The sequence below is a fragment of the Netta rufina genome (genome assembly GCF_964035555.1).
Source record: "Netta rufina genome assembly, chromosome: 5".
Classification (NCBI taxonomy): domain Eukaryota; kingdom Metazoa; phylum Chordata; class Aves; order Anseriformes; family Anatidae; genus Netta; species Netta rufina.
In genome coordinates, this window is record NC_140128.1 from 59534987 (window position 1) to 59595994 (window position 61008).

At 40.3% G+C, this 61008-nt stretch overlaps 1 protein-coding gene across 4 annotated transcripts; it reads right to left on the reverse strand.

Moving 5' to 3' along the window:
* Positions 1–13130: 13130 nt before the first annotated feature.
* On the reverse strand, positions 13131–47011 carry PPM1A (protein phosphatase, Mg2+/Mn2+ dependent 1A). Of its 4 annotated transcripts, none has more exons than XM_084287560.1 (6): positions 46913–47011; positions 32341–33192; positions 30471–30588; positions 25332–25440; positions 23209–23266; positions 13131–20936 (listed from the first exon to the last, which is right to left on the reverse strand). In XM_084287560.1, exons 2-6 carry the CDS (start codon positions 33172–33174, stop codon positions 20907–20909), a joined length of 1149 nt encoding a protein of 382 aa, XP_084143686.1. In that variant the 5' UTR covers positions 33175–33192; positions 46913–47011; the 3' UTR covers positions 13131–20906. The 4 variants fall into 4 exon arrangements, with proteins under 4 accessions (XP_084143686.1, XP_084143688.1, XP_084143685.1 ...); XM_084287562.1 differs by lacking the exon at positions 46913–47011 and adding an exon at positions 46309–46334; XM_084287559.1 differs by lacking the exon at positions 46913–47011 and adding an exon at positions 45956–46169.
* Between the last annotated feature and the right edge of the window lie 13997 nt (positions 47012–61008).

The window sequence follows — 61008 nt, forward strand, 5'->3', positions numbered from 1 at the left end:
TTGCTTGCAGGCTACAGGATGTCACTTCTGACTGCACAGTGTAGAAATAGCTTTTTAAGAGAACGTATGAAGGACTGTTAGACTCTCTTCTCTCCAGATTTCCAGAGATGTGCTTATGCTGGTCTAAAAGAAATGTAACACTGAGGAAGGGAGAACGGCTTGCTGCATATGCCACAATACTGACCAAGTCAAGCGAAAACGCCAGTGTTGGTGGCACATGAAAAATTAGCTCCCTGAAGCAAAGTAGGCAATGACTTTTTTATGCTGACTGGAAAAGCTGCTTGTGTTACACACTTAGTCTTCTCCTACCTATAGCTCTTCCGAAGTAAGATTAGCTAGCCTAGTAATTTTAAATATCAGATCTTTTTATTAGACAATATAATGTCTACAGATGCTGACTAATGTAACCTGTGTGAGTTAAAGGATTTGGCAGTGAATCATGTGTTTAGACATGTAACTTCATCCCCATTTATCATCATTCTGATAAAGGGAGGGAAAGCAGTGATGAAATAATTGTGTACCTAAAAAAAGGTTGTAAGGTCATGTTCTGATCCATATCTAGCAGTGTTAAATTGCAAAATAGCACAACGAAGTCTGCTTACTTTCAACAGAAAACTGGAGAAAAGTGTTTGCCCTGATGTTTAACCTCAGGGACCAGAGAGGAGTTGTGCAGAAGAAATAAAGAACTCAGTTTTTGTGTCTGTATCAACACCAAGAGCAGATTTGAGACTGATCTTAAGACAGCTCAACTGCTTTCAGCATACACAGCGCATCTTGCAAGGACCTCTGCCACAGTCTCTGCTTCTCCTTCTCCCTTCCTGAAGGCTTCATCCAGCACAGGGCCATGTTGTGCAGGAGCCCTGTTGAATACTTCATGGCACCATGGTGCACAGAGATCCCAATCCAGACCTAAGGGTTGTGCAAAGGCAGTTCTGTGAAGATGAAATAATCAGTTTGAAAATGGCAGAAGAGCAGCATTGGGTGAGGGGAGCAGGAGGGAAGGGTGAGGGCAGCCACAAGAGTGCGGTTGGGTGTACAACCTCTGTGCTCTATGAAGAGACAGCTAGCTGAATATTGCTAAAAATCACAGCTAGAAAAATGTACTTTAAATGCCTTTATATGAACTTGCCAATTTATCATGCTGTTTGTTTTATTGGTTGTAACATCTCACTACTAACCAAATCATTTCTTCAGCTAACGTGTGTATTTTCTGCCAGTTCAGATAAGACCAAAGGTAATAAAATAATATCCTTTCCACATTTTTTTAATTTTGTTTGTCAAAAGACAAGGTCTCTTAAAGGTCATATCTTGATAGAATTCCCTTTTTATCCCCCTGTTGTGCTAAAATAGATCAGTATTATTGACCTTGACAACAATGCCTGAAAGGTTTAGTGACAATCTATTCTGTATCAATGAGCACATAAAACTGCTTTTATGGGCTGGGGCGCTCTCGGTGCATTTGATAGCAGGCAGATCGGCTTTTCTTGACAAGGCATTGAGTAAAAAGATTTAATGTCTCCATCTCAATGTGAATTGGATCGTACTCTCCTGACATGAGATCCCCAGCCCCAGGGAGAGCCACGCTCGGTGCTGTGTTGCTGCATTAGTCGCTCGTAATGGCTACACGAAGAAACAGAGCATGACAAGAGCTAAATAATAACATGAGCGAGGAATTGTCCAGGTTTCACCAGCCTCTCTGCTTTCCCAGGCTTGCTAACCATGAAAAGCAGTAAGATGCTTTTAATGGAGTTTTATTTTTATTTTGAAAGCACTCTTTTCGAAGCATGCTTTGTAAAGGTAGCTCGTGCACAATGAATAGGGCAGCCATGGGCTCTGTTAAGGATCAGACGAGAACTCTGTGTTGGCTCTTTCAAGTGGCTTCATATTTGGGGTGGCGAAGCAGCTGATCAGCACGTCTAACTGCTCTCCTGTAGCTGACTCCAGTTTCAAAGGGGCCAGTCCTCAGCCTGTGTATTCTCTTACACCTGCTCTCGTACTGCTGCTGGGGCAACAGGTCTCTCTTATTTGATTTCTTTTTTTTTCTTTTTCTTCTGAATTCTCTTCTTCATTGATCCCCACTCCAAAATAACCAATAAAAATCCAGTTTTAACTCTGTATTTGGTGAAGCTCTGGCCCAAATGAAGGCAAAGTAAATGTGCCAGTAGTGTCAGTGGGGGCAAGATTTCACTTGTTTTGTTAGAAACAGGTTTTGCCAGAATCCTGACTCTTTCCCCTTGAGATACAGTGATTACTGGGGGAGAGGGTAAGGGGATGGGAGAGGGAAGAACTGTAATAGATAAATAGATGTGTAAGAAATCCTGCAGTGGGAAAATGTGCAATGACTGTTGTTGTTCTGGTGTTTTGTATTAAAATCTGAAAAACAAAGCACATGAAGAAAAGAAGACAAGATGGAAATTAAGAGTTTTGTTTCAAAATTTACATTTCTCTGGTGTAAGGGGTTATAAAAAGAATCCTTGCTAATGGTCTGAGTTACCTCCCATCATTAGTCTTATCTCCGTAATGCCTGTTCTATCATGTTGTACATTTCAGGGTCAAAAAAATTCATCTGGAAGAGCAGCAACACACAGCAGGTTTCCCTGAGCCCAAGCACTTGTTAACCAGCCTCTTCACTACTCCACCACTGTGAATGAACATCAGCCTCATGTATTTGGCCTCAGGGTGTTTTTCCCTGCATTACTGTGCCTGGAAGTGGCGCAGAAGCATCATGGCAACTCTTTGTGATCTCTACTGGAGATGCAGGCTTGCAAAGCAGGCTGAAATGAATTTTGTCTAAGGATGAACGGCTCCCACATCAGTCCAAAGGTAAATGGTTTAATTGAGGACAATATTTGGAAAGGAGAAGTGTCGCTCACCACAGCACAGTGCCCAGGACTGGAGAAACACTGAGCACAGACACACCGTGCTTCCCTCCTGAACTGGACACAGTGAAGTTGCACATGGGAATATGATCTGCAGTGTGGCAGCTGTGCAGTTCTGCTGGGACCTGGAATAAATATCTGCCTGTATGCATGTTGACCAAGCAGCAGGGCTTATGCAGACACCCCTAAAAATCCCATTCTCCTTTCTTTCTCAAGAGTACTGTATTGCTCTCCCAAGAAAGAATGTTTCTGTGTTTCACATTTCACCCATATCAGATTTTTTATTTTTATTTTTTTTTAATTCCTGCAGTGGCAGAAGGCATAGGGAATTGCCAAAAAAAAGAGCTTTGATCAGCTCAGCTGCATTCCACATCTCCATGCAAGGCCCACCACCATCACTTACAACATTCACTGAGCACAACACAGTTGCTGCAGGTCTACAAAATCCATCTCAGATGGCTGGTAAAGCAAATTCACCCGCAGTCAGATTCCTGTTTCAACCATTTAAAGGGTAGTTTGCAGATCAAAGGGATGCTGGAAAAAATGAAGACCTAAGTTATTTGAAATACAGTCTCGCTTGGAATAAGCCACAGTGGGGTTCCTTTCCTAAGACAGCCCCTACCTCCAGGTGTTGCTCTGGGAATGAGAACAAAAAGGGGAGGTAGTGGAGGATGAACAAAACCCCCCAAAAGTACAGGAAAGAATGAGGAAGAAAGGAGAAGAGTAATCGTTCCATCACCGGCAGACTCCTGAGCAGTGCATTTGTTCTTCCTGTATGAAAAATTCTTCCTTTGCCATCCAAAACAATCACCTGGCATTTAGCTTGCCTTCAGCCCTTTTCCCCCATTGCAAGCATGTAATTATTTACACCAGGTGCATTGCTTCAACCCATCTCTTATGACGTCCCCATTCACAAGTAAAGGATTGTAATTTGCCAGCCTTCACTGAAGTTTCTTTGTCGACGTCTCCTACCCTGGGTGTAACGTTACATTGACAAGCAGCACAGCACAATGGAAAGGGAAATAGAATTTACTCAGCGAACAAAGGGCATCAGTGCTCCCTGCCTCTAACCCCAGGTGACTGTACAGAGCTGGCTGCAGGGTCTCTGGCGACACAAGGCGAGGGTCATACAAAAACTGTGAGCGTGGCAGCAGAGCCGGGAGACGGCTACACCTGCAGCAGCCCACGGCTGTGCACAACCACAGGGCTTTGTGCAGTTACTTTTTTTTTTTCTTCTTCTTTTTGCCAAATGCTGCTGCTGCTATTTAAAGTTTAAATTAATAAAAGATTTTAGCTGGCAGGGTCCTCGCAACCCAACAGTAAAGTGCCCGATTGCTGCGCCATTCAGACTGCATAGCCTGGGCTTTTGTGCACAGAGTTGCCATAGGCTTTGCTGATGGCTGTGTGCAGGATCTGGTGTGGTAGCAGAAATGCTGAGAAAAGTCAGGCCTCGTGGCACCCGTGACACTGAATTTTGTTTCACTGAAGCTCCTGGAATTTGCCTGTTGCTTGCAGGTGAGGCTGGACCCATCCTGGTGTGTGCGGCCAGCACCTCACCGGCCAGAGCTGCTCCTTGACAGATTCCTCTATGCACTGCTGTAAAACAGACAGGGACCACAGTAACAAGAGAAAACGGAGGAGTGGAATTATAATTTTGTTTTGATGTAGTACGTCCAGGCATGGATGAACTGGGCATTGATGGGTATCAGTGCTGCCTGCTTAGCCCTGGCTGTGCAGCACAGATGCCACTGCACAAGAGGCTGCTTGCAGCACAGTCTCTTTTCACCAGCCTAAATCAAAGGTGTCTCCTGTCTTTCCCTCCCCCAAAAATCACAGGGTCACAGGCCACATGCAGATGCAAATAAAACTACTGAGACAATGATGTAACCACTGTCTCTCCCATCATTTCTCATTGCTTCTCTTCCCTGAGAAGTATGAGCAATAAGCCAATAACCCAATGAGTCCTGGATGCTCAAGGGGAGACATTCCTACTTCTTTAACCTCTGGGATACTCCCTCCATCCCCCAGTCCACCCAACAGTTCAATGGCCAAAAAAAGCCTCGGTGACTTTTCTAATTTTTCAGTTTCTTTTCCTTTTCAATCTGTTGCCAAACACACAAGTAAAATTCAGGGGTAGTCAGCAGGACAGAAGTCTCTTCCTCTGAACATCCCCAGAGTAGTAGCTCACAACAGACCTCAAAAGCTGCATGCTGCTGATGGCACCAGCAGGCAATTTTGATAAATTCGGCACAACTTTCTGCTGAAGCCCCTGCTGCTGTCTGACCCACCCTGCCTTCTTCCAGCGTGCCCGCTGCTTGCTGTGAAATCCGCTATGGAGGCACCTCTCTGCGCTTCCTGCAGATGCTTCTGACTCATGCTGATCTACCAAAGATTAGGCAATCCTGCCTTTGAAGTGCCCCGAAACATGTGCTTTAAAGGAAAATAAATTAATTGAAGCAACATTGGTCTGAGCCCTATCAAGGCAGAAATCAGACAGAGGCAGAGGGAATGGCCTTGAGCCTTTTTTTTTTTTCAGCGCTTCCTCTGACCCGCGGGGTGGAGGAGGAAGTGGGCAGATGTTTCAAACGGCGACATGACATCAGCGGGGTTTTATATCCTCCATCTGTATGAACCGTAAGGCATAAATAAGGCCAGGCATAATTATTCTTAAAGAAATTAAGGCATGAGCAAGGCACGTGCATGGCCCCAAAAGGTAGCTTGTGACATGGGGGAAGTTTGGCTTCCCTTTGAGGCCAATGAAGATCTATCCATCCTGCCCATCACCATCCCTTCTCTCTAGACCTGCAGTTGCCTGTGGAGCTCCTGGGACACCTGGACAGGCCCTGGACAATCTGTGCGCTCACTGAGACCGGTGGCAATGAGGGAAATCCAGGAGCACTGCCATTTCTCTGTGCCACGTACAGTAACTCAAAAGCTTTTCAGAAAACAGCTTTCTTGAAGGACACTTCTCTTCTAGTGCATTTGAAATGACCACCTCAGCCTTGCTGTTTGAAGCAGCAGGTATCTCTCATGTGAACAAGATTTAAATTGGAAAGGAATAGTATTTAAAAAAAAAAATAAATCCTGCCTATCTCCAAATTGTACTTTATCTTAAATGCTGTAAGAAACTGGCCCACCGGTGGGATGAGGACTCTGTTCAGTACTTGAGCCATCACTAGGCTGTTGCTTGCCCATTTCTGCATGTTTTCATCAAGCCACCATACAACCAGCCTTAGAGGTGTCCCTTACCACCAGCTGCTCAAAGGAAGAGTGCAGAAATGGGCATGAAGCAGTGCTGCAGCACTTTTGGACCTTCCAGGTTCACTATAAACTGTGCCTTGGGTCCAGCCACGAGAACAGCACGTCTGCTTGTCCCACCCCACCACCTCGTCTGAGCACCTCTCACTGTCTGACTCTTCCAGAAGTGCTGTTTTACAGACAAAGAGCAGAATTAGAGGCATCCTGCAGTTGGAAAGGCTTTGACGTCCATAGGTGAAGGCTGTTGCTTACTAAGAAGCATTGCAAGGCACTGGTGTAGATTTACCATATTGCAACATCCTGATTTTCGGAGCACACTGCAAATGCAAGCTTCTTACTAGAGACTGGAGAATTAGCCTGGAGATCAGCCGGAGACCACTAGCATCTGATTTTCTATTAACTTCTCTGTTTCCTCTGCTATTTTTTTCATCACTACTCATCACAATCAGATGAAATGAATTGACAGTTGTGGCCTCTTCCAATTTATCGCATGGGATTGTTTTCTTTTTCATTAACTTGTTTTGATCTTTGCTGCTTTTTGTTCTGGCAAGTATACCCTGTCTGCAAAAAGAAAAAACAGGTGAGTGAGTGTAACATTTTGGCCCTCATTTTTTTTTTTTTTTTTTTTTTCCCCCCAGATTTCTACTAGGAGCTCAGAGGAAGGGCGCTGCTGGTGCTGAGATGGCCGGACCTTGTTTTCACGCTGCCCACATTTTCAGTTGCTCAGTCCTGCAGCAGCCAGCCTTAGTGGCAGCAACCCAGATCCAGCACTCACCACTAACCAGGAGAAAGAGGCCATCCTATTCTAGGACGTCTCCCTGAGAACAGACAGACAATTATTTGGAGCATAGGAGGGGAGAAGGCGAGAAAACTTCACCACTGACAGCCTGTTTTACAAGCATTTGTAAGTCCCACTTACAGGAAAATTACAGCAGGAAAATCCAGTGTTCACAGCTGGCTGGAAAAATCCCTGAAATCCTTTGATTCTCTGTTCTGCAACAGTTGGGACTTGGTCTGAAATTCAAATTAACTCTCATACCCTGCCTAGAATTCCATTTTGTGCCCCAAAGCAAAATTTCCTGCATAATTGTGTGTATTTAGGTCAGTTCTCCATTGTTCGCTTGTGCAAAGGAAAATAGATGATTTGCTAGTGGAGAAAATTCCTAATACAGTTTTCAAAGGCATTTTTGCAATTAGAGATTGTGCTCCTAAATGAGACCGGGTACTGCCTTGAGACTTTATGTGTCTCTTTTTGACAGCAGGGTGACTCCTTTTAAGCACAGACTGTATCTGACATTCGTATAGGAATGAGCTGGTTTGCCAAACTGTGCATTTTAAAAACTCGTCCCATTTCATACTTCTACCAGATATTAACCAATATTATGCAATATGTGCAAATATTACCATAACCAATTCATGTCTAAGCCAAAGAAATAACACTGCTCATCTTTTCCTGTTCTAAGGTTCTTTTCCCTGCAATTTTTTCCTACACTTAACTTGTGTGAAATCCCTTTTATTTCTAAATTTCCACTGTGAGAAGTACTGCATTAGTTTCTTCTGTTTATGTCTGCCTGTAAAGCACAAGCCACACACATGGACAGACATACATAAACATGTATAAAATATATAAACATTTTAACTTGTGGAGGTACAGAATTAAATCAAAATATTCTGAGCTGAGTGTCATGAAGGAGAAAGCTCTCTTAAATGTTCAGTTAATTGGCTTAGGCCAGGGATCTATGTAAAGCAATATCTTTATCTCTGTATCTTGCTAACGAGCAAGGAGCATGACTCAAAATGTGTATTTTTCTCTACATCCTAGTGGCTTGGTCTTGTGACTTCATCAATATTTTTGTGAATGAGCTGTCAGAACAGATCCAAACAGTCTGAACAAACACATCACACAAAGGCCCTGTTGGGGCAGAAATTCAGGGCAGTGACACCAAAGGCTGGGCAGTGAAAAGACAAAAGCAGATTCCATGTGTAGATTTCTAGGCATGAATTAGATATATATATATATAATCTCTACTATCCCCTCTCCCCTCCAGAAGCTTGTGAGGGACAACAAAGCATCACAAATCTACTTCGGGATGCTGGGAGAGGGGGGGGAGAAAAGAATCAGGTCAAAGCACACAATATACAAATCCTTGGGATGCCTTAGGGCACAGAATGCAACGACCTCAGACGGTTTTGAAAATCGATTAGAGAAGGCCTTCAGCTGCATGGAGTCAATGACCCTATCTATGCATATCAGGAGGAAAACAGCTAAATCTCCTTTGAGCTAATACTCATAAGGGTTTCTGGCCCAAGACCCGTGTGGTGGCTGGCAAGAGGGGACCTAAGGAAACAGTCTCACCCAGCTGATCTTCTTCAGACCAGATGAGGAAAACATTGGCTTTCTTTCCATAAAGATCTGATTTCCACGAGATGAAAATAGACGGTCCCCGGTCTTCCTCCTGCCCTTCAAAAAAACATCACCAGCTGTGCTAGGGGTCACAATGTAATAGACAAAGAACGTGTGTAATTCAGGAACTACAACTGCCTAATGAAATATATGTCAAAAGAGACAGCTGGCCTGAAGGCTCGGGCTGCCCAGTGTCTTTGTCTTAAGGTTTTCTCTAGCTAGAAGCACAGGAGAATTAGGAGCGATGAAAGGGAGTGAGCTTTGTCTGGTATATCCAGTTGCCAATGTCTCCTTTTTTTGTATATATGCTTGCACCCATCAGGATTTGCTAATCCTGTTCAGTTAAAGCTGTTCTGCACAGACAGTACAAGCCAGAGCCAGGGCACGAGAACGAAGGGCTTTGCTCCCAGTGAGCAGACCATTCAGACACTGGAGGAAACCATTGAGTGTGATTTGGAGAGCAAATAAATGCAATATTTATTGCATGGAGCAATATTAAGACTTGCAGTGCTCCAGCAGACACAGAAAAGTGATTCTTGTGGTATGACTGGCAAGAGACTTCCAACAGCTGCTTCAGGTATCCTTAACAGAGCAGGAGAACAAGAGAAGTTGAAGGTGCACAGACATGCGTTGGGTTTGCTCCTTCCATGAGTGCTTGGACACAAGCAAGATATTTATGCTAACCATATAAAAACATTTTAAAAGAGATAAAGATGAAGAAATTGGACATAAGCTTGGAAACAACTACTGCTTAACAACTGGTAAAACTGGGGCAGGGGGATTACATTCTCAAAAACCTACATTTTTGTAACACGGAGAACGTGATACACCAGCACTGGTTCACTACATGAACAAACATGTTCCAGGCAGCAGTGCAAAACCTTTTGAAGTCAAGCAATACTGAAGAGTTAATCAAAAAAATAAAAAAGGGTCAAAAGTAGCTCCATTAATTTTCTTCTCCTTAGCTAATGTAGACTGAGCAAATGTGTTTTCCTTTCTTTCTTCTTTCAAAAAACCCCATAGCAACGGCAAGGGAAATGAACTGCGGGTTCAGCTCCATGAAAACATATGGCCAGGCTTACTTTTAAGCACGCGAGCATCTTGCTGGCTTCAGCTGGCACTGAGCAGTCAGCGCCCGCTGCAGGACACTGCCAACACTGGGCAGACTGGGTGGAAATGGACAAAGGGTCTAAGCACTGTCAGATGAGCTGAGACAAGTTATTCGCACTACAGCATGAATTAGCTGTCTGTAGAAATGGAAAGAGTTTCGTTTTTTAGCAGTGTACCTAAAAGCTTCAAACCCTCTCAGAGCAGGCGTCAAAGAATGGAAGCACAAACTATTGCTTGCAGCAGAAAATGTACAAAATGCAAGGGTGAATATGGCAACACCTTGAAAATTTGCAGACTTTTCCAGAATACTCTGAGAGCTTCAGGCCAAAAAGAGATGGTTAAGGAAGAAAAATCAAAGGAATCAGGCGTATGCGAGAGGTGGCAGAAAGGAATGCACTTCACTGCCTACAAAGCAAGAACCGACCGCAGAACAAGACCCAACTGATTTGTGTACATAGGGAATATCGAAATTAGGCTAAAGGTTACAGTCTACCTAGAAACACAGTGATAAACTGAGTACAGCCCCTTATCAAATTTTAATATGAAAGCTTGTTATTAGCTATTAGATAACAAAAGCTGGGCTGTGGCCTGGAGCAGTTTTCTTCTAGCTGAGCTCACATCCATGCTGAGGTTTTCAGGTTAATCAAGACCCTCACCCTCAGCTTAACATTTGAAAATGGGGCAAGACCCAGCCCTATTAGGCTGGCCACCTACTAATGTTCCCTAACAGAAAAATAAAGCATTTTTATATCGAAACTCCTGTAAGTTTTAAGAGTATAAAATCATTAAGGTAATATATTTCTGTAATTAAATATTGACATTATTTTAATTCATTTTGTAAATTTCATTATTAGTATTTTCAGTATATGTCTTCTAAAATCAGCCTTCAGGTTTTTGTTGCTGCAGCTGGTTCCTGAAATCCAGGCAGTCTTCAGACCATTACTGGGATTCAACAGCAACAGATTAGAGGGTGGAATTAGAATAGGCAAGCAAGCTAAGATAACTGAAGGTGAGCATTAAAAACCCCAAATAAACAAACAATTGCAAGGACAGGAAAAAAAATAAATCTGAAATGCATTGTTAAGCATAATTATAATATGAAGTAAAAGATATTAGGATTAATACTGATTTATTTGATTGTGTTACTTCATATTCTTCAAGTAATAGACTCCCACTACACCCATGACGGGGTGGGTAATTTATTACTCTTCTAAAGGACTACTGAAAAGCTTCTAGCTTTTTAGAAAGAGTAATTTTGGTAAGTAGGAAATGCAGAAAAAGCACAACTACAGAAGACCTGGAGGTCAGCCATGTCCAAATATCCTATTCCTACCATCTAGCTCTTAGTTTAGTGATGACATAGGTTATTTTAAAAACAGACCAAAAAAGATTTTGTTTCCTTAAATGCCTTTTTTTTTTTCATGCTTGTGACATCCTTTGAATTATTTTGTTGAAGTAATTTAAACATAGCTGTTTTATCCTGTACCTTTTTATAGTTTATGGGACAGGATTCAAGTTTCAGAGGAAGGTGACTGTTCCCACCAAGTTATACTTGGTATGCATGAGCCAGCAGCAAACTCTGTTGTGCTATTTCAGAGGAAAGGGGAAGAGCCCTGGTGCAGCTTCAGCAAGATGATACTTCCTCGGAGAATCAGCTGGACGCCAGGCACTGGCACAGAGTCTTCTACTAAGGGGTAAAGACAAGAAAATACATAGAGCTACTTACGGTTAATTCATAGTTAATTCATATCTGCTCTATTCTACAAGCACACTCGCTGGTTTAAATGTGGATTCAGCAAACTTAATTCAGGACAAGTCTACATTGTAGGTCATGGCAAAGTTTGCAGTCCTGTATAACAGGATTAAAATCCTGGCAAGCGAAAGTTTTCTTAAAGTCGAGGATGAACACCAGAAAGCTGCTAATGGGGCAAAGAAAATAAATCTGTTTCACAACAGCTGTGGCTCAGAAGTAGGATCTTTCAAAGGATGTGGCTAATTTTAAGTCCTCCCACTTCTAGTAAAAAAAAAAAATAATAATAATATTGGAAAGTTTCCAATAAAATTGAGGAGTACAAGGTAATTTGATCAATACATGCATTCTAGTTATACTGATGAGATTCCAGTCTTGCAAGCCCACAAATATGAGCCATGCACCAAGTTCACTCAACACCCACTCTCTTGTGTATGCATATTTGCAGGAATAATCGTCCTAATTATTTGTAACAGCAGCTGTAAACAACTCTCTTTGCTCCTCCTTGCCAAACTCACCTTCATTCCTTCAGAACTTCATTGCATTAGAATGAGCCCTTGCACTCTTTAAGAATGCTGAAGTGAAATCGCAGTTAAATGATTTAACTGGGCTTCAGTGTTTTACCTTTTTAAAATTAGCCCATGTAGATGGTGTTTGATTGAACTCAGCCACAACAAACTACTTAAGTTAGCTGAAAACATCTGTCTAAACACTGCTGGTGACATTCACATTTATTATTACCCGTCAAGCATTACAAAAGCATTTACATGAACCAACAATGCTATTCAGAGGCATATTATTCTTCGCCTCTGAGGAAAAAATATACTAAAACTTAAATTTCTAATCAGAGGGGATAAAGCATTCTTTCCACTAGCTTTGAGCTAGAAATCAAAGGGACATACCTTATCTCTCTCCCATGTTTGCTCCATTACTGTGAACCAAGGCTAACAGCCAATTGTATCAGAGCAAGTTCATTTTTTTTAATCCCCAGAAAACATTCCCTCATTTTGCTAGAATCTCATTAGTTTTGATTTTTAATCCTTAAAAGGATGGTGCTGAATCTGTAGAAAAGGCACTGCTCCAGGTAACAGGCAATAACCAGATACCCTCCCACCCCCTTCGCTGCTGTGATTTGTACAGCCTGTGTCAGAATCCTACCAGCTCTCTGGCTATCATAAAGACTTCAGGGAAGACAAAATGTGAACTGATAATATATGAAATCATTCTCCCTCCAAATCATACAGGTTAAAAGGAGCATGAGGATTTGTTTTATACCTTAATATCCTTAAATTCTACAAATTACAGAGCTCTGTCCTGCATTTTACAGTACCGAGTCAGGACAGAAGATGCAAATAGATCTCGCTCCTGTGTGACTTGGTTTTCCAAAAGTTGGGCATCCCCAGCTCTCCTGAAAACCCCCGACCAGGTGACTTCTGGGGAAGGTCACAGCTGGAGCCAGGCTCGCTGCTTGATCTTAGAATTTCAACATGTGAGGCGAAATCAGTGAAGAGGGGGATTTTTACTTCTGTGACTAACCAATGATGAAAATAAGCATTTAACAGTGCGTTTTAATAGCATGAGCTTGGATTAGAAAACGGAATGATAGGCCTGATATCAAGTTTGTAATTTAGTGACAAAACAGAGGTGAAAATGGTTTATAGCATACCACTCAAATACACACACACGATGTAATTGCCCGTTTTATTTAGTGGAATCACTTTTGTAGATTAGAAATATTTCCAATTCCCATTTTCTCCAATGCAAGCCTCCACCATCAACAGGCATAACGCAGTTTGTTCAACTGATTCAAAAAGAAAAAAAAAAATACAATCTCAAAAGTTAAGTTAGAAACTAAGTTCACACATTTTCTTTGGGACCAGGAATCTGTACATAGTACAAAATATACATTTATTGAACTTTCTGTAAACACACAGTTTGAATTGTGTAAAACTGTAAATAGTGGGTGAACTACGTGGAGAATAATTTATTATTATATATTGTTATACATTCTACTTAAGGAAAATAGTTATGCTCTTGTATATTACTCTGTTAAATTTATAAATTCCATAACGAGGCTGCAAACATGCTTTTCAAGCTTGAATCTCTCCATTCGTAACACACATTTATACAAGTCATCAGTGAAAAAGTTACACTTTCCACAAAATAGATATAAAGAAGTCATGAATTTTCTAAAAAGACAGGCACAGCATGTCACTACAAACGAGACTCTTTTATGAGACGATGTGGAGTCAATCCGGTGAGAAGACAGGTGAAAACTCTCTAATTCAGCATGTTTGTACAGAGCCTTAGTAACAAGACAGATGCTAAAACCCCAAATCCCTGCTTTGAAATGTTTATAAAGCAGCCGGTTCTGGAAATCATACTCGACTCTGCACTTCTCAAATATCCCATATTCCCTGGCTTGTGTCTCATATTACCCAAAGCCATTCGGTTTTGTGAGCAGTGATCTACCCGGCACGATTCACCACGAACATTTGCGTAATTCAGTGCTTCCTCTAAAAACTAGATTCCTGGCACCAAAGAGTTAGATCCAGTTAATAAACACAACTCAACTCTTGGTACTCAAGGTCATTGTGAGTCACACCACCACATATAGCACACAATTAAATGTATGCTAGGGAAACCCAGCTGCCAGCATCCGAGTGCCTACACAGCCTGAACCAGCAGAGCAGTGGTAACAGGCACTGCAGCATCCCATGCGGGGGGACCACTGCATAACACCCAGCTTCTAATGTACACATCTGGAAATTTCAACCTGCAGCAGACTTGAGTCTAGCATCAACCACTCAGTAAGAATAAAAGCTCCCCTAAAAATGCCAGTAGGCCCATTACTGGACATGGAAGCAATGCCATGTGTATTCACAACATGTATTCCTAGAGGTTTTGGGCTTCATTGCTTTCCCATCCAGGTGACTCATTTTGGGTTCCATCCTTTTATCTGTTTTTTATAGCCAAAAGCACTACATGAAAGACTGAACCTCTTAAATCATGCCCCTCTGATGTTTTAAATGAAAAAAAAAAGGCAAAAAAAAAAAAAAAAAAGCTGTTGACTTACACCTTCAAAGAATTAGAACATTGTTACATCCAATTTACCTACCATTTTGCTTTAAGATTGCCCCTTCTTCCTCTTTGGCTTTGAAAAGCTTTTTCAAAACCAAAACAGAATGAAGATTATATTTCTCTTTAATTACAACAGAAGTAGGGCAGTTAAAGCTCCAACAATACTTGTGGAAACTTTATATATTGTGAGTGATGCTCCATCCACATCAGCAGGCTGTGAAGTGTATGCCTGATTTTCCCAAGATCATCTTAATTCAGTTTTCCCTCGCAGTACAAACAAAAATACCGTGCTTCAGCCTGAAACCCCAATAGTGAAAATGAAATTGGCTACTCGTGTTTCCACTGCTCAGATTGAGTTGAATTCAGTAATACAAGTGAATTAAACTCTGAAGACCTCAGTCTACAGGTATCAATAGAAGTAAAAGGATGTAATGTTTTCTGACCTGCCAGTCTCAGTTTTCTCATTTTTCTTCACAAAGATATTTCTCAAAAGAAACAACAATGACATCTCCTTCACTCTGAAGGCTTACTCACAATATGTATCAAGTCCTGTCTACTTTAGCTGCTCAAAACCACATGCTCCCACCAGCTCTTCAGAGCCATACAGTTAATGGAAGCAAAAATGAATTTCAGTTTTGGCTCAATGTTATTGAGTGAGCTGAGAAGTACAGATGTAGTGCTCTTAAAGAAAAATGCTGCTATCTGACATAGCACTCACCCTTGCAAACAAATTACTAGTTATGCAGTAGTAAGGACCATTGGGTTTCTTTTCCTTTTTTTTTTTTTTTTTTTTTTTTAATTTTAACAACAAAAAAAGTAGATGCCTAGTAATATTTTAAAAAGTGTTCGGGCAGGAATCAATATGAGTTAAACATGAAAATCTGGCTAGGTTAAAACAATATATGCTGTAGAAATCTGACCTATCATCCCATCCCTACTGAAGTTTTGTTACTTTCAGAGTAGAACTATTTCATTACTTCTATAAAAGGCAATCTTTAAGTTAAGCCCACTTTTCCAAACTTTGTGGTTGCAACGGTTATGATTTTTTGCTGTTTTATTTAAAGCAGTCTTCCCTTATAACCCTTTTCCTAAGACACCATTATCACTCCTAGTCTCTAAGCTTGGAAGCAGACTTTTTTTTTTTTTTATTGAAGTGTCTACAGAACGGGGAAAAATGTTTCAATGCTATGCAGAAGGAGTATCAAATGAAAACATAGATAAAACAAGTAATAGGCATAAAACCTAGCCCGCTGTAGGTCGACAACTAAGACACAATCAGATTAAAGCGCCAGACTTTTTCATGTACTAAAAGTAAGTCGTAGAAATATTTGTAGATTTTCCTGGAAACTGTTTTTCAGCAGGAGGTGATGTAATCTCTACTTTTAGCATGCTCTGTGTTCTTTTCTACTTGAAAGCTTTTAGCGATCCAGGGCTGTAATGAAACGCTTTACATTTTCCTACAGCTTCTTAAGCTTCTGGGATGAAATGTCGCAGCCCAGCTGACCGCTGCCTCATTTACAAAGCAACAACTCTATGAAGCAAAATAAAGGTACAAGAAGCTTCAGAAGGCACATGCCTGAGACCTGCAGACTGTGCAAGACCTCTGCAGAGGCAGCTCAGGGAAAGCTCAGCTGAGAGCAGATTCTCTGGTCAACACTCATGGACTGATCAGTCCAAAAGACTCAGCCCAGATTGGTACCTTTCAACTTGTCTTCATTCTTGCACTGCTTTATTGGCTCACGTTGGGAATTGCATGCATTTTATGTGCTACAGCATCCTGGAAATAGGATGTACATAAACAGTTAAAAAATCTATTCAGCCAAGTAGAGACTTCACACCCTGTGATAGCATATGAAGGCTCGGGTCATGATCATACATAGCTGTAGGAACAAGGAGCTATACCAGTTATCTTGAAGACATTTTTACACCTCAAGAAGCTTGGCACAGAATAGCAATTCCATTTCCTACAGAAAACTGTAAAATATAGCTCTACATGGCTTTGCTGGTTCTTAACCTAAGCGAGATACATCAGGTTTGCATTAAAAACCCTGTGTTTGCCAAATGAGGAGGAAAAGGGTAACATTTAATTAAAGGTTAGCCTGTTTCAGAGAGGGCCAACTTTAAATATCAAGAAATTTAAATATCCCAAGTCATTTGTGCATAAAGCAATTCAGGAACGTGCATGTAGAAATGGAGGTGAACACCTTGGCATGATGAAATCCTGATGTACATTTAAATAAGGTAAACTCTGACAGCCACATCATTAATCTAATTGTGACAGCCATGCTAACTATCTCTTAAGACGGAGCTACAAACACAAAGACAGCCAACAAAAAGCAAGTCTGCCAGCAGGGAACTCGCATACAAGACATTAAAACCGAAGGTTCATGATTCCAGTTTTAAGAAAAAGAACGTTGACCAAACTAAAATGTTTAAGTACAGCGTGAAGGAAGATCTGCAAAGGCTTTGATACTCCCTACACAGGCCCATCATTTATCTGCGCTTAGGGTCCAATTTCTTTAACTGTGGTAGAAGAGGTGGTGCAAGCTTTCCCTCACTCATAGCCCTGTCTTCGCCCCATGTCCTGCCCTGTGCTAGCACTGGGTAGCTGGAATATCACTTTGTCCAGCAGAGAGTACAAATTTTTCTTTTCTACTCCTAGCTGCATGGCCACAGAAGCGCTACTGCTGGCACAAGAAGGGCAGTGGGAGCAGACTAACAGTGATAGACAGTTCATTCTTGATATCAACTGACCACAAAACTATAGCCTTAGTTCATAAAGGATTAGGAAAAGGCAATAGGAAATCTATGCTACCCACTGTAACAAGTCAAGATGAGATTCTTAGCAGGGAATGAATTGCAGTGAAAACCGTTCCCCAATTTGGTTAAAACCCTGACGATCCAATTCTTGAACTAAGCAACGTGGCTCAGATCTAACCGATACAGCTGAGACAGTCTGAGTTTTGTGACAAACAGTTTAATTGACATTCAAGTTAGCATCATAAGGAGGTGTTAAAATGATTAGCTTTGGCACCTGCATGAACTGCCAAGGTCAGTGCTACCATTCCTCATCTGCTGTTTAATATTCTTCGGGCATTTTGCTAGTAGGAGACAACCTAGGATTACCCCAACTCATCACAGTTTCATGACAAGTAGATGAAATTTCTCTCTCTGATTCTGACTTCTGAGGGAAGATTAAAATGAGTGATGGCCACACATCAAGCCCCGTGCAGTGCCGCCTGCTGACCAGGCAAGAGCAGCCACCAGAAAGGCCCCAGCTCCACGACTCACCACACATACCAGGACTCCGCCGATACAACGGGTTTACAAGGCCTCGCAAGTCTAGGACCCTGCTTAACATAATTCCGTTTAGCTAATCCAACACTGGTTCTAGGACGTTTTAGAAAGCCTCTGTCTTGAGCACATTTCAATGCTGAATTAGTGAGAATTGTTTGAAACAGTGGTCTATAAAGCAGTACAGGTAATTTTCCCAGAATGATCAGTGAAACATTTAATCTGACTGTAACAAAACTCACAGAAACTGAAGCCAGTGAAGCTGTCAAATGTAGAAGGAAAACAAAATCGCATGGCATACGAAGTGAAGTAGCTTTACAAATATCATTTCCTCTTAAAAAAAAACAAGCAAATTGGGACCATCCTAGTTGAACATGTATTTAAAAATACATCTTTTAACATCACACAATTTTCATTTTTGTCACACAGGAATAGTTTTCCATGAGGGAAATAAATAGCACACAATACTTCAAAAAAAAATTGCTGCCTTGCCCCTGAGGTGCTAATGTTTTTAGCAATTAACAAAAAAGTTTCTGGTGCAAGAAGGAGATGCACAAAGGTGCAAAAGTGCCTTTTTCTTTTTCTTTTCAGAGCAGTGAAAAGTACAGCTTGCCTCTTTTCTAGGATGCTTTATATACTTAAGATTTTGTAATCAAACTCTGTATCTAAAATGGCAGTGTTTGTGCATTCATCATAGATTCAGTGCTCTGACCTCATCAAAATGCTGCACGTAGGTGGTAGGGAGAAAGGCCTGAAACGGGCTTTCTTCTGCTACCCTCAAACCTCATTACAGCACCTGCAGCAATAGCAGAATTATTTTCTTCCTAACCTTTAGGAGACCTCATAGGAAGAGGCTTCAAATACATCATTTGTCACTGAGACACTTTAAGTGATTACGGTTCGAAGTATGGCTTTTCACACCACAGTTTTGCTTCTGATTCTCAAAGTTTTAAACTCAAAGTTTCCACAGTCCAGTTCAACGTTTTGCAGTTTCCAAAACTAAACTTTAGTCTCTACAAAAAAGGACAGAACTTTATCCGCCTAGTCCTAAACTGAGTTTATCTTTTTGCACTAATACGCCATGTATTAAATACGCTTGTTAATTAGGTGCCTGTGAAGCTATAACTTAACATTATTATAGTTTTGCACTCTACAACAAAATTAGACATTTTAAGCATTTATTCATAGGTAGGTAAGGAACTGGTTCTTTAAGCAAAAATTGCTATAAATTTATAAATACAAATAGTGCTTATGTTTTCTTCATTCATGCTTGAACAGATTACAAACTGAATACAATGAAGTTACGTTTTAAGCACCCCACATAGACAAGAGGGATAAAAGAAAAGTTTGCTGGTATATACTATACTTAGTTCCAAGACACTATAAGTTACTTTTTCACTGTTCAGTGTTCCCTAACTCTGCATTAGTTTTAAGGCTATATATACAAATATGTATATTTCAAAGTTAGGGAAAGACAAATATAGCAAAATGCATTGTACTACATTTTCCTATCAAAAAGTAATTATACACCACGTCTTGATTCTGTTTAACCGCAGTAAATGTTACAATCTACTTGTTTTACTGATTTTCCTTTTGGGGAATCTGCCTACTAAATGAGTAAACTACATATTAAATACAATATTCTCAACCAAAAAGACAATACAAGGTGCACAAAACAGCAGTTTTGCAAACACGACTGACTTGAAAACTTAATTTTGCATGTTCAATGGGAGAAAGCTAGGCTTAAATCAAATTAGTTTATTATCTTATAAAATTTTAAATTAGAATTTTAAACAACGAACAGTTAAATATTGTCAACATGCTATATCTCAAATCACAAGTACTGTTTAACCACTAGTCTCTCATTCTAAGTAAGTGGGTCAATTAAAAACACACACCATAAAACGTTAAAGATTGTCAGGCTTTGACAAATGTATTTTTATCAAACAGTAGGCAAATTCAAACCAATGCACATCCTCAGTGGGGAGAAAAAAAGCCTGAAAAAAACCCACACTCGTAAAAAATAGGGTAACATTAATCCCACTTCATCCTCTAGCATATGGCTATGTCTTGGGCAGTAATTAAAATTCTTCCCATTTTAAAAATGGGCTACCAATTAATAAAAATATTCTTCCACATGTAAAATATCATTTACAATGGCACTGACATTTCAAAAGGCAGGAAAAAAGGAATTACACATTTATGGATAAATTTCTTGTTTGTTAAACCAAGCTTTATTGATAAAATGGAATTCAGAGTATTTTACTTGGAACAGCAGCAGACCCAGCCAATCAGTATTGTAAAAATGCTGCAGACTCCTACTGAATGTAGAAAGCTGCCTGTTCGTGCTCAGTGATTAGTAGTTTCAGGTAAGGGTTAATGAAAAAAGAGGTGCAAAGAATCAAGGCATTCTAATCCCAAGGTTCATACGCGTATGAACACGATACTATTAATAGGGCATGATTCAACTCCCACTGAAGTCAAAATCGGAACTCCCTTTAACTCAATGTGAGAGCAGGAGTGCCTCCAAGAAAACGAGATACGTTTGTTGAAGAAAGTGCACTACTCTTCGCTGTTCGTCCTTTGCCGAGCAAATTCACACACTGATTCCTGGCAAGTTGCCCACAAGTTCAGCTTTTGTATAAAACAAGAAGTTGTCTTTACAGTTTTGTGCACCTCTTGAGCACCTAGCTGGCTAGGCTGCTGCTCCTTGCAATCCAAAACCACAACATGAATTTAAAGGGATATATATATTGTTGCATCACACAAGCCAAACATTTCTTCTAACCTTTATAGTGATTTAAAGCAATTCATAATTAAATATGAGCATTTTGTACAAAGACAATTGCACTTTACAAAAACAAAATCATACAACATAAATTGCTGGAGTCTGATTTACAACATGAATTATGGTTTGAAATCACGTTTACAGAAGTCTGTTTTACAAAAAAGATCAGTTCCTGGGCTAGATGTCGTACTGCTGTAGTTTTCTGCTGTAGTCACTCTCACCAACACATCATATTCCCTTCTTTAATTAATAGTGAGGATGGATGTTAAGAAGGGTCACTGAGGTTGGGCTGCACTTTCATTTGAAGGATGAAACATGAACTCCACAGCTAGATGAGCAGTTTTACCACATATCATCAGTTGAGGCAGAATCCTTAAAGAAAAAAGAAGGAACCCTTTAAAGTCTGGAGTGCCCATAGTTACAGCAGTTTCTGGATAATCCAGACTGAAAAGGGAAAAAAAAACTTAAATCATTTTAGGAGCTTGTTTTCTCTCCCCTTTCAGAAACAGCAGAAATAACATTCACAAACATCTACAGAAACCATACATTTAATTAATGAAGCACTAAGGTACAAAGATGTTTCAAAATCTGACCACATGTTTTCTAAGATGCTTACCAATTGTCATAACAACATCCCAGGAACAATATTCAAAAGCACTCCCAGAGTAGTTCGAAGTAACCCAAATGGAATACACTTATACAGGTGTGTCAAAAGATCAGGATGTGCCCCATATATTTTCTTATTACCATTACCATCTTTTATGAATTCAGTCCTTCCTCACTGCATCAGAAGACAGTCATCAACTGACACCTTATTTTAATTCAGATGAATTTTACCACTTATAATTTAAGGTTAAATAGAGAAGTGTAGTTTTGGTAACTGCAGGAAACCCTGACTTTCAATTGTAATAAAACTGTAAGAAGAAATCACATAAAAATTCCCTAACATAGAACTTAAAACAGAGACATATCATACTCTAAGTCGTAACTGTATGGCATTACATCCATGCATCCAATATCTGAGTATCCCTAAAATTTGGCCTATGTAGGCCCAAAGACCACAGTGGATCTTATATAGCTGAAAAATGAAATCACACTGAAAACTGTTTTACTGATTCCTGCTATCAGTTAAAAAAAAAAACCTAGTACAGATCAAATAGTTAAGTCCTAGTGGTTTTTATTCCATTTACCTTTGTGTCCATTTCCTGTTCTCTCGGTTATATAAAGCTGAATACAGAACAATCTAACAGCCTCATTTCACGTCGGGTACGTACGTTAACACCACAGCTACGAAGTGTGACCACAGCTCAGTAGCTGAAGCAGAAGTTAAGTCAGCAGCACAGGCAGCAGAGCAAGCTGCTATGTACAGCAATCTTTGGTTGCTCCAGCATGACACGCTACCTTCCCCTAATAACTAAGAGACTTGATGGGCTTTAACAACAGCCTCTGCTGGTGCTTCCATAACTACACTTCCCTGTCGTTAGTGAGACTGCAGGAGGTAGAAATATTACTCTTCTTTGGAGGCACTGCCTTACTGATTCCTTTCAAAGGAAAGAGGCTAATTAAGTCTCTAGCAATGCCACATATGACGATTTTTTAGCATTAACTTTCTGCACCCTTCATTCAAACTTGCACACAGAATTCATTACAAACCCAAAAGAACAGTTGGCATGGAGGTGTAGTAAAAAAAAGCCAAGATCACTAAAATTACTCTTTGCAAGAGTACCACCTCCAGATTTTCCTTCAAGACCAGAAGTAGCAAAGGAGAACCATTATATGAAAGACTAAAATGGCTATGTTTGTTCCAATTGCAAGGATGAAGAATAAAAGCAGCAGTGAGTAAAAATGCAGGAGCTGCATGCCAGCTATTCACTATGCAAATTTCTGAATCTGACTTGACAACATCATCACAAAACAAAGTTTACTGTACATTCATAGAGCAGTAACTTACTACAGGATGTATTTTGAATATAAAGCATCTTCCTTCAGCCAGTATTAAGGAACTGTTATGCTAAAGTTACCGTGACAATGGCCAAACAGAAGCACTCGGCTGTAAAGCCAATGTACAGCTTCGTGTTTGGAGGCATTTCACTTTATGTCACATCTAAGCACATAAGGAATTTTTACTGAAATGTAAATCATGAAGTAAATACTACTTTATGAAGTAAAGCACCTTCAGTGACTGAACGCTATTCCCAATAATCTAAATGCAACTGAGACCACTGTTTATATTTTAGAGTTGTTCCCTCCATCATCCTGACATAGGTTCCTACCTGATCACTGACATACAAGAACCTAAACCATATGCTCACTATAAGTCTTATTAAGAGAGTGCTTCCCACAGCATTTGGAAAATGCATATATCCTTAGAACTGAGAGTTATAAATCCAGGCAGGGTTCAAATCACAATATGCCAGAAAACCAGCACGTCAATGAGGCTGGAGTTCTGAGACTACCATCAGCAGAAGGCATCAGAAAACAACCCTAAAACAAACCCCAAAGAGAAAGACCACAAGAAGGTTATCACTTTTTTTGGGAAGGGGTCTTCTAACCAAGAAATGGCAAACTTAAAATAAATAAAGCAACAAAAAGCAGCTGAAATTACTGGGGTGAGAGGAAAAAATGCAGGGGAAAAGATACTTACAGTATCATCGTTCCTGTAGGGGTTCAGTCTGTTATAAACAGCTTCAATCACACTCCGTCTAGAGGGAACAAGAAATTCAAGAAACAACAAGATTTTAAGGCTCTGTCTTTTTAAGTCAAAGTCTCCAAGCAAAACTGCAATTTCAAATGCAAACTTTTAAAGGTTTCAAATTCCCAGAACCAAGTTTACTGCAAGTTACTGCTAAGTGTCACTAAACATAGCTAAGGTAATCCTTTAAACCCTTATGAAAAACAAGGCTGGATAGCGCACACTGCATTCAGAACGAGAAGAGCACAGACATTCAGATGAGGCCGCAGTGCTGCTTGGTGACATGTCTCTGAGGCTTTGGAAGCGGGCATCTGAGTACGTGATAGAAGTTGAATGCCATGGCGTTTGTGTGCCCAATGAATACTGCAGTAGCACCTTCAGATATTATGATGCCTCCAGAGGGTTTCAAGATGTTTTCTTGAAAACTGATACACAAAAAAATAAGGGAGGCTGAAGGAAGAGGAAGCCTGTGCCTTGCCCAGCACATAAGGAATAAATTTTGGAGGGGGAACCGGGAAGAAAGAAGAGAGCAAAAGGGAAGAGCCACAGACAGGACTTCAAAAGCGATTTTCTTCAGATAGCCTATCTGCAGAACCAAGTATGACAAAGCAGCAAACTACAACTGTGATAGAAAACAAACCTCAAAAACACTTCTTAACTGCTCATGAATACATGCAGAGGAATCACAAAGGAGTGTTTTAGAAGAAAAAAGCAGATGACAGGCTTTATAATCATCCTGCAATGATGAAAAGTCAAGAACTATCAGGCAGCAGTATAAACATCACAGCGAATCTAGTGAATGATTATACAGCACGGAAGAAGAGGTTGAATTTAAAGCAATAAAACAAGCAATTATACACAAAGTACATTGCGCGTGTGAACTGCAAAGCTGTTCTCATCTTTCAGCAACAGGTATCTTTGATCCTAAATAAAGCCAGGTTTTCGAAAAGCACTGTTTTCCTTCCAAATTGTCATTACTGCTTTGAGTTATGCTAACATTCAATTAAATCCATACTTTTGTCAATCTCTATTCAAGCTAGCATCACTAAAGCACATAATCACACAGAAGTCAATTGCTTCAGTGACCTCCGCACTTCCCCACAACCATGATGCTAGAGCTAGCCAAAGGAGCTCAAGATAAACAATTTGTGTGCCATCTTTCATGAATAACTGACTCGTCGATACTTCAAGATGACTGCAACACATCCTAAATAGATGCTACTATTATATATAAACAGCAATCTCTTTTACTGGTTCATATAAGAACAATTTTGTAGAAATCATCCTTACAACTCAGTCATCATTTACTCACTTATGTGCCCACAGACCATGTTTTGGTGCAATAATATAAAATTATACTCTGAAGCATTAAAAATAGACTGTTCACAGCGCATGTGCTCAATCTGCACGGTACAGGTTCATGAATAATCTTTAGAACCAAAAGGCACTTGGTGTGCAAAAGAGCTAAGTACATCCCTCCCTTAAGTGCTGAACATCTATTTATGAGACACAGCACCAGCCCTGAACGCAAGGACAAACCCAGCCTATTTAAAGTTTTAAATATAATATTCTACTTAACTTTGATAGACTTCTGTAGAGTTTTCAAATTTGTCACAAGCAGAGAGATGCATAAGCAAACTTTCAAGCATTGACAATAGTGCTTTAGCTGCAGACAAGAAAGACTGCCAAGCAAAACATCATATGCACACCTTCCTAAAGTGCAGAACCACATCTCCAAGTAGCTACTAAAATCAGTGCATTATTTTTTCATCTTCAGACACAACCTCCCACCCAGATAACCCAGTTAATTACAAAAAAGAGACACTCAGGCCACCCTTAAAAAAACAACCTTCCCCAAACTACATTTTGGCTTTTAATTTTAGTAGTGATCAACAAGTTAACTCTGTTTTGTACTGTCCCTTCTCACTCAGAGCAATTCAAAATCAGAATTGGAGAACAGATCATCTTTCGTACTGTATCTTTTCTTCCCTCCCCCCGCTTTTAAGAGTGGCCTTAAGTTCAAATTTAAATAAAATAAAATAAAAAACAACACATTTACATTGATGTGAACTCACTTGCTTGCCAATTCACCCCCTGGCGGGAGGTTTGGGATGCTCTCAGTTGCTAACGTACGCATCACATGGACTAAGTCTGGTACTCCTTCACCCTGCTTCTTTATGATCTCTGGGAATCAGAAGTACTTTTTTTGTAAGTGCAGTCCAAATTTAACTTACAAAGATTGAAACACTCAGTTTTATAAAAAGGCAGCTTAACGTCTGTTAATATAAGAAATCAATGACAGACCAGACTCAACATGGTACACGTTAACTTGGGTTCAGTCAGAAAAAGAACCTGCGATGGTTTTGACACAAGTATCCTGCTAACTGTTAACATGCATAATGGTTTTAGAAGTACACAGCTACATAATACAAGTGGCAACAAATTCTTCCATGGCTTTCCTACTGTATCATTATTTTATCTTCCCAACAAAATGCAATGGGCATGAGGCAAATCTTAACGTCAGCTTTATCACTGCAATAGAAGGTAAAAGATTATTGCCATCATACAAAGCACAGTACTTTCAAGAAACAAAAGTTTATACACATGAAAAATAACTCCTGTGACTGGATGTGTATAAGCCAGCATTTGTACCTTACCACATGACCGCAACATGCAAACATTAGGAACTATTAAGTAAAAATTAAAAGCCAGGGACATCACAGTTAAGAGACAGCTCCATCATTCACTCAGCTTGGGGAATGTGTGACTATTGGGCAGTTATTTAAAGCTGATCCACTCCAACTTCTGGCTGAAGAGACATTTTACTGCAGCCACAGTCACATTTGTTAGGGAATTAGTTCTTTAATTTTATTGAGACCTGTTTTTTTTTTGTTGTTGTTTTGTTTTTAAAGCAAATAAAATTGTGTGCTTACTGAACTCTCAAGAGATTTCACTGTACCACTCCTGGAAAGATTTTATGAAATTTAAACACATAACTTTTTTAAAATGCATCTCATCAGTTCTTCTGTAACCATGAGCTCAGAAGTGAGAGGAATTAAGACTTGGCACTGTTGATCTTCAAGAGAATACTGCAGCCCACATACAAGGAGCATGTCTGTGCATATATACACATGCGTATATACACACACACTATTCTTCACTTCGTAAAGTATTTACACAACTTGAAAAGTAGTTGGAATTCATCAGTACCATTTTGAAATAAACAATTTAGCATTTAGCTTTTACCCTAAACAGTAATTCCAGATAGCATACCAAGTTTGCATTTTATAGATTAGTGAGGTATGGCACATTGAAGCTTTTAAAACGAGCACATATCCAGTCCTTCTTAGTTAAAAAAAAAAAAAAAAAAAAAAAAAAAAAAAAAAGTGATATTTTTGTGCATGCAATTGTTTTTCATGGCTACGTGTATTTACAAAACCAATCAGGTCCATTTGCAGTCAGGCTGTGTAAATTATTTGCAATGTACACTGAAAACACTGTCTAGTCTTCAAACAGTGTCAGACTGCAACATAAAGCTTTACCCTGGTCAATTCAAAACCTACATTTAAAATGTTTGACACCACACACCATCGGTACCTTAAAAACTTGCAGTTCCCTCAAAAATCTAAGGCCAAAATTCATTTTACCATCTAACATTTAGCAAATAATCTAACGCTCATAAATCTGAATAAGAAGCAAGATCTCAGATTTGGTTTGCCAAGTTCCTTTATTGTGCAATTTTGAACATCTAGTATATTCTACATTGTGCTAGAGCTAGAGTTCTGCTGTACAAAAATAAGGAATTTATATTTTACCTATACTACACAGTTTCACAACCTGTAACTGCAGTACATTTAACATACAGTCTCCACTAAATGAATACATTTATATTTTGAGAAAACTAAAGATACAGACTGAATGAACACTGATGACACAACAAATGGAGTCGGTCTGCTAGCTGTGTTTAATTTATTGGAATACCTTCTTTCAGTACATCTTCCAAGCCCCCCTCCCTCTTCAATTTACTTTTAAACCTTCTACACATTTCCATGGCATCATGTACTGGAAAAATGTACTTACAACCCTAAAATAAAGGACTTTAAACATATCTGCTTACTTCATATTCTGAATTAGAATTCCACACAAAGTTTAAGAAAAAGCCAAAGTTTCAATGTTGTGTAAATATGGGAGGGCACACGTAACAGCTAACTGAAAATTATTTATCTCTACATAGATATAAATATTGCAAGGACTATCTATTACTGTATGCTTATATGTAGTGAACTTAGAACAGAAAAAGAACCTTAGACAAGTGTCTTTTTAGAGTCAACACGTCAATAACTCACATATTAGTGCAAATAATAGCAATTCATTTTGGAATGACTAATTAGGATGTAAGCTACCAGGAAGTTTACATGACATTTTAGGAGCAACACTGATTTATTGCAAGTAATGGCACAACGATGCTTCTCCACACTTGCTTCTTCTTCCATTATCATCTGTTGCAGCTATAAATCTGGACCACAAACACATCAAGAATTGATAAAAGGAGAGTCCAAGGTGACACAGTGAGTAGGAAGCTCTCTTATTTTTTTAAAAAACGGAATCAACTCTCCTTATTCTAAGAATGGTTTGGGCTGGAATGCACCTCAAAGATCATCTAGTTACAACACCCTCTTGTTCAAGAGGCCTATCAGTAATAAGCCCTGTTCAGTCTTATAACTTGCACTACTTCTTCACAGTATAAAGATATGTTCTAGGCCAAGGGAATAAAAGCACAACCAGGAAAAATGCACATCAGTAAGCATCAAATCTCATTACCTGTTAGGACTACACTGAGTACCAAAGTGCAGAACACATTATATGCATTTTTCACCAGGTTTCTGCTTTAATGAATTTGAACTTTGATATTGCAAATTAGTAAGGGAATTCTAAAAGTAGTCTTTATATATTTCCTAGATCCTTCAGCTACAGGTTAGGCTTTTAAAGTCAAGATGCTTTAAGTGTGGCAGTGCTTATGTTAAGAGGAAGAATATTTACTGTAGTGTTGAAAACTTCAGAGGCTGTAACAGTCTCACCTTACTAGCCAATTCTACATAATCCATTTCCACCAAGAAACAATATAATTGCACAAGAATTATCAAGTTAAACATAACAAAATTAATCAACACCTATACTTGAAGTTCTGCTTTATTTCAGCCTCTCAACTTCCCTCACATGTAAGAGCTAAAATGACAAGTTCTGCCTACAGCTGATATAAATCACTGTGGGGTTGAGTAGTGTTTACTACGTGTTCATTAATTTAAATATCTTTGTGCAACAATAGACAAAAGATTGAGGACAACTCTAAAAAGAAGTAAAGACCCTTGAGGGGAAGTACAATGCATTTCCTCAAGTAGTTCAGATAACACATCATTAAATTAGTATTAAAGTGCTTTATAACTACATACAGAATCCTTCTGCCTCTATTCAAGTATGACACTTCACTCATTCCTGAAATGTTGTATTTGTATAAATGGAAAGAATTGGCAACCAATTTCATTGTATGTACCATAATCACATGCAGTTCCAGTGTTAGGTTCTTCATTTACTGAGGAGTCTGTACAAAGGTGTTAACTTTCCCCACTGTTAATATTCTGAAGAGTACAATGGGGTCAGCTGAAATGCAGCCTAAACTTGAAGCTATCTTCATACTCCATATGTCATGGGTTTGTCTGAAGTAAGACAAAATAGCTAAGGTATGAAGGTAATGAGGTAAGGTAACTAGGAGAGTTAGCATGCTATAAATTAACGTGTGAATTTACAGCATACTTGCTCTTCACCAGTTCTGTGAGTGGGTCTATATAGTGAGCTCTTCAGATGTCTGCTGTTCACTGCTCTGAAATGGAGAAAGCCATCTGACACTCAACTCATGCAGTGCTACCGTACGTGTGGATACTCCCTGCTACGCTGTCAAAAAGATTCACACTGTAGTGCACCAACTTCTTCTGTTAGGGAGAAGTTATATAAAACACAGAAACGTTCTGTGTGGACATTTATTCGGGGGCATAACAGCTGTAGTTTGCCAAAATTCAGGAACAAGGCCCTCAAAAAAAGCAGTACTTCCTGAAGGAGCACCTACAAGGTAGCAAGTGCTTTAAACCACACGTTAATTTGGCTGAACCCAGAATTCCCACATAAACAAGTCATCTGTGAAACTTCTGAAGTTATACTTTGCGTTACCTTCACACAAGTTAAGGAGGAAAAAAGTGCACAATATATTCCTGTGGCGTACTAATCACTGATACCATGTTGCTAAGTACTGTGTTTCGTGCCACATGTGCTGTTAAGGATTCTTGCAGTATATGTACATAACTAGACTGGTAACATATAGGTCTAGGAGTCCACTTCAAAAATAGACTTAACCTATGCAAACAATGCATACGGTTGTGTCTTACGTTTCAGAAACAAAATCCAAGCTGTGATTATCTTTAAATATCAAAAGGCACTGTAAATCCAGTTTTAACGAGAAATCTCTTAAATGAAACCGATTTTAAATGCCATTTTTAGTTAGGTGAGCCAAAACACCTAAGATTTGCAGTTTCAGCTAAAAGGTTAAGAACTCCAGAAATACGTATTTAGACAAAATTTTGAAGTTATTATCAAAGATGTGCTCCCAGATTGTGCTCATCAGGAATGCTTAAAGATTAGCTTTAACAAATTTCTGACATACTTTCAAGTAAGTATACATGTTACCAGATGCCTTTAAGATGACAGTAATTAAGATGTAACCTTACCACAATTGTGTAATAAAATATTTTTCTGGCTAATTTGCAGACAGATCTATGCAGAAAAGTGGCACTCAAATTACCACCTTTGTAGATACTGTACAAGATATTCTGACTATTTTATTTAACTCCATGTAACAGGCAGAGGGACTGACTGGGCTGAAGTTAGTGCTGTCAATGGACTCACGAAGAACACTGAGTACAAATGAATCCTCTCTGCCATCCTGACCAATTTTCAGAGCTACAGTCTGCTGCACTTTCATAGCAGAATTTTGTCAGGACACGCAGCAGCACTGTAAGAGTGCCTTTTTCAGAGATGTACACTAGATGGCCAATGGCACTTGAAAGTCTATTAAAAAGCCTGTATACAATTAGTTGTTGGAAAGGGAAGGGGGTCAGGGGGTCTGTTTAAAAACAAAGTTACTTATTTTTTTTTAAATGATCCACCTTCTACTCTGCTTTCCAGGTACTTGTCCAACTCTGCCTCTCTTTTCACCGCCTCTGGTGATACCTTTGGTGCATTCGGAAAACAGATCAATATCACACTCATGTTGTCTCGACTTCCCTGGTGGAAAAGAAAAAACGATTTGAGAATGCATACATACCAGACTAAATCCACATCAAAGCATTTTACACACAAGAATTCACCAATCATGGTACTAGAATACAACTTTTGCTCCCACAGATTATCATCATCATTAACCTAATTTTTTTTCCTTCCAGAATTCCAGAAATCTACTTTTTGTAGTTTGTTCAGTAAAAACTACCTTTTAAGTTATTTTTGTTTTTTTCCACTTTTATGGTCTGACGACTATCTGGAGCCAATTAGACAGCCCATTGTCTTTTAAAAAATGATGTTATTAATAAGTGATGTTCAATTACAAAGCTGTGTTCCCTCTTGTTTTAAGTACCATCTGATCATTCTGAGAAAACAGTTGAAATATTAAAATCGGTAAACAAAACCTGTACTGCTTAAAAACAGTACATAATAAATTGAATTCAGACAGTTGTTCCAAAAACAAATCAAAACCACTGCTATTGATTTTTTTTTTTTTTTTTTTTTTCCCCGTTTCTAAAAAGACGGATTACAGGTTAGAGGATCTATTAAAAGACCAGCTGGAAAGGGCTCTGGCCTTTACGAAAGCATTCTTTGAAATGGAAACGTTTAAAAATTAAATGCAACTCTAATACTCAAGTATATTAGAATACAGACACCTTCTGCTTATCAAAAGTAACCGTTTAGTTTGCTTTCAGTATCCCTGAGCTCTTGTCTACAAACACGCATCTATACGCTCAGCAGTTAATGCAAATTAAATGCAAATAAGATCAAGAACAAGCAGAAATGTTTTAAAAAGTATATATGGGTGTATGAGGAGGTGCTGAGAACTGGCTACTGCAAAGGTTACAGCATCCATGAGCCAGTGTTCATTCCCTCGTTTTTAAGGCTACCAGACAAAGTTGTAAACAAAACTATATGCATTATTAATCTTCCAAAGTGTTGGAAAGTGATTCCTTTTTTCCAAATGGGAAACAATGACCTTTGTAGCCACGTGGCAAGAGCTGAGATGCTCTCTTGCCTCTTTAGTATCAAAAACGTTGGGCATTTTGCATTATGACTTACAGCGTGCCTTTGGAAAATTAAGTAATAAGCCATGAAACCAAATATTTCAAATCTCTTAACTGCACCATCCTACACAAGGTGGAAGTCATTGTACACAAAATTGCATAGATTTGTTAAACAAAACAGTCCTATCTTGTTCTGCGTTAGCTTCACAGCTGTATGACACAACACTGAATAAGAAGTACAGCAATTAAACCAGAACAAAAGCTGACTTGGGAAGTCAGATCTTCATATAGTCGAGAGAAAACTTTAAATTGTAGCAAAAGTCAGGGTTCAATCATTCTGCATTTATCTTGATGTAATTACAGCAGTAAAGTTACGAGAGGAAGGAAAAAGCAGGAAGAATATCTTCCAGTCTGATGAAAGAGTTAAGGTTTTGTAAGGTATGTTGTGAAGTAGAAAAGGACAGTTATTGTCCTTGGCTTGCCCATATGCTCCCATTAGCTTCTAGTTCCCCAGGTATCACAACATATCTGTACATGATTTTCAACTCTTCATCAAAGATGCCCCTACTGTTACTGTTGCATGTTTGTTTTCTCTCTATCACCATTTTTATGGGAATCAAGGTAATTTAATTAGTTTCAAGGTCATGTTAACATAGAACATACTTATCAACTGAAATCAAAACTTATTATTCTTAACTCATTCATAAACATCTAATAGTGGAAACAAACTTTTCCTCTCAAGTCTTGCTACCTTGTACAAGCAGGTGTCAACTATCTCATTGCAAACTTTCTCAAGGTCATCAGTGACTTCAAGTCTGGATCTTACAAAGTCACACAGCTCTTCATTTCCCATAACATCCCAGATACCATCGCAAGCCAGTATGATGAATTGATCATCTTCTTCTGATCTCTCAATTTCATAAACTTCAGGCTCGGGTGAGACTAGCTGTTCGGTAGGACCTTTCCCATGGACACATTTGTAATCAAAGTCTCCAAGTGCCCTTGAAACAGCGAGGGAACCATTCACGCGCTGAATCATTACAGAGCCACCTGCGTTCTGTATACGCTCTTTCTCCAGTGGATTACTCGGTTTGTGATCCTGTGTGAAGAAGTGAACCTTCCTGTTTCTACAAAGTAAACCTCTCGAGTCTCCACAGTTGATGAAGTATGTGTGTTGGGGAGAAATCATGACACCCACAGCTGTTGACCCACTTCTGTCTGCGCCATGTTTCTTCTCGGAGATGACTCTCATGTGTTCATCAATTTGCAGAAAACCTGTTCTGATGCCGCTCTTTACACTTTCCACAGATGGGGGCCCATCTGGCCCTTTAAAATCCTGGTTGCTTGTGATGTGATCTAATAAATGCTCACAGCAGTACTTGGCAACCTGGGATCCAGCGTGCCCGTCATATACAGCAAAAAATGACCATCCATCAAGTCCATTTGGCAAACCAATCACAGCTGTATGTGCATCCTCCATTTCAACTCGCCAGCCTTGCATACTACTCAGACCGTAACGAAGCCCATTCCCTTGCCCTTGGGCATTATGCTTCTCCATCTTTGGCTTGTCTAAAAATGCTCCCATGATGACTTTCCTTCAGTTCTGAAAAGAAAGAAAAAAAGGATTAAGATATTATTGAACGTAAATAGTAAATACGCTAATGAAAGCTATTAAGTAACAGAAAGTGCAAGTAATGCTAAAATGACAAATACAAAGCCTAATTTTCTCTCAATTCAAATTTGCATCGCTTTCATCTCATTTAAACAAGGACATTGCTACTGGCTTTTGTACTTTTCATGTGTTTGTTTTTTAAAGTATTTTCAGCTATTAAAGAACTTTATTCCACTATCATTGTTTTGATAAAAGTCTCTGGTATCAGTATATATAAAAGGAGTTTGATATAAAATGAGATTGGCACACATCTGAATGGGTAATGTTCCCTGCAATTACTGGGCCAAGGAAAGAGTTCAATGTTTCCAGGCCAGTGACATTTCCTAGACCCCTACTGCCTGGCCACGAAGTACTGCTCATGTTCTGTTTTTATGTTGGTGATGGGTAAACAAAAGGAAAATGATTAGGTTTTCCTTTGGGAGAGGAGATTTGTTTGTTTATTAAACAGGTAAAGTGATCTGGAGAGTCCAGATGAATGCCAGAGCCTGCATAAAAAAAAGTGACAAGACTGGATAACTAGGAGCAAGACACAGAAGGAACAGAGCAGCTGTCCCTTTAGGCAGCAGCAAGCCATTAGCATGGCTCAGCCATCTTGTGAAAGCTCATCCTTAGATTTTCAGTTAAATTACACAGCAAGCTTCTCAGATGTCTGTGCTGCACATTTACTTAAAACCTTAATGTATTCATGCTTCAGCAGAAGACAACTACCCCTGACAAGTTTAAAGAAACCTGCTTAGAAATAAAAATCACACACGTTGTAAATTCATGCTGCTTTCTTTTTTTCAAGCCAGCCCAATATATTGCACGCCCAATCCTCCTCCACCTCAGATCACTGGGATGTGATGCAGCAAATATTCATGCTTAAGAAATGAAGAATTACATTTGCAAACTGACTGGTTTATCCTCATGGCTCTCACACCCTACCCATCCAACCCACCCTTCTAATCCACATCAGTTTATTTGAGCATTCATTATTAAAAAAAAAAAAAAAAAAAGAATCACACAAAATAGGTCGCACATTTTACATACTTGCAAATTCAGCAGGCACCAAAGAATGTGCAAATCACTGTTATACAATACAACGTAAGGGAATAACACAAGCTTTTCTATTGGAAGACGGCAGACAAAAAGCAACCGAGATGAATCTCAAAATAAGATTTTACCCGAGGCCCTAGCTAAGCTGCTGTACTAGGAAAGAAGTTGGTTTACTAGGGATTTTAGGAGGTTTTACCATCTATGTGGAATATGTTAGATCAGCTCACTAAGTGATAACATCACTTTTTGCTCACGTTACTCCAGCACAACCCCAGCTAGCAACGAAACCGTGTACGCAATAAAGCCTTCCAGCATGTCTCCTCCAAGCCACTATCACCCTTTTTGAAACATCTGTACGTGTTAAAATAAACAGGCAAGAAGTGTTTATATTTGATCTCACCACGACAGGGATCCAAATGCGAGGCACACGCGCTGGTTATACGCTTTTGCTCACATGCTTTGCTAACAAAAACAAAAGCCACGCATATTTCAGCTGCATGGGGAGAGATGTCAGCAGCAGCACACCTCTGCTTCCTCTCACGCCAGCCCCTGCTCTTCGGTTCTGGCTCTTCTCAAGGGAGCACGAAATGACGATGCCCGTGCAAAGTGGAACTAGGCAGCAAAACACAGCGCACGCTGCTCTCGTATCCTAAGCACATGCATGAGGTTCACGTTACTGCAGTTGCTAGGAAAAAATACGACTTAGATGTTTTTATCTTGACATACAGCTCTAATGAAGTCAGAGTGATCAAAATAATTACAGAACGCTGCCATAGATCAAACGGGGAATTATTTCACGGAATGGACTTCTTATTCGCCCCTTCGTCAGCAGGAGAGTTTGAACTAATGTACAGCACTTTTTTACTGTTGAAGAGATCACAAAGCAGAATTCAATTGTCTAACCTGAATTTAGAGCTCAAAAAGCAGAAAGTGCCCTGGCAAATGCCACATTTTGCAAAGTATTTTGCATTTTTTAATACTCTGTTTAAAAAACAACCAACCAAAAGCATTAAGAAGAAGATATAGTTAAACCAACCACAAGCACTGCCAAATTTGAAGCAGAAAAAGCAGTTTTACTTCAAGTCTCTCACATTACTAGGTTCCCAATACTCAGAGTTGTGTTCTGGAAGCTGTTCATCCCCCTCAGCAGTTTGTCACCTAAACCACAATTAAAAAAAAACTCAAGGAATCTGCTCTCCATTTAAAATCAAGCTGCCTTATCCCTTCCCAGGAGGCAAAACGAAAGCTGTTGCTATTCTTCTAAATTAATCCTCGGAGGTGAGATGTTGACACATGATTCTTTGAGGGTGTGAGCTACCCACCAGAGATGTGAATACAACCAGGGAGCAGGATAACCACAATGTGGTCACACATACCTTTTACTTAGGAAATTATTCAGAGCCCATGGCATGAAGTATTCACCTTCTGGAAACTGCAGCAACAGACCGCGGTTACCTTCCTCGCAATGCTCTAGCTAGTCGTACTTCCACCGTACCACTCTACACCTGGAGGCATGCAAGGCCAGGTTCTCAAAATCCTTGTATCTGAAGGGAAAGCATAGTTTACTAGCAGGTAGAATGAACGTGCCAAGCCTTCGAGTCTTCCAGAATTTCAGTTCATGTTCAGAAAAGTGGGTTTAGTAATGACCATTTTGTGAGTTCTTAGGAAACGCAGCCTACCTGCTACTTCCCCCTTATGCAGTCTTAAAGTTACTTTTTTTTTTTTTTTTGAGTTTTAAAGGAGCAGAAAAAACACACAGACTGACATAAAGCTGTGCTGCCTCCCTACTAAAAAAAAAAATCTTAAACCTGCTCTCAAGTCCCTATCTATAGACACCTTTCACACATCAGTGCCTACCTAACTCACCAGTACCTCATACATTCTTTCACGAGGAGCTGTGAGCACTATGCTACTTAAGCCTGAATGACACCTTTAGTTCAGCATATATAACCATGTATGCAAATCAGGCTGACCTACAGCACTGCAAGCAACCACGTTACAGCAGGATTTCGTTAAGTAACACCACTAACGAGAGGGAAGTCAGGCCCAGAAGAGTCTGAACGCACCCAGACTCCACGCACGGCTTGGCTCACCCCTCTTCCACAGTTCTTTAGTCACCTGCAGCCATCTGGTCATCTCTGGCACCGGGATACCAAACCTGGATGCCTTCACTTTCAGGATGCTTGAGCAATGTATGAACGACCAACGGAGACAGACAGCATTCCTGTCCCTACTAAAGCTAAAGTCTGAGAAAATGTACTTTAATCTGGATGCTTACCGGTGCATCTATTGGCAAAACATAAACCTCCTGTTGTTTTTTTCTTAGACGAAGACAATTTTGAACAGTATCACAGCAGCAGTGCCCTGTAGGAACATTGGAGGTGCAAGATTTTCTTCAGACGGGTAACCAAAACACCATCAGGCGCTGCAACTGTCACAGCAATCGGCCAAACAACCTACAGTTTTAACCAAGGCTGACTTTTGGTTCACCATCTCAGTGTCTATGCCTTCCATTAGTTACTCCTGAAAGCAAGAGCTTCCTGCAGTCAAAGTTCCTGGGTTTTGGCTCCCATGAATAATTAGAGGCTTCTGATTTTTATTTTTATTTTATTTTATTAAATAATTTCTTAATTAAAAGAAGTGAGACTGGACCCTGTGCATAAATATGAATGCCCAGGGATGCATCTATGAGTGCATCTGAAGCATGACTTGAGGAATGCTGACTCCATAGAGGTCAAACTGAAGGAGAACCTCTACAGCAAGTGCACGAAAAACTCAACTCGCAGTTTGCAGACAGAAAAGCGAGAGTACTGTACAGGCCTAGAAAAATCAACACAAGTAACAAGATCTGGGATAAAACACAAGGGTGCCAAAATTCAAAGGACTGCAGCATTAGAAACAAAACCGAAATAATGAATGGAGCATGCCAAAGAGTCAGTAGCTAAAGCCCTTGAAAATAGATGCAATTGGAGAACTGAGTGGCAAAGAAAAGGAGGGTAATTAGTATACCAGACCATGGACAACCACGGACAACCGCAGATACACCAGTGGAATGCATGAAATCTCTTTGCCCCTTTATTTGTCCCTCAAATTACACTATCCAGTCAGTGCAACTGTATTAACTCCTGGTACACAAGAAAATAAATTCTACGTATGCTTTTTCATTTGCTTGAAGGTTCAAACATCTTAAATTGTTCACAAAGGACAATCAATGAAAATCCATACACCCCTGCAAAAACCTTATGGATTTTTCCAAAGATCTCAGACTATGAACCGAGCATTTTGTCCACGAAAAGCCACCACCCCCCACCTGCAGCTTGTACTTTAACAATATATAATTTAATAATCCTTTTAAAACAATGCTCGAATTGTACTCCTTCCACTAGGATAAGCTGCTTATAGGAGGCACACTGCAGCCGTAGCTATTTGTCCAACCTAAGCTGAGAAGTGTCCCCATCCCACAGTTTCCTGGAACAATTCTCCGAGTGACATTACGCCCTGTATGCTGTAATGAGCACGCATAAAGCGAGATTACAAGCTTTACTTGAACTAGAGGACACAGAAGAAGTCGGCAGCAGTATGTATAATTTGGTGAATAGAAAAGGGGCACCCAAAGCCTTCAGCTCCAACCTGATCTGTGGCACTTTGCCCCCCTGCCTTGGATGCAGTAACCAGTCAGGATACAATTGTGCAGGCATAGAAAAAAATTTCTCAAGTTAGCTCCTGCTGAATGAAAATCTGCCATACTGGAAGCCCCAAATCAATTAACATTAACAAATAACATGTCAGAGATCATCCCGGGGATCAGAAGAATGACTAAAATAAAACAGAACACGCGGACGAGGAGACGTAATTACACCACAGTCATGGGCTGAATGAAGTCATGAAAAAGCTTCTTGCCAACGAAACTATTTCAAAACTATCAGAAGCTATATGACGGAGTCCTGGCATTCGCAGCTCAACAACATCAATAAAGTACTGAAAATCAGAGCTGATGTTTCTGAACGTCTACTTTCAAATGCAGGAATAGATGGCCAATAAAGAGACGTGTGAATTGTCTCCAGAAAAGAAGTAGGACAAGAAATAAGATGAAGAATTTGGGCTACTTTTTAATAAACCATTTCACTGAGCTTTTATTTATTTAAAGATAACTCCCCTTTTGGTTAAAATCTGCCGTTCATGCTAGGGGCTGACAGCCTTTCTGAATGTCTCCTCACATTAAATAGCAAAATATTTTATCCCACTTGTTTTCCTACATCGATGCATTTGTTGTTTGTGTTTGGGGGTGATGGTAGGACTATGGAGAGGATTGGTAAAGCCTCCAAAAGCCTCCTGGAACATGGAAAGCAACCATTCCTAAGCTAGCACCCTGCCTCCTTTCACCTTTTTCTGCTGTTATCTGCCTTTTCTCCAGACAACCAAACCTGTTCCAAGGTTAAACGAGGAGCTGTTCTTCTCAACATGCATGTGTGCTGGCGGAGGTCCAAACTTTCTTGAAAGATGTTTGTAATCTGATTTTCCAAAAAAGAAAGTCCTGAACATGGAAAAAGATAACTCGTCTAACAAATTGTTCCTGCAGAGATTTAGAAAGAGGGTGATGCAGCTTCAACATTTCTTTATGGAGTTCTTTTGCTCTGTGGTCAGTTACTGAAGAAAATAACTTCTTCCCAGAAGCACTAGGACCACTGTGAGGAATAGCAAAATCACTAAATTGATTCTGAGAGGAGATACAACTTGCATCCACAAGTACCAGTCACTCATCAAGATCCTAACAAGACTTGCATCCTCAGAAAAAATAAATAATATTTCTTGGCCCCAAGAAATTTCTTGATTATTTCTGAACATTTGTACTTCAAAGTAGAGGTGGGAGAGTCTAAGAAAAAAGCACTCGGCAGCAGTATCAAAGTACAAGCAGCCCAATTACTATGAAAAAAAAATCTCTGAAAATCAATGAGCTAGCTCTGCACCATCATACACTGCTGCCTGAGCAGTAGGAACAGAATGAAAACCCCAAGGTCCTTGCTTGAAAAAATTAATAATCAGAAAACATCCCCTCGCTGGTGTTTAGCTGCAGCCCCTTTTTGGTTATACAACATTTTCCAAAGATTTCTTATTTAAAATGTGTTGGAAGATAAACAAAAGACACCCATTTTAGACACCGAGATTAAACAAACGCTTTGTTAAGAGCACACAAACTCCTGCAGGCTCCAGCCAAAATTCAAAGCCCCATTGAGGAAAGCACTGTAGAAAGGAACTGTGAGATCCAAGGAAGCTGCAGTCTTTGCAGGCAGAAGTTGGGAGAAAGAAAGCCCTTGCTTCATTTTGTTTCAATAAACAAGATGCAGTAAAATTCAAAATCTCTCAAAGAGCAAGGCAAGCAAGTAAAAATAAGAAAATTGGAGCTATATTGTCATAAAGTTGAACTATCATTTTTCCCCTATTTCCAATACCAACAGAGTATTGCCACTAGCACCGTACTATTACCCCCTTCCCAGACACAGGGGCCGTAATATCCAATTCTGGAGTACAAATAAGCCTCAGAAAGTCCAAAAACTGAACAGACCTGAACGTATCAAATGCTTCAAGCAACAGCTAAATAAAACTGTTCTTTAAAACTTCATTCTTCTGACCTCTCATTCACAGCTTGAAGTCTCAGCAGCTTTGTTCCCTGCTAGTATTACCAACCAAACACTATTTGCCATTTACAGAAAGATATTCTGAAGATTCATCGAGGAATGTTTTCTTTAGTGGAAGAACTGCACTATTTCACTGCTATTTCTGACTCAGAAAGAAAAACAAAACACGACGGCATTTGCTTTTTATCAACTTCAGCTAACCCCACTCAGAAGAACCACGCAGAATTTGAGTCCAGCCCTCGCCACTGCTACCCAAAAGAGGGAAATGAAATTCTTGGTAACAGACCTCGAGCCCAGAATGGCTTATTAGGACCAGGACTGCTCAGGTTCTTCAAAGGCCACTGCAGTAAAGTCAAGCGACTACAGATTCCCCCTCCCAGCACCCCACAGTGTTTTAGCTAAAGTGTTAAAATAAACGAGGAAAAATATGCTGCATGGAAAAAGGTCCTGATGGGATTATTCGCTGAGACTACAAAAACAAAGTGAGGCTTGAAAACAGTAATTTAAAAAAAAAAGAACAAACATCAAATGCATTAATTGAACCATTCCTGAAATATAGAAAAAAAAAATTCCACACACACACACTTGTGATGAAACAGTTTCCTACTCAGGAAACTGCCGCTTTTTTTTTTTTGAATAGTTAATGTAATTGAGAATTGTCACCTGTGGCAATGGAGATGTAGCTGAGGACAAGCCCTTACAGCACCGCACCACCTTTCTGCGATGAATGCTCTTGCAGTGTTTAACTGACACCCTCACCACAAAGGCTGCTGTGCTATTGCTGCTCCCTACAACCCAAAGACAATCAAGCACGTGGAATCACCACCCATCTCCTTCCAAATTTTCAGTCTTTATGTCTCAAGCTGTTCACACCCGATGATTAGAAGATGTTTCCATGAGGGTCACAAAACCTTCTGCTTCACCAAGCATTATTATGAAGTTATTTAATGTAAGATACATAAGTAGTTTTCCAGACTCTTCGTTTTACGAGAAAATATTTGCGGTTCCCATCACAGCAACGTTACCACGATTCTGGTGAGGATATAGGAAAAGCAGCACGCGGGACATCAAACCTGCTGACTACACATGAGAATCAAATGGGAATAAAATAGGAAATGTTCTGAAGTACACAGCTGTAACCTGGCTTTGCTTGCAAGGAAATTACATCAAAACTATGCCAGAAGCACATTAAGACCTGGAAGTCAAATCCTCAAAGCTTAGGAAAAGCTGGAGTTTGTTCATTTGTACACGCCAAGAGCTTTTATTTACAAAGCCGTGTTGCCCTGACATCCCCAGCATTCCTATCTTGTTTAAAAAAAAAAAAAAAAAAAAAAAAAAAAGGTAGAGAATGACTGATGGAATAATAGTAGATTTTTTTTTTCCCCCATCAAGACAACTTAAAAATAGGAAAAAAAGAATCTAAGGGGAAAAAAATAGCCCTGTTGTAGTCCTTATTAATTTTTGGGACAGAAGGCTTTCTCTGAGGGTCCAACCAACTGCCAGGCTCAGCCCTGGTACCAGCAGCGCAGCCAGAGCTGATGGAGTTGCCTTTGATGGCCAAGACAGTGAGGTGATGCTCTTCTGAGTCCAAACCTGAGCTTGTTGCAACTCTAAATATCCTGGTCACCAAACTAGGACACTGTACAATCCTCCTGTTTTTCAACGTCTAAGCAGTGTGAAAACCAGCAGTTCCTGAGCTTAAAGGGCCTCACCTTGCAGCCCCAGAACGGTTCCCTACAGACAGAAGGAATACAAGGTCTGTAAGAAGGGTCTGTCCAAATACTTAAGATATTTGATTAGGGGAATCAGAGAATTATTTATTGATAGAAACTGATTCTTTCTTCATGAAATGTTCCTTCAGCCTAATACTTAACCGCTTACCTGCCCACATTTCCCTGCTTTCTGCACCCCTTCCTAAAGATTGGGTTTATGTAACTTCACAGACAACTGGTGAATTCCTTATAATCATCCCCAAACACAAACAGCTTAGGCACAGATTACACAGTTCTCATGGCTACTGCATTTTAGGGTATTTCCTTAATCTAAAACCAGCAGAGTGTTGTGCACAAATAGCCACGATCCGTGGCCAAGAAGAATACAGATTGGCATTCAAACTCCAGACCCAAAGCACAGACAGCAGTTAAAATGAATTGCACGCATAGCTACAGAAAATCCTTCAAGTTACAGCTGAGACCCAAACATGAAAGCACATTTCATCCTCTGGGTCACAATCCAGCAAGGCACGTAAGTATGAGGGTTACATCATGCATCTGCGCAGTCCCACATAATTCAGCTGCACATCGCCAATGCGCGTAAGGACCTTTAAGTGCTTTGCTTTATTTAAACCGCAGCTACCAGAGCACAAGGCACATTACGCTTGAGTTTCTGGGCTTTACAAACTACTTGAAGATATTTTAATCAATTAAAATATTCTTACCTGAACTGAGAACTAAGATGTTAGCAATAAAGAGAATAATGTTCTTCTCTAGCTGTGAACTTGTAGCATTTCTCTGAATTTCAACACTGGAATCTGATTACTCAGCTTTGTTTTTCCTTTGCATCCCTCTGAGATGCTCTTCTGCTAGTATGCTGCTCCAAAGTTTACACTCTAAACAGTGGAAGCGTACTTTGTTGGTATTATTTATAGATGAAGGAAGTGTTTATTCTGTTGGTTTGGTCACATACGAACACCTTTTTAGACGAGCTGTTAAAAAATCTGAGCAACTGTTTGATATATTTATAAACACGCTGTTCTGGAGACTCCAGCAGCAAGCTGAAATATCCATTAGTTAATTTTACTGGTATGTGAAAACAACAACAAAAAAAATTAAACGAGCACCCAGTAAAACAAAGGCCTGTTCAGTTTAAACACACAAAGAGAAATGCAAAAAAGAAGAAACTTGACAGACATCTTTAACTTCGTAGGTGGTTTAACAGGGAGCACAGTTTGGTAGGTAGAAATTCAGAAAAGCAGCCCTTATAGCACTGCCTCAACACCTACAGTACTCAGCTGGATACTACCTCGATCCAGGAACAAGAATCAGTCTGTTCCCTCAGTATGGCATCTCGCTTTTTTCTCTTCTGCCCTGATTACAATTTCCTTGGACTAGATGTTCTCGCAAGCCTTAAGATTTAAATGATTTACTCTAGAAACATAATAAATCTAAAATTGTTCCTTCGCAGACAGATAGGAAGAAGAGCAATGTAAAAAAGCCACAAAGAGATAATGTTATCACCACTCTGATCCCTGCTACATCATGGTTCAAATACATGAAGCCTTCTGAAACAACTGTTTTAGGCACTGGCTCTAAAACTACATTTTAGGTATGTTCCCTGGATCTTAAAAACACTTTTTTTTCAGGCATTACCTGTTTTTGATGTAAACTTTAGTTTGCAATTTGTCATTCTTTCAATGAAGAGCATCACAGTTAACTCTATTTAAGTTTTAGAGAAGTTTAATTCTTATCCTAATATTTTTTAACCGAAATATTGATCAGAAGACTAAAGCTAAAGATATGGGTTAAGATTTCAACAGCAAAACACTATCCAAAAACAGCTGAATTTTCAAAAAGGATAAACGTGACTATAGGTTGCATCATTTAAAAGGAGCTACAGATGACACAGATACACCAACGTTAAAAAAAAAAAAAAAAGTAAAAGTGAGCTATGGTTTAAGAGAAGAGAGGAGAACAATTACAACCACGTGCCACAGTATGAAGAAATGTTGCATGGCTCAGGTGCAGCTCTGCTAAGCCACTATTGTCTTGACTTTAAACATCATTAAAGTCTTTAAAGTGAGTTGAGGTCTGCAGAGACAAACTGAAGAGCTATTTTACAGCACTTCCCATTCCAAAACTTGCTTATTTGTAAATAACTCGCAATTATGTAAAGATATTTTGACATTAGCATAGGCTTCAACATACGAAAATGAAGCCAATATTTATGTCAATATTTTAGTAAGAAATATACCGTTGATAAATGACTTATATGTAGGTCATCCCGTGAAAGCAGCTGCTTTATATTCCCAGTTCCACTAAAAAGGGAAAAGTGCAATGAGATCTTATTGACAGCTGCATTCAAAAACATACCAGTTACATAAGTTTGCAAATTACACTGTGCCAAAGTTAAATATCTAAGCTTTTTAACGATAGTTCTTAAAATGCCCTCTCAGCAAGAATGACTCAACGGCACCGTATAAGCTGCTCTCCAGATAAGAAGCAACCAGCTCGAATTTTATAGAAAAGACTTTTTTTGTGTGCTGCTTTAATTCAAATTGCACTGAGTGAGTTCTGCTTGTTTGGACCTGCCAGCTTCACCAGTCCCTTGGCATTTCCAGCCCTGTTCCTCAGCTCCAACAAAGTATCTCGAGCTCACCTAGACGCAGAGAAGCACTTGGAAAACAGGTATAGTTTTCTGCTGTACCTCAAGGGGAAATATTTACCAGACAACCACCAACCGAAGGACTCAACCTTTTTAACCAGAGCTAGGCCTAGAAAAACATGGCTCTACCAGAAAAGAGCGAGGGTAAAGACCAGCTCTTTCCAGTACAAGCTACGTTTATCAGGAGGTTTTATCAGATGAATATGGCTGAGGAAAACATTAATAACTGGCACAACGCATCAGCGAGGCTTTTACTTTTACAGCAGTCCCCTACACAAGATGTAGGCCCAGAAATACGGGCCTGGAGGGGAAAGCTTTAGGAGCAGCTCTCCCTGCCCCCGTGAGAAATGCTGCTGTACCTACCAAAGTTGTTCCTCAATACCTTTCCTTTGCTCAGACAGGGAAAATGTAAAACTTCTCTGACCCGTGCTTTCCCCACCCCTTCCCTCTGTCTCTGATCTTATTCATAGAAAACCCATGAATAGCATTCAAAGCAAAGCTGTCAGAGAAGAAATGTGGGTAGAACTTGCTCAATTCCTGTTAATTTGGCAATTCGCACAGGGTCCTGAGTAACAGCGGTCGTCTTTAATTGCACTGGTGCTTCACTAATCCTTCGCCAGCCACCTAAGCAGTGAAGCAACGCGTGTACAGGCTCAGCAAAGCGTTACCGAGTCAGAACCAGGACTTCATGAAGCGACTCCACTTATTTTGATGTTACCCACCGCAACCCATGGACAACGTGTCACCTACCCCTGGGGAAGAGAGCCTCCAACCTACAGCTCTCAGCATCTCTTTTAAGACTGCCTCCTGCTTGAAAGAACTAAAAATCAAAAACTCCTCGGTGTGGCACGCACAGCCCTAAGGTTACCATGTGGGACATCTGAGCCACCACCGCTTTCTCCCCTGACAAAAGGTAGAGCTCGACGGCAAAGCAGTTCCTCACAGGTTGGTTTTGCAATCACAGAATTTTGCCACACGCGGGACACAACCCTGAAACGTTTTAATTGTACGGGATGAAAACAGATATATACCAGGATAGATGTAACAGACATCCCTTTGAGATGACCGACCTGCAGCCAGCCCCAGAGCTGTGTGGCCACCACAAGGCAACGTAACAGAAGGGTCAGATGGGAGCTCTGGCGGTGTAGCACCGACCCCAATTATCTCCCAAATCGCCGGGCAACTTCTCCACCGAGGACACCGTCCTCTCACCTCCGCTTTCCATGCCGGGGCCGTGCCAGATCACAGCTCCCCGCCAACCTTTGCTCCCCGCCGCCGTTCCCAAAGCCTCGCTCCAGCTTCTCCCACCCCACAGGGCGAGGGCAAGGCCAGCACCCCCGGGGTGCCCCGCACCTCGGTGGGGCGGGTGCTTTATAAATAAATAACACACCTTATGGTGCTGAGGGGGTGGTTTTTTCTGTTTTTTTTTTTTTTTTTTTTTTTTTTCCTCGTGCCCCACGGCTCGGGCGAGGCTGTTTATAGCCTGTGGTAAATGAACTCTGGAGCGGGGAGGGGGCGGAGGGGAGCTGCTGCCGCCTCAGCTCGCCTTCCTCCCCCTCCTCATCCTCCTCACGGCCCCTCAGGGACCCCCACACCCTCAGATCCCCCTCAGGGCCCCCCCCCCCCCCCCCGTCCCCACTTACCCCGCTCCGGGCCGCGGCGGGGACGGCACCGGCGGCTCCCCGAGGTGCGCGGCGGGGAGGAGGAGGAGACGGAGAAAAAAGGAGGAGGAGGAGGAGGGAGGAAGGGGCCCGGCCTCGCCTCGCTTCACTCGCAGGCCGAGGGCGGCTGGGTGCGCAGGGGGAGCGCAGCGCTCATGGCGGCCCCGCTGCCCCCGGCCCCTCCCGCTCGGCTCCCCCCCGGCCCCGGCCCCGTGCCCGCGCCCAGCCGCCCCCCGCCGCTCCCGCGCACGCGCGCCGCCTCCCCCCCCGCCGCTCTGCGCATGCGCCGCTCCCCGTTTCACCACCCACCCCTCCCTCCCCTCCCCTCGCGGCACCTCCCCGCAACGGAGGCCGCTGCCGCCGCCGCCGCCGCGCGCGCGCGCGCGCTGCAGGGGAATAGAGGGGGGGAGGCGGGAGCGCGCACGCGGGGTGCCCGGATGTAAAGGGGATAAAGGGGAGGGGGGGGGGGGTGGTATTACATCACCCCGCGCCGCGCCCAGCGCGCATGCGCGAGGTCCTGGGGAAGACGTCATCAGAGCCCTGAGGGGAGCGGGGAGGAGAGGAGAGGAGCGGGAGGGAGGCGGCGGGGTGGGGAGCTGAGGGGATGGCGGCCGCTGGAAGCGGGTTATCGGCTCCGTGAGAGGCTCCTTGAGGAGGGGATGGGCTGAGGGGGCAGCCCTGAGGAGATGGAAGCCCTCCTGAGGGGTGCGGGGGGCCGCCCGCCATGAGGGAAGCGGCACTGAGGGGAGGCCGCGCCGCCACCCCCCCCCCCCCCCTGAGGCGAAGGGGAGGCCGCGCTCCCTGAGGCGCTGCCCCCACCCGGCTACACCGACCCCCTGAGCCTCCCCCCTCACTGCAAGCCGGTAAAAGCGAGCCCTGCATCCCCCGGCTCGTTTCATAACCCCGTAGGGCTCGGCTCCCTCCCCCCCCCGGCCCTACCTCCTCCGCGGGCGCCTCTCCCCGGCCCTGTCCCATCTTCTGCCTCCGGCGAGGAGTCGGCCGTGGGCCCCCCGGCCCCCGGGAGCAGCTGCCGGCCCTGCCGCCCCCCACCCCCCTTAGCGAGCCATGCGGAGGAGAAAGGGGAGGTGGGATCCCGGCTCTGGCTCTGGCAGGGAACGCCGTGTGCGGCTGATGCCAGCGAGCCGCGGTTAAACCCCGGGCTGAGGATTTTAAGAGGTGGAGTGGATGTGGGAAGGACTACTTGGAAGGGGAGGGTTAGGGATGCGGGCTGGTGTTTTGAGCCCGTGGAGGAGGAATGGCTGAAGCGGGCGCTTGGCTGAAGAATCACGGAGGTTGCCTGGAGGGTTTCCGTGTTTGACAGGAACCGGAGCGCACAGCTATATGTGAAGGTTTTTCTACCCTGAATGTTTGGAAAGCCCTCAAATTGCCGGTTAGCTTCCTCTGGCCATTGTAGGTAACAATCAGTGTAGCTTCAACCTGCCCGTGCCAGCGACCGAGGGCAGTTAATTGAGGGCTCTCGTGCAGATAAGACCTACAAAAACAGAAAAGCCTTACCCAGAGAAGGCTGGAAAAGCTGTAACTGTAACAAAACCTCATGGTTGTAGGGTTTTCTGTAACAGATTTAACTTACTGTGTCTCAGTGTGATACAAAATCTCCAGTTCCCATTGCTGACTGTGAGGGAATGGTATGTTTGGACCTGATCTTACTCCATTCATCCGAATCATGTTAGCACGAGCATGAACACCACTCAGCAGTGCTCAATGTTGTTTGAACTATTTCAGGCCTTGAAGTTGCAGATAAATGCACCATGAGTTGTTAAACTAACCTTTAGGGAAGCTTCACTGCAAAATATTCCAAAAATATATTGGAGGTGGGAGCAGAATATATGAAGTCTATTCCTCAAGGGGAGATTTTTGGAAGGTCACAGAGAATTCTCATAACCTTTATTAATAGTATTTGAAATTCCTTCTTGGTATTCAAAGGCAATTAGTTATAATTTTGATGCAGTTCAGATATGAAAAACTGCATTTTTTTTTCCTCAACACTTCTACAATATACAGTCAGGGTAGAGGTTACACAATTTTTTTCCAGAATGCATGTGCTGATGTACATATACAGTCATGCTTCTTGAACCTCTGCACTTAAACATAAATTCAATAATTTTCATCCTTCTTTTACACTTTAGATTTAAGGCGTTAGGAGAGATTTATTAAATCTCTCAATCTGAGCTGTCTTGGTTGTTAAAGTGGAACAGTCTTGACAGAAAAGCAGTATGTCATGAGCCTGCTCTACAAACAGGGACAAAACATTTAATAAATCTCTCCTAACACTTTGAATTATATGCAATTGCAGATGTTATTGGATTCTATTTGGTGTTACCTGCACCTCAGTTTTTGCATTAAAAAATAAGTGAACAAAAACCTGGCCTAGCTTTTTAGTGATGCCCTAGATTTAAGCCACAGGAATGGAATGACAACAGAGAGTTTGCTCCTGTTCTTTTTATGTTTTTCTTGGGAAATTGGATGGAGTCAAATTATAACAGTATTTTCTTAAAGTGTAACTCGTATTTGGTTTGCTCCTTTTGCCTGGCCAGTTGTACAAGCAATGTTAATCAGTATTTACAATAAATTCAAACATCACATTTAAGTAAGATAAAACAGAGTTGTGAGTAACATATTTCTATGCATATTTGTAGCTGATGAGGCTACATCTCCCAGCATACAACTCTTCGTTTTCCCTTTAGTGAGACATCAAAATTGGGTACAGATGACTGGGACCTGTAGTCACTGGAAACATTGGCTCCACAGTTGAGGAGCCAGTAACAAGAATTGTTGTGAAACTCCTTCAGCACTGCATCATCAGGTATGCCTGGGTTATTAAGAAGAATCACTTTTCATTGTTGGGAACAAGGAATTTTGATTAGCTTAAGAAAGCATATTTAAAATGACATGCTGCTCCAATGTGTGTTTTAAAGAATATTTTTCTGCTTCAAAACAGCTTTTAAAAACTATTTAGATGGATGATTCTCCCCAAAATATTTTAAAGTATCTAAATAATAGATATTATCCGACTATTTACACTTGATTACTGCAGACAGGAAGATGATTTTGTCCAATGTATTCCCTAAAACTGCCACCTGAGAAAAGTTCCACGCTTTGATCAAGGTTCTCCATGACATCATTTCTTAAAAACCAGAGCAGAGCACTGCAGTTGCTACTGGGACCACGTGGCAACGTAACTGCCTTTTGGGATCCGTTCCCATTGTACTGGGCGTATTCTGTATGAAGCTGCCATAGTCTGCAGGTTGGTACTGCCACTGTTCCTTTTAATTCTTTTAGTTTTAATGCCAGTTAGAGTTCTGGTTAAACTTTTTGTATTACAAAAACATGAGTTATCAGAAGTTTTTATGTTCTTTAGAGAGGGACAGCTAGTGCAAATATTTATTGTGTTTCATGATTTCAGTTTCTTGATCCCCCAAGTGAAAAAGCTGCACTTCTTTCAGTGTCTCTCATTGTGGTTTGCCCAACAGGTTGGGAAAAGCAGAGAGCCTTATTTTTCAGCTTCCCTTATTTATCGTCACTCTTTCTCCTTCTGCCTGCCATGAATATTAGGCATAGATGGGAAATAATATATCTGAAGTTACTTTGCAGCCTATACAGCCGGTAGACTGTAAATGTATGTTTTATTTGGAATAGGTTTTGTGTCACTTAGTAATACTCATTTAAATAATGGACGTGTAGTCAAGCTGTTGTCCAGGCTGCCTTGAAACAGTGGCAGGAGGCAGGCACCTTCAGACAGCTTTGCTGCTGTGCTTACCCTGGTGTCCGCAGCCAGCTGAGCGAGCTGCCTGCTGGAGGTGACTTTTTCTCTCCTGCAGTTTCTCTGACTACAGAAGAAGCTGAGATGACAACCTAGACTGAGTGCTTAACTTTCAGATGGCTCAAATGAATTAATTAGCCATGGTGCTCAGAGGTGATCTAATACAAATCTTCATACTAATGTGCTTAGCCTGTAATACTGCAATCTTGAACTTGCCAGATTTTTGTACTTGGCTTGTGAAGTACCCATGCCCTGCCCCATCTCTTCTCCACTGGGCGCTACCTATTTTTAGAATCCAAAAGCCAGCTGGACGACTACGCTGCAGGCTTTGCATCTTCTGAGAACTATTGCTGCAACACCCTGGTGTGATGACATCTGTAGGTATCTGTTCAGGCAGCTGTGCCATTGGGAACTCCATAAAATGCCAGTGCTGTAGCTATGATTAATAATCACATGATGTTTAAATCATCAAAAGTGCACACCTAGAGTGTATCCTGTATCCAAACTGAATTTATCTGAAAGATGTCACAAAGACTTTGGACTTTTGAAGAACGTGGTATGCAAAAGTTCTGCATCCTTGAAGTGCAGCAGTTCTGATATAATTTGCTTTCTGCTGGAGTCTTGAGAAGGGCTAAACAAACTGCCACACATTGCCTGAAGATTTATGCTGTCTTGATAGTTTCTAAAAACAATGTTCAAACAGCAAGGACATTTTGTAAAAACAAATACTAGTACTTTGCAATCTACGAAATCATTAAGGCATCACAACGTTGTTTTCTGATTGTAGCTTAACAGAAAAAAAGCAATTCTCAGTGATGAGTTTTATTTTTCTGGTGAGAATTTACTGATGGAAGTAACGTGCAGTTCAGAAAAATCAGCAAAAGCAAAGCAGAGTAACTGTCAATAGAAGGAAAACCCTTTAATATAAAAAAATTATATAAAGTTTTATTCTAGAATATTGTTATTGTTTTTGTCCCCCTTTTTCTCCAACTCTTCATATTCTATTTGTAAATTTCTTATTTGTCAGTATTCATTAGGCACCACCTTTACACTGACACTCCAAACACAAATAAAAAAAGCATATTTTAAATCTTTCCTATTTCATTTCAGCCATCAGTCAGTGGCTCCCAGCCAGTAAGGCGGGGAGCCACCAAGTCTTGTTGGACTGTGCTGGCTGGGATTATTGTGCTGGTATGGGATGTGGTTGGGTTTCCCAAACAGAGCTTGGCTATAAAAGGCTTGGGAGCTATGGCCTTGTGCAGGAAACCTCTGCAATAAAGATTTGGTCTTCAAGGTTGTTATTTGGTTGCTCTATAGAACATTTTCCAGATTTAATGCTAGCATTGGTCACTACTGTGGCAGCTGACTAAACACATGAGATTCAGAAGTTCAGTAACACTCCCTCTATTTTCCTTTACTCAGAAGAAAATCTTGCTGGAGATGCCAGACTGACAGCTGTGACTCTGAATCTTTGTCCTTCGTTCTTACAAATTCTCAATGTGCAACGCATTTTCTGTACGTCCTAAATAATGCATTTTTGTTATGCTATGTAAAGGACAGCTTTAAGTGAAGAAACAAGTCATTTAATTAGGGAAGCAAGTTTCATTTTCAGTACAAGCAGCACTGTGCTCTGTTGTCAATAAGAAAGTCATTTTAGAAAAGGATTTTTTTTGTATGTGAAATACAGGAAAGGCATCACGTGTCCCACTCTCTCCCAAAGTCCAAAGTTTACACAAAAGAAGATGACAAAAAATCAGGCAGCTCAGGAGGATAAATGCAGTTAGTCAGGAAGGTTCTCAGAGCAAATCACCTTCGTTACACATGGCTCCTTCTACCTATAGCAAAATATCACTGAAGAGCTAGTGGCAAGCAAAGCTTGCTTTTCGTATTAAATAGGGAAATTAGAAAATAATGTCAGTACAGTCTACAAACATTTTAAGAAAATGAAAAATTAGGGAAAAAAACGTTTTTATGGGGTTTTATTTTTCCCTCCCATTTCAATCTTAGCTGTCTTGGTTGTTAAAATGGAAAAGTCTTGACAGAAAAGCAGTGTGTCATGAGCCTGCTCTACAAACAGGGACAAAACAGATGTGTTTGGTGTCAGAAGAGGTGCTGGCATAGCAGACCAGCATGTGCCAATTCATTTTGTTGCCTGTGCTATCTACCAGATTCATGATTGTATGATGGAAATGGTTTCTCTGAGATCATCTGCATTACTCTTCAACACAGAAACTGTGAAACAACTTGTAGCAACAGTAGTCAAAACCTGAAGTTGATTTTAAGTGTTCTGAAAGCTTGGCTGAATTTACACAACACGACTCCAGCACAGACACCTTTCTCCAGTTCTTTCCAGTCTGAAAGGGCTGCACTTCAGTGAATCTTAATCTGTCAGTGGTGAATATTTACAAAGTTTGTGTTCAGTTGCTGAAAGTTTAATTTTTTTTTTTTTTTTTCTCCAGTAAGACAAGCTATAAAGTACAGAACAATCAGAATATTTTATCAACTTGGCTTTAGACTATTTCATTCAGTGGATAGTTCTTCTATTTTGAAAATGTGAGGGTGTATGTTAGTTGCTGTTTTCATTTGCCATTAGTAGTCCGTGCATGAAGGCCTGTATCTTCACTGAAGTCAGTGACAAAGCTTCCATTGACCTCAGTGTTGCAGGATCAAACCCTTCGTCATTAGCATGTTGTAAAATCGGCTGTTGTCCCAGCCAATTTTAGTGGGCTTGCCTACAATTGTCAGTTGTTTAACCTAAAAATTAGCTTAGCAATCACAGCTGAAAGTGCATGTCAGACTGTTGATGTGGAAGAATACTTCATACTGAGTCATTGGGAATCTTACGATGCTCTTAGACTTTTATAATTATTAACACTCAAGCATAGACTCTGAAAATCAATAAAGATGTGAACTTCCAGATGTGGAGGAGATTCATATTCTATAAACTCCATTTTTTCTGTTATTAGTCCTTTTCTTCTTTCAACAGCCATATCTAGTTGCCTTCTTTGTACAACCAAACACAGCTTGCTTTTTGCTAAATCCATTCATACAAATATGTTCATTCAGTTGTCTCCTTTAACTAGCCTGTTAGCTGAGACACAGCTGAGGAGATCAGGTTTTGTGTATCAATTAGTCACATTAAGCTGGAGATTATTTAAAACCAACATGCCAGAATCAAATGGCCAAGGTCTGGAGATATTGACACCTGAACGTTGCTTAGTATTTTGCAAAGTAGGTTTATGTAGTATCAAAGATTCTGGAGAATCCAAGTTTGAAAGGAAAATCTGCTTCTGAAGATGGATTTTGCCACTTTTCCCTTTTTAGCTGACAGCATAACTAAGGTTTAAATTTAGTTTGATTACGTAGATGCTGATGTGGTACAATTGTACAAAGTAAGACACTGTTTCATGTTTGCTGGTATAAGGAACACAATAAAAATGGATGTGAGATCAAAGCTAGATGTGACGATTTTCTTAGGAAAGCAAAACAACTTCTAGTAATTTCAATTTTTAACATTTTTATGTCAACCCCTACCCCTGTCACAGTTTTGTGTTTCTCCAGGGATGGAGCAGAACAAAATATTAGCAAAGCAATAGAGATAATTATTAAAAAAGCACCTCCATGTTGTGCAGTTCAAGCTCAGTTTCAGAAGGAGGAACCTATCAGGGAAGGAAGATCTCATAAGGCAGGATGCATTAGCTTATGTCCTTTTGTAAAAACGTTTAACATCTACTGCAAATAATGTGGTGCAGTTTCATATCGGAGTGTAACTCAAGACATGAACGGCACTTGGAGTTATTCTGAGTCTCCACCCTAAACAGAATGGTATCCTTTCTTCTTAGGAAATTTCAGTTGGTCCAGTGGACTTGGCGTCCAACTACTTCTTAAGAGATTTGGCAATGGGATTTCTTTTAGGTATTTGAAATAAGTTTGCTTTCTTGCTCGTCATTCATTGTAGTGTATCACCTATGAATTTATTTAGACAAATATCTGTGCTATATTTGTGTGTGTGTAAAGGCCTACAACATATTTTTATAAGCACATTTATTATTATATCTTTGTAGGAATAATCAAAATAATTGGTTTGTAGCTGAAATTTATCATGTCGCATTCTAATTCCTCCCTTGGGTTGTTTTACTCTGTTTTCTGCTCAAAATAAATAGTATAATCCCTTGTAAGAGATGAGATAAGGAAGATGAAAAAAGCTTGCCTTGCAAAGATGAGAAAAACGATGAGGTAAAAAAGGAAAGGATTGGTGATGCTAATTCACGGCAGTCAGCTGAATACTGGATGGGAGTCATTAGCTCACTCTACAGAGGTCACAAGCTTGCCCTTCTATGACACAAATTTCAATTAATATAGACGCTGTCTCAACATGAAAGCAGCAGTCAACCTGAGCTGAACCCAACTTAGGTGAGAGGCTCATTACCAATAGCAGTTAGCAAATAGGAATATTCCTGCAAGTGCAAACTGAAAAGCAGAGTGACATACCTTCAGAGCACTGAGCAAACACTTCAATCTGCTACTCATTCTCTAGGTAAAATCTGTGAACACTCAAAGATAGTGGTTGTGGAATGCTTCAAGCTCATCTAGCTGCTACTGAGTAACCCGAAGGAAAACAAAAACAAACAAACAACAAAAAAAAAAACCACAACACAACAAACAATACCCTGATGCTGCCTTCAAAAATAAAATTTAGGATCTTTTCTGAACGCAAATCTTAGAAGTGTTGAAGTTGATCCAGTGCCTTTCTAGTTAAACTAAAGATTCCCACTAACCTCAGTGAGTCTGGATTGGATTTAAATTTCTTACTTGCTTGGGGAAGCATTAGTACTGTCAAAATGACTTTCATCACTTTAAAATGGATTAACGATGCAGTAGTCATCATAAAATCATAGAATAATTTTGGTTGGAAGGGACTTTTGGAGGTCGTCTAGTCCAACGTCTGGCTCAAAGCAGGTCCTACATGATGGGGTTGCTGAACTCTTTGTTCATCTGAGTTTAGAATATCTCTGAGTTTGGAAATTCCACCTCTCTGTGCACGTTTCAGTCTTTCCAATCAGAATTTCCTGTGTTTTGATTTGTGTCTATTGTCTCTTTGCTTATCACAAGGTACTCCTGAGAAGAGTCTGGCTCTGTCTTCTCTATATCCTGTCAGGCAGCTGAAGACAGCAACAAAATCTGCCCTTATCTTTCTCTTCTTACAGCTGAACAAAGCCAGCTCTCTAAGTCTGTCTTCATCATGGTGGCCATCCACTGCACTTTCTCCAGCATGATGAAGAATTACTTACCCAGGAAGGATAGCAGGAGGCTGCTGACATGACTTCTATATTTAGGTTAGTATCTTGCTTATTGCTGTGATATCTAAAATGCTTTTTAACATCATTAAAAGACTCAGCTATGCAAAATAAGATGTTATCATCTTTTGCAACTCTGCTGATCCTCTCTGGGTTGACACCTGTGCTGTCATATACAGAAAACTGACAGATCTGCAACAAAGCACCAGCTTGCTTGCACTGAAGCTTAATGTCAAGTAAAAGTTGAATTCAGAAAGTGGAATAGGTGAAACTTTCCTAGCGCCAGCATGTCCTACCCTTCAGTAGATTAAGAAAGCACTGTGCTCTAATTCACTTCTCTGATGTCCAGGGATTTTCTCAGATGAATAACAATGTCAGCTGTTTTATTGTGTAGTTGGAATGGAAGCTATTTACCCACTATATTTTCTTAGCTATTTACCCCCTTAAAATATGTACTATCTATGTAGGACTACTATCTATGATTTTTGCTAGCCAAGATAGACAAAGTCCATGGTAGTGTATGCTTCTAGAGCTCCCTACACAACAATGTCATTAAAATGCCAGTCATAGGTTTCTGCTAAGAGCCAGGTCAGACTGTAAACAGCTTCTTAGGCCATGCTCACTTTTGGACTTTTTGCCTGATAAATTCCACAGGTTCACATGCTTGATTATGCAATTATTTTCTTGAATTCATTAAAACACTTCACACACACTGAGTTTACAGCCCTAGAGCTGGTCTTCCTTGTAATTTATATTCTGGTAGTAAAAGGTTTAGAAACACAAAAATCTGGATTTTTTTTCCACTGAAAACCCATTGTTGTGGATGAAGATTCTAATATTTTGTGTTTTGCTTTGGGAAGACCAGCAGAGGGTGCCTGAGTTAGAGAGCAAACCCCATTCCCAGATTTTTACTGAAACTGTTGACAATATGAGAGTAAAAAAAGAGAAGTAAATTTTAATTTAGAGCTCTTTTGAAACCAAAGAAGAATACATTAATGAAAATAATGAAAATAAAGGGAAACTAAATCACTAGGTAAATTGCACTATTAAGAGATTGTAAAATAAATAAATAAATAAATAAAATAAAATCATAATTTTGATTAGGAAAGGAATTTCAGTTATCTGACCTGTCATTGGCTACTAAAGGACAGGTTCCCTGAAATATCTTTTCATGGGATTCAGGAGACTTTCACAGGTTCTAGCTTTAATGCAGGAAGCTACTCTGTAAGTGACCTCTGTGTAAGGAGATGGAGGAAGAGAAAATCTTTCAGTGCAGGATTCAGAGCAGGCTCCTACTTCATGCTCCCTGCCCACCCCCACAATGGAGTTTGTTTCTGCGGGCTACTCAGGGAGACTAAGCTCTGCAGAATCAGCGTGTTGGACACCATCTTAATTTCCTCTTGCTGTCCCTCATTTAATATTAAACATTCCAAGAGAGAAAGTTTTCACTAGTTCCCTGCATTAGTAGTCTTTTCAGTACTAGTGCAATACAAGAGCCCAGACAGAAAAATGTCTTTCTAGATTGATTACAGCAGATTTAAGTTGAATAAATATTGCTTTATATACCTATGTATATATTTTAAAAATTACAAATGTGGAAAATGGGGCCCAAATCTTTCCATTGACTTTGGTGATGCTGGAACCCAGCCCAGGATGATAGAAACAGAATAGGAATCTACGAGTCAGAAAATAAGTATTGAAGATAATGTCCTCCTCTTCACCAACACAAGAGATTTATCCCACATCAAGAAAAAAAAAAAAAAAAAAGGCTGCTTTTTAAAAAAGAAAAACATTAAATATTTACTTACCCTCACTGGATATGATATATTCATATAACTTGTTATGTTCTAACCTTTAGGAATGTCCTAACCTTTACCTATACCTAGTCCTCTTGGTAAAAGTTATCCATATATTTGTATCTTGACTTCTTCTAATATTGTCTTTGAATAATTGTGAGGAATTGCATAGCAGTAATGTCACACAAACAAAACAGCGTTAGCATTAGATGTAGTTTTGTTCAATTAACGTGAACATGTTCTGTATTTTTAGTATTTACATAAACACAGTCGATTTAGTCACAACTCTTAATGTAAACCAAAGAAAGTACGTTATGAAAAGTAAATGGATAATACAGCTTATGGACTCTGGGTTCCATTACTTTCCTATCATGTTAAACAAATCTTACCTTCGTATAAATGGCACACGTCTTAGAGAAAACATTGGAGTTTTTCTGGATTTCTCGTTTTATTATTTCTCTGGGTAAATGTGCTTTTAAAGTCAATAAACAGGAATAAAATACAGATTAGTGTGGTCTAAAGGAGCAGAACTGATACAGTTCTCATCTTAAACTTTTGAATAAAATTCACTGTTACGTGAAGAACCGGCATAACATGTCTGCAATACTGAAGTCACGTTCAAATATCCAGTTAGGGCATTGATGGAAACTTTTTAGAAGTAAACGACCTTTTTAGCCTTTTAATGTAGGTGTCAGTAAAAACACGCCAAGCACTTAGAAAACAAAAAGCCAGGCTGTTTATAATCCACTTGAAAAGTCATGGATGTGAAATCTGGAAGAAGGACAGGGCCAAGTATAGCTGCAGGCAGCTGGGATCACTGCAGAGTTTTATAGCTTCAAACCAAATGTCACAATGGTGAGAGGGTAGAAAATGCCTCTAGCTTATTATATTGAGAAAGTCCTTCCCAAAGGATGCCACAAAAAGGGAGTGACCAACAACCAAGAGTCATCTACTACTGTCTATAGATGCTTCCTATATTTGTCCTGTCTGCCACTGTGTATATTACAAACTTGTATTTTTCTATGATGATCTGTTGTTGTCAGATGTTTTGTTTGCTACCTATATTTTTTTCTTGTGGAGGAAGCAATGAGGTATAGGGAGAAGAGAGAAGAAAAGAATGATTTACAGACAGTTTCACCAGTTTAACATAGGGTTTGCTTAAATAAATGGTTGCAAAGACTTGTGTAACCATTTTTGCTATGCCTCTGCTAGGAAGTTGAACAGCCTGTCAACTTTCTGGTTCTGAAGCCTTCAGGCTGGACCTGGTTTGTGTCTGTAGCTGATGCCCCTCAGACATACCACATTGTTTGGGAGTGTGTGTGTGGGCAAACCATACCATGAACGTTGACAACAGTTTAAAAGCATGGATGGTCACGTGCCAGTGCATAACTCTGTGCCTTGGCCCTGTTTGACCTACTGGTATAGATGTAGTTTAGTCTGGCCAAAAACGTGATTTCTGTGGTTTACCTAGTGTTGCTTGGGAACAGGTTGTACTGAACTGTAATGCAGTGGCCAAGAAAGCAGTATCAACAGTTTTAATTATTGTTTTTAAAATAGATAGAAGATACAGCAGTTCATTTTGCCCTGTTTAGAATGGGTTTACATTTGTAGTCTCCAGGTTTTGAACGGGTGCAGGTTCACACACCAAATCTTAACTAAACAGACTGAAATGAAATGGATGGAAGGAATAAGTCAAATTAAGGAGAGATCTGAAGTAAGAAAAGATGGATATTATTACCTTCAAGTAATAATTGAATAATACTCTGGCCAGAGTAGGAAGGCAGGGAGAAGGGGCTATGTGTGAAAAACATGAAGATTGAACAACATGCTAAAAGCTGAAATGAGAAGAGATTAGGGTAGCTAGAAATGCAGAGGCTTAAATGCACAAAGAAACAGAGACCTGAACTCAAGAAACTAATTCTGGTACAGAAAGGAGAGAGCTTGTGCTCTTTGTATGCAGTAGGAAAAAAATAATCCCAGACATACTGAGAGCAGAATTGTACCTCAAATCAGTGTCAGAACAAAATGATTCCTCTCATTTAAAGGGTTTGAATAGATGTCCCTTAGACAGTGTATATTTTTTACATTTTCAGTAAATTTTATTACAAAAGAGAGTACTTTTTTTTTTTTTTTTTTTTTTTTTTTTTTTAAATAATAACGTGCAGTTGAAACAGATATAAGACAGAAACTGTGGAAAATGTGGATGTATCCACTGTCTGACCAGACAGGTTTATGTAAGAAATATTTTCCGCACTCAGTTACATTTACATGGGGTGGTGTCTGCCTTGATGTGCATTTGTTAGTCTCCTCTTACAGCAACACTAAACCTATGGCACAAGTATCATTCTGATACAGATAGCATGGAGTCAAAACTGGCCTTACTTCACTTGCACTCATTTTATCATGGGCTCTCCCTAAAATTTTGTTTTCCTAAACAGAAGAAAGAGCTTTTCTCTGTAGAAGTCGTTCGGTTTGCTCACACTGGAAGAAGAAATACTGGAAAAGGGAATCCAGTGCTACTCTGTATTTTGTTACTCATTTAAATGTTACCATACCTACATAAATAATAGTGAAGCAAGAGCATTTTTCAAATTTATGTTTTACACAGATGCTGAAATAATCTCAGCTAATTGCACTGGAGCTTTATTTACTATAACATGGATCAAAGAAATTGCATCACAGTACTGTGGAAAATATTCACACCCATGCTCACAGTATTATTAACGGGGCTGGCAACAAGTCATCTGAGGCCCCCTTGTGAACAATCAAAGAGGAAGCACTTCACCCATAAACCTGTGAAAAGTTTACTTATTTTATATTGAAGTCTCTTGGCAATGTTGCGTTGTCAGACCTGCTGGAACCTGGTTCATTCAGACTTAACAAAGAAAGTGATTTTAGACCTTAGATAGAAATGAGAGACCAACTAGCTATGGAGGAAAAGCTTGACTGGCAAAAAATTGGCAACGCCTCAGACAACTAACAATGTATATAGCTGTCACACAGAAAGTGTACAGAAAAGGCTCAAGCACAATAACCCATAGGCCCTGCACATCTTTTGTATGCATTTTTTGGCTGTAATTCATGGTTAAAGCAACCAAACTGCTCTTACCTATTACAGTATATTGTATGCTATGTATACAGGGGAAGCTGTCCCTGTCTGTGGCAGGGGGTTGGAACTAGATGATCTTTAAGGTCCCTTCCCATTCAACCCAAACCATTATATGATTCTAGTATTTGTTGATGACTGGTTCTGCCTTAGTTTTGCCACTTCCAAGTCTATAATCGTGAAGACTGTGATCTACCTATCATGAAACATAGAATGCAGTTAATGAAACTAGTAGAGCACTTGCTCTAAGTGTTTGAACAGAATAGAATGGGGATGCTCAAATCTTCAGAATTCGAGACCACTTTTATTTATGTAATTACATGTGGATTAAAAGACACAAGACCAGGCAGGGTGTATAAAAAATCTTTTTTGTTTGTTTGTTTGTTTTCCCCCGTTTAATAAGCCAATCATAATTCAATGGAAATAATTTCTCGTAGTCTTGCTCTGTGATCATGGCAGTGCCTATAGTGTTGGACATACACAGCTGATACATCATAAAACAATTAGAAAGCTCCGCAAGTCTTTTACAGTGAATCTAGAAAAAAAATGCAAAGTATCACAGTTATTAACACTTTGGTAGTAGGCCAAAATTATTTCTTTCTGTTTTGGAAATATAACCAACTTCTAACTATGTCTTCTTGTAACTGTAGAACTTGGCTAGATCACCTGAACATAAGGAAGGTGTATAATTCACTACCGCAAAACTAATTCTTAAAAGTAAACAGCTTAATCAGATTATTGTCACAGGCCTATCTTCAGAAAAATAAATAAATAAAGCATATAATTTACAGATCATGTCCCACTGAGCTCAAAGACATGTAAGTGCATGCATATTGTTTAAAACATAGTTAAGCACTTCACTGAGTAAGGATGGGTTGAGACAGATGCTGAAATGCCTTGCCAACTATGGTTTAAATAATACCCATCCATACCTTCCTATAATGCGATGTTTGCAACGTGAACATCATGTTTTTTTAAGCTATCACAGGAGGATTTATGAGACTGACACGTCGTTTACTCATTTCTTTTGTGCAGCTGAAACTTGCATATTTTAT

What these genes read in the sequence shown, in the direction of transcription:
- PPM1A (XM_084287560.1), bottom strand. Translation starts at nt 33,174, where the DNA reads ATGGGAGCATTTTTAGACAAGCCAAAGATGGAGAAGCATAATGCCCAA. An exon ending in TTGACACCTGCTTGTACAAG is followed by an intron (nt 30,589 to 32,340) that starts GTAGCAAGACTT and finishes CTTTTCCACCAG; the next exon opens with GGAAGTCGAGACAACATGAG. An exon ending in CCTACAGGAACGATGATACT is followed by an intron (nt 20,937 to 23,208) that starts GTAAGTATCTTT and finishes TTTTTCTTTAAG; the next exon opens with GATTCTGCCTCAACTGATGA.